At 28.4% G+C, this 72,089-nt stretch overlaps 2 protein-coding genes across 2 annotated transcripts; both read left to right on the top strand.

Annotated features, from left to right (window-relative positions):
- Positions 1-45,148: 45,148 nt before the first annotated feature.
- On the top strand, positions 45,149-46,635 carry LOC135926712 (uncharacterized). The gene is made up of 3 exons (XM_065462647.1): positions 45,149-45,205; positions 45,325-45,596; positions 45,696-46,635. Exons 1-3 carry the CDS (start codon positions 45,149-45,151, stop codon positions 46,633-46,635), a joined length of 1,269 nt encoding a protein of 422 aa, XP_065318719.1.
- A 153-nt stretch (positions 46,636-46,788) lies between these two features.
- LOC135926703 (ATP-dependent DNA helicase PIF1-like) lies at positions 46,789-47,646 on the top strand. The gene has a single exon (XM_065462636.1). The coding sequence runs from the start codon at positions 46,789-46,791 to the stop codon at positions 47,644-47,646; it is 858 nt and encodes a 285-aa protein (XP_065318708.1).
- The last annotated feature ends 24,443 nt before the right edge of the window (positions 47,647-72,089 follow it).

Below are 72,089 nucleotides of genomic sequence, written 5' to 3'. Positions count from 1 at the left end.
ACGCAATTCGTAGTTTATTCATTATATTTAAACATTATATACGGTTTACTAATTTTAATTTTTCATTAAATACGGCAATTCGTAGTTTACTAATTTTAATTTATCATTAAATACTGCAATTCGCAGTTTAGTCATTTTAATTTAACATCATATACTGTTTAGAAAATTTAATTTAACATTAAATATGGCAATTCGTAGTTTACTCAATATAATTTAACATTAACAACCGCAATTCGTAGTTTAGTCATTTTAATTTAACATTACTTACCGCAATTCGTAGTTTATTGATTATAATTTAACATTAAATATGGCAATTAGTAGTTTAAACTTTTTAATTTTACCTTATATACCACAATTCGCAGTATAGTCATTTTAATTTAACATTAAATACCACAATTCGTAATTTATTCATTATATTTAACATTTTATATGGCAATTCGTAGTTTACTCATTTTCATTTATCATTAAATACGCCAATTCGCAGTTTAGTCATTTTATTTTAACATTAAATACGGCAATTCGCAGTTTATTCATTTTATTTTAACATTAAATACGGCAATTCGTAGTTTAGTCATTTTAATTTAACATTAATTACCACAATTCGCAGTTTAGTCATTTTAATTTAACATAAAATACGGCAATTTGTAGTTTACTCATTTTCATTTATCATTAAATACGGCAATTCGCAGTTTACTTATTTTATTTTAACATTAAATACGCAATTTGCAGTTTAGTCATTTTATTTTAACATTAAATACGGCAATTCGTAGTTTAGTCATTTTAATTTGACATAAAATACGGCAATTCGTAGTTTATTCATTTTAATTTAACATTAAATACCTAAATTCGTAGTTTATTCATTATATTTAAACATTATATATGGCAATTCGTAGTTTACTCATTTTATTTTAACATTAAATACGGCAATTCGTAGTTTAGTCATTATAATTTAACATTAACAATCGCAATTAGTAGTTTAGTCTATATAATTAAACAATATATAACGGCAATTCGCAGTTTAGTCATTTTATTTTAACATCATATACTGTTTAGATAATATAATTTAACATTAAATACGGAAATTCGTAGTTTACTGAATTTAATTTAACATTATAAACCGCAATTCGTAGTTTAGTCATTATAATTTAACATTAAATATGGCAATTCGTAGTTTAGTCAGTTTAATTTAACATCATATACTGTTTAGAAAATTTAATTTAACATTAATTACGGCAATTCGTAGTTTAGTCATTTTAATTTAACATTATATACGGCAATTCGCAGTTTAGTCATTTTAATTTAACATCATATACTGTTTAGAAAATTTAATTTAACATTATATATGTCAATTCGTAGTTTAGTCATTATAATTTAACAATAACAATCGCAATTAGTAGTTTAGTCTATATAATTAAACATTATATAACGCCAATTCGCAGTTTAGTCATTTTATTTTAACATCATATACTGTTTATACAATTTAATTTAACATTAAATATGGCAATTCGTAGTTTACTTAATTTTATATTATAAACCGCAATTCGTAGTTAAGTCATTATAATTTAACATTAAATATGGCAATTCGTAGTTTAGTCATTTTAATTTAACATAATATACTGTTTAGAAAATTTAATTTAATATTAATTACTGCAATTCTTTGTTTAGTCATTTTAATTTAACATTATATAACCGCAATTCGTAGTTTACTAATTTTAATTTATCATTAAATACGGCAATTCACAGTTTAGTCATTTTAATTTAACATCATATACTGTTTAGAAAATTTTATTTAACATTAATTACGGCAATTCGTAGTTTAGTCATTTTAATTTAACATTATATACCGCAATTCGCAGTTTAGTCATTTTAATTTAACATTAAATACGGCAATTCGTAGTTTATTCATTATATTTAAACATTATATACGGTTTACTAATTTTAATTTATCATTAAATACGGCAATTCGTAGTTTACTAATTTTAATTTATCATTAAATACTGCAATTCGCAGTTTAATCATTTTAATTTAACATCATATACTGTTTAGAAAATTTAATTTAACATTAAATATGGCAATTCGTAGTTTACTCAATATAATTTAACATTAACAACCGCAATTCGTAGTTTAGTCATTTTAATTTAACATTACTTACCGCAATTCGTAGTTTATTGATTATAATTTAACATTAAATATGGCAATTCGTAGTTTAGACTTTTTAATTTTACCTTATATACCACAATTCGCAGTATAGTCATTTTAATTTAACATTAAATACCTAAATTCGTAATTTATTCATTATATTTAACATTTTATATGTCAATTCGTAGTTTACTCATTTTCATTTATCATTAAATACGCCAATTCGCAGTTTATTCATTTTATTTTAACACTAAATACGGCAATTCTCAGTTTATTCATTTTATTTTAACATTAAATACGGCAATTCGTAGTTTAGTCATTTTAATTTAACATTAATTACCGCAATTCGTAGTTTAGTCATTTTATTTTAACATTAAATACGGCAATTCGCAGTTTAGTCATTTTAATTTAACATAAAATACGGCAATTCGTAGTTTACTCATTTTCATTTATCATTAAATACGGCAATTCGCAGTTTACTTATTTTATTTTAACATTAAATACGCAATTTGCAGTTTAGTCATTTTAATTTGACATAAAATACGGCAATTCGTAGTTTATTCATTTTATAAATACCTAAATTCGTAGTTTTTTCATTATATTTAAACATTATATATGGTAATTCGTAATTTACTCATTTTAATTTATCATTAAATATGGCAATTCGCAGTTTAGTCATTTTATTTTAACATTAAATACGACAATTCCCAGTTTATTCATTTTATTTTAACATTAAATACGGCAATTCGTAGTTTAGTCATTTTAATTTAACATTAATTAGAGCAATTCGTAGTTTAGTCATTATAATTTAACATTAACAATAGCAATTGGTAGTTTAGTCATTATAATTTAACATTATATAACGGCAATTCGCAGTTTAGTCATTTTATTTTAACATCATATACTGTTTAGACATTTTAATTTAACATTAAATACGGCAATTCGTTGTTTAGACTTTTTAATTTTACCTTATATACCACAATTCGCAGTATAGTCATTTTAATTTAACATTAAATACCTAAATTCGTAATTTATTCATTATATTTAACATTTTATATGTCAATTCGTAGTTTACTCATTTTCATTTATCATTAAATACGCCAATTCGCAGTTTAGTCATTTTATTTTAACACTAAATACGGCAATTCTCAGTTTATTCATTTTATTTTAACATTAAATACGGCAATTCGTAGTTTAGTCATTTTAATTTAACATTAATTACCGCAATTCGTAGTTTAGTCATTTTATTTTAACATTAAATACGGCAATTCGCAGTTTAGTCATTTTAATTTAACATAAAATACGGCAATTCGTAGTTTACTCATTTTCATTTATCATTAAATACGGCAATTCGCAGTTTACTTATATTATTTTAACATTAAATACGCAATTTGCAGTTTAGTCATTTTAATTTGACATAAAATACGGCAATTCGTAGTTTATTCATTTTAATTTAACATTAAATACCTAAATTCGTAGTTTATTCATTATATTTAAACATTATATATGGTAATTCGTAATTTACTCATTTTAATTTATCATTAAATATGGCAATTCGCAGTTTAGTCATTTTATTTTAACATTAAATACGACAATTCCCAGTTTATTCATTTTATTTTAACATTAAATACGGCAATTCGTAGTTTAGTCATTTTAATTTAACATTAATTAGAGCAATTCTTAGTTTAGTCATTATAATTTAACATTAACAATAGCAATTGGTAGTTTAGTCATTATAATTTAACATTATATAACGGCAATTCGCAGTTTAGTCATTTTATTTTAACATCATATACTGTTTAGACATTTTAATTTAACATTAAATACGGCAATTCGTTGTTTACCTCATTTAATTTAACATTATAAACCGCAATTCGTAGTTTAGTCATTTTAATTTAACATAATATACTGTTTAGAAAATTTAATTTAACATTAATTACGGCAATTCGTAGTTTAGTCATTTTAATTTAACATTATATAACGGCAATTCGCAGTTTAGTCATTTTAATTTAACATTAAATACGGCAATTCGTAGTTTATTCATTATATTTAAACATTAAATACGGCAATTCGTAGTTTACTAATTTTAATTTATCATTAAATACGGCAATTCGTAGTTTACTAATTTTAATTTATCATTAAATACGACAATTCGCAGTTTAGTCATTTTATTTTAACACTAAATACGGCAATTCTCAGTTTATTCATTTTATTTTAACATTAAATACGGCAATTCGTAGTTTAGTCATTTTAATTTAACATTAATTACCGCAATTCGTAGTTTAGTCATTTTATTTTAACATTAAATACGGCAATTCGCAGTTTAGTCATTTTAATTTAACATAAAATACGGCAATTCGTAGTTTACTCATTTTCATTTATCATTAAATACGGCAATTCGCAGTTTACTTATTTTATTTTAACATTAAATACGCAATTTGCAGTTTAGTCATTTTAATTTGACATAAAATACGGCAATTCGTAGTTTATTCATTTTAATTTAACATTAAATACCTAAATTCGTAGTTTATTCATTATATTTAAACATTATATATGGTAATTCGTAATTTACTCATTTTAATTTATCATTAAATATGGCAATTCGCAGTTTAGTCATTTTATTTTAACATTAAATACGACAATTCCCAGTTTATTCATTTTATTTTAACATTAAATACGGCAATTCGTAGTTTAGTCATTTTAATTTAACATTAATTAGAGCAATTCTTAGTTTAGTCATTATAATTTAACATTAACAATAGCAATTGGTAGTTTAGTCATTATAATTTAACATTATATAACGGCAATTCGCAGTTTAGTCATTTTATTTTAACATCATATACTGTTTAGACATTTTAATTTAACATTAAATACGGCAATTCGTTGTTTACCTCATTTAATTTAACATTATAAACCGCAATTCGTAGTTTAGTCATTTTAATTTAACATAATATACTGTTTAGAAAATTTAATTTAACATTAATTACGGCAATTCGTAGTTTAGTCATTTTAATTTAACATTATATAACGGCAATTCGTAGTTTAGTCATTTTAATTTAACATTAAATACGGCAATTCGTAGTTTATTCATTATATTTAAACATTAAATACGGCAATTCGTAGTTTACTAATTTTAATTTATCATTAAATACGGCAATTCATAGTTTACTAATTTTAATTTATCATTAAATACGACAATTCGCAGTTTATTCATTTTATTTTAACATTAAATACGGCAATTCGCAGTTTAATCATTTTAATTTAACATAAAATACGGCAATTCGTAGTTTATTCTATTTAATTTAACATTATATACGGCAAATCGTAGTTTAGTCATCCAATCTTCCCATAATTTTATCTAAATTTAACATTAATTTACACAATTCGTAGTTTAGACATGGCAATTCGCAATTTACCTGTCAATTCGTAGTTTATAGCAATTCGTATTTTAGTCATGGCCTTTCTGATCATTTAAAGATAAAGGTCAACAAAATTAGACTGTTAACACTTTATAATTATTTGTTTTATACTGCTCAATCATTGATCATAATATCAATTGTAATCAGAGTTGTGCAGTACCACAAATATTTGTATCTAAAATACAAGATACAAAATCCTTTTGTATCTTGTAGTACCTTTTGATATTTTTAATAAGATACTAGTATCTGTATCTAAGATCCTTTATTCTGAAAAAAATTATGCATCTTTTTCATTTTAATTTTCTTGGCAAATACAGATACTTTTTAATATTCATATTTAAAATTTTACATATCACAGCATTCTTATTTTCTTCAAGAATATTGTATTAATTTCCTTATTCTTTTCTGCCATATTTAAAATATATTGACGACCAAAATTAACTGAAAAATTTACAACTTATATTAAGATAAATGGATATAAAATAACCCAAAGAAATTAGTAAAGATTACATTTTATATATAAATGCAGGGATCAAAACTGAACCAGAAGCTTTATTTATAATTGAACCTTTATATTTATCCGAAAAGGTCTAATACTAAATTATTTGAAAATTTTGATTATCTTATAAAATAATAAATATATTTTAAATACTCTTTTACAAATTAATATTCAACTCCCATTAAAATAGTCTCCCTTCCCTATCTATAAAAATGGGCTATTACTGAAATTAAAATGCCTGAAATATTAACTCATCATTAAATATTTTATTAATTATTGTAAATATTCATTCTTACTAAATGAATATGTTATGTTCTTCACAAATAAATAGTAAAAACTATATTTTATAAACTATTCTAATTTTATTTTGATATTTTGAAAAAAATACTAATATCTGTATCTAAGATTAATTTTTTCACATCTGTATCTAGATTATTTTCTTACGTGATTATCCATTTCTGATTGAATATATTAAGATATATGACGACTAGAAAAAAATCTATTATCTTATCTTATCTAGCACGTTGGTCATAGACCTGCCCAAAATGAGCGAACGTGAATTTTATGAAGGCCCACCCTTCATAAAATTATGCCGATTTTTTTTCTCAAGGATACCAACAAACCTTGTACCCAGTTGTAGTTTACTAAATGAGTGGAACTTACCCTTTCCGATATTGTAATTGTAATTTATAAATTAGTAAAATAAAGACATATATTTCTTATTTGTTTTTTAATCTTGAATAGTTATATTCATGATAAGGAATGAGTTAAGAATATTTGAATCCATAGACATCAAAATTCCATTTCATTTGTTAGGTTATATTCTTCCATATTGTTATTGAGGTAAAAAAAGGTAAATGAATGAATGGCATCATGTGAAATATTTATATAAATATGATTCTAATTATTTAAATATAAATTAATCATTTACTATAATATTTAGATAAATCAAGATAAATAATATTTAAATTATTTTATTTAAATAGTAACTTGGTATTATTGAATATCATTTGACACAAAATAATATTTTATGTAGTAATATTAACAATATACTTTACCGGCATGATTTTGTTTTAAATATTATACATAGCCCTCCACCATGCGTATTATGATAATTCAGCTTATTAAAATGAATCTTTAATGTTTTAGGGGTATATTCTGATATATAACATTTTTAAAAGATTATATTTTTTTATAATAGTATTTTATAATTGTATTTTATAATTATACACGCCAACTTGCGGATTTAATATTATTGGAATTTAAAATTTAATTATTAATATCTTTAATATAATTTTTTTAGCATAAATGATTACTATATTTTTGGAATTGTACATAATATTTACCTTCGAAATCTATATTTTGAAATATATTTTATAAAAATATTTATAAATATTGTAAATTAACAATTTATTTAAAAATTAAATTAGTTTAGTTTATATATGCATAATAACAAAAAATTTCTTTAGTATTATTTTTTAAAAAAGGTAAAAAAATATAAAATAATTTGCGAAAAGGTAAAGGATAAAAGAATGGAAACTAGGAAAGAGAAGGGAGAGAGAGAGCATAGACATAGGAGATTATTCAATGGAAGAGATGAAACGTAGGTAGTTAGAGCGAATGATGGCGGTAGCAAGTCTTTGTCGTAAAAAAAGGGACTCTTTAGGCTGATCGGTTTTTTCCAGAATCCGTTTGCCTAATTCTTTAAAAAAACTTAGAGCTTTGCTACCGAAGGTGGTAAGAGTAGAGCAGGCGATAGGTATGAATAAGAAAGAGGGGTCTATGGAACTATATTTGATAGTTTTACGAGTTTCTGCTAGAGCGAGGGCATCGACGTTGTGGTTGGATGGTGCATTTGGGTCAATGCAGGTGAAGTCCCAGACTAGTAGCTGGCCCCTTGACCAAGGAATCAAGGACATTCCATCAGGACGTTTTCCGTCGGATCTAAAAATGCCGGTCGGTTCAAGTCTTGATGGAATGCCTGCGGATTTGAGAGCGCGCAATATGATGTCATTGCAATTGGTGTGCCGTGGAAAACGGCCTCGGTAAAAGCGGCAATGGAGAATGTCTGCCCTTGCGATCGACGCTGGTTTCGCAATGTTTGCATTGGTACGGTAGAACAATTTCGCAATTGAGCCGTAATCCAATGGCAAATCTTAGCTCGTCAGCGGTCAGCAATAAGTCGAGGTTGTTGGAGGGTATAGTTTCCAGAAACTCGTAACCCGATCCTTGGTTTAATTGGTGAAAGACTGTGAGATCGTCGTCATGAAGGCTCGATTTTAGGTAAGCGACGGAGCCTTCGTTGAGTGGAGTATCCCAGTCTCTCTGTAAACAGGAGGAGGGTCGAGGAGTGTTTGGGACAACGGAATTGTCCCAAATGGTCTGGGCTTCAGCTAATAATGGGTCAGGAAAGTGAGTAAGCTGGCTAATGTGTGAGTCAGATGAGAGGCGGGAGGCGATGAATCCACTGATGGAAAGAGTTAAAGGTGAGCGTAAGCCGATGCCCCCGAGCTTGCATGGAAGTGATGCTTGTAGCCATGAATTATGGTTGAAACGAAGATTAAGGATCTCTTCGGCAAGAGATTTGACGGAAGTTTCAAATGATTTTAGTGAGTCGGGAAATTTAAAGATTGAGGTGGATCGAAGAGCGTAAAGAATTTTAGGAATGTAGTAAAAGTTTTTGAGGAGAAAAAAAGCTTGATGGCGAGAGAGAAATTTAGAGATGTTTTTGAAGTGAAGTAAGCTGGATGATGCGTTAGAGAAGAAGTGATTAATGGATTGCAAGCCACCGACAGGTGAGCCGAGATGAGTGAGGGATGATAGCTCGGTTGTAAGGAAGTTATGGGTGAATGGGATGGAACAATGAAGTGAACAGATCTCGGTTTTTTGTTCGTTAAGTGAAAGTCCAATTGCGGCGGAATGTGTAGTAATGATGGCGAGGGCCTTGGGGACCTCGTGAGGGGTGCCGCAGAACATTCCGTCGTCGATGTACCAAGTGTGGAGTGGAAGATTGCAGTTGGTAGAAATGTTTTTGACCATTTCGTTGATTCCAATGCAGAAAAGTATCGAGCCTAGAGGATCGCCTTGCTGGATCCCTTCAGATGATGAAAGTAAGTAGTTGTTGAATTGGAGATGAGATGGCCTGGAATAGCAGGAGTGGAAAAATTGGGAGAAGGTGGGAAATGAGTGGTATATTTGTGGAAGAAAGTGGGAACGGCGAATGGAGTTGAAGGCGTTAGAAAAATCAATTTTGACTAGGATTTCGTCACTAGGGTTGGTTTGGAGATGGATGCGAGTAGCGTGTGTGGCTATTTCGCAACCTCCCTGGATGCCAATACCGAGTTGATGGGGTGCTAAAATTAAGGCTGCGTTGTCCTTAATTTTGGAAGCTATGAGTTTAGCAACGAGGCGACGGAATACGGTCCCGATTGCTATCGGCCGGATGTCCTTGTTCGGCTTATCGAGTGCGATTAATTTAGCGCCGAACAGGAGTGGCCTGATGGATTCGGGAACAGGTCCATGTGCAATTTTGTTGCAGAATGTTGTTAGATTCTGTAAAATAGGGACCTGGCTGACTATGAGGGGGGATGTAAGGTCCTGGAGGAAGATGGGGCGAAATTTGGTGATTTTTATGTTTTTGGAACACGTGGGGCAGCGTTCCATTGTGTGGATAAAGAAAGGTTGTGAATAATTGTGTTGAGAATGGGGATGTGACAGAGACTAGGAAGAAATAATCTGCAGAGAATAATGATGTTGTAAAGATAAGGTTATTAAATATGAGAGGAAAGAATGGGCATAAAGGTTGTTGGGGTTGGTTGGTGTTTGATAGAGGTTGGTTATTTGTTTTAATAAATGTAATGGTTAAAGTAAATAAAAGATTGAAAGACTGAGGAACATATATAAGAGGGAGAAAAAAAGATAATTATTTAGGGTATGTTTATGAAATGGAAAAGAAAAATTATGTTGTATTAATGGGGATATTACAAAGAACGTAAGATAATTTGAGTCTTGAAGAATATATATATAAGAAAGTAAAAAAAAAGAAAAGATTTGGTTCAATTGTGAGGAATAAATGTGTACAAGTAAAAAAAAAAAATATTATGCATGTAAAAAGAGAGTTGTGATTATGAAAGAATAAAAAAAAAATATATATATGTAAATGTTAAATTAGTTGAAATGTTAAATGTTGTTAAAAAGAAACAATATATAAAAGGGGAGAAAAAAAAAATATTTTGGGTATGTTTATGAAAGGGAGAAGAAATATTATTTTGTATTAAAGGGGATATAAAAAGGAATGTGAGAGAATTTGAGTCTTGAAGAGTATATAAATGAAAAAGTAAAAAGAAAAAAAAAATTAATTTGGTTTTGTGAGGAATAAATGTGTACAAAGAAAAAATGTGCATGTAAAAAGAGAGTATGTGATTATAGTTGTGAATGAAAGAAAGAATAAATATATATATAAGTGTTAAATTAATTGAAAGCTAAATGTTGTTTAAAAAAATATGTGAATTTATTGAATATTTAAATGTTATAAGATGAATCAATATGGAAATTCGTGAATGTATAAAATAAGTGTTAAATTGGTTATAATGTTAAATATTAAAAAGTCTATATGTAAATTTATTGATATATTATAAGTGTTGAACTAATTGAAGATTAAAAGTTATTTTTAAAAACAAGTTGTTTAAAAGTTTTAAAAATAAGTATTGAAAAAAAAAAGAAGAAAGTAAGATAACTTCTGGTGAAAAAAAAGGGAGGCAATCCTTGAGTCTAAATTGGGTGGATTGAGAAGACTTTTGAATATTAATGTTTGAAGTTAAATTATCCCTTTCTTTGGAATTGAATCCTCTTGAAGAATAGACATGTTTGATTTAATAGAGAAAATAGACCGGATTTATTGTTGGTACATAATTGTTGTTAAGATTCCAATTAGTTTTCCTTTACAACATTCTGTTATATTGCTGGATTCAATTTTATGAGGTTGGGTGACATAATGATGATGTTAAGGTGAATTTGTGGTTGCTGTAGAAGATGTTACTTTATATCTCTATTGTTTCTCTTTAAAAAGAGTGTCAAATGTCATAAATGCTTGAAGATATAATAATGTGCTGTAACCATCTTGATGGATGATGCTAAGGTGAATTTATAAATACTTCAGTTTGTAATGCCAACTAAATTCAATTTTAAGGTTGGGATGGTAAGGTGGATTTATAATTGGGGAGATGTTACTTCTGATGTGTGTAAAAAAAGATGGAGTTGCTTAATTAAGGTTATTTCAATTGGTCATTGATATAATAGATGAATAGTCAAATAGGTTTTGTTAGTTGGTATTATCTATTTAGTCTGTTGTTTTCTACTTAGAGAATATGAGGTCACATTATATTGGTAATTATAATTTGATTTTTAACTTTCATGAAAAATTTGCCAATTCTTCCAGAATATTTTGTTTTAATTGGTCAAGATGATTATACAGGGGAATAGGAATTAATACTTATTTTTAAAGCCATTTATGAACTGTCCATGAATATGGTAATTGTTCTGTTATATTGCTGGATTCAATTTTATGAGGTTGGGTGACATGATGATGATGTTAAGGTGAATTTGTGGTTGCTGTAGAAGATGTTACTTTATATCTCTATTGTTTCTCTTTAAAAAGAGTGTCAAGTGTCATAAATGCTTGAAGATATAAAAATGTGCTGTAACCATCTTGATGGATGATGCTAAGGTGAATTTATAAATTGCTTCAATTTGTAATGCCAACTAAATTCAATATTAAGGTTGGGATGTTAAGGTGGATTTATAATTGGGGAGATGTTACTTTTTGCTATATTAAGATTTCTTTAATTTTTGAATATCACTTACACCTGATATACCAGAATATTTTGTTTTAATTGGTCAAGATGATTATACATGGGAATATAAATTAATACTTATTTTTAAAGCCATTTATGAACTGTCCATGAATATGGTAATTTTTCTGTAATATGGCTTTGGATTTATAATTGTATCGATTTTCTGCCCAGTTAATGGATTTTTTATATATTTATTAACTGTCAAGCTGCATCTTAACTCATATATTTCTGTTTTAGAATTCCAAATGGCGGCATATCTGAATAGAATTATATTAAAAGATTTAAACGATTTATTATGAGATAAAAAATAATTCACCTATTAATGTATATTTCTTTATTATTGAATATATCTAAAAATTTAATTTTTTATAAGTTATTTATATCATAGGAAAATGGATCTCACTACAAATAAAAGATAATATATAAAAAATTTTACCTAAGCATTCGCAGTTTACCTTAGCATTCGCAGTTTACCTTAGCATTCGCAGTTTAGTCAAACCAATAATATTTTTAAGATTGTTAAGGTTTTTTGATCTTATAGTATTTTTTAAATATTAAATTTATTATATTTTTAATATATTTTTTTGAGATTTATTATATTATATGATTTTTTTAAAATATTTTTAAATGATTTTTTATATATTTTTACGTACTTTTTTTCTGTTATAACTTTTGATCGCTAAAATTTTTATATTTTTTTGAGATTTTTTGTGTTATATGATTTTTTTAATATATTTTTTTGAGATAGTCTATTTTAATTTGTTATATTATTTTTTTAATATATTTTTTGATTGATGCTTTTTTTAAATATATATTTTTAGGATGATTAATTATATATTTTTTACGTACCTTTTTTTCTAATATAGCTTTTGATAGTTAAATTTTATTTATTTTTTTGAATTTTTTTGTGTTATATGATTTTTTTAATATATTTTTTTGAGATAATCTATTTTAATTATTATATTATTTTTTTAAATATCTTTTATTTGATTGATATTTTTTTTTAATATATTTTTTAAAATGATTTATTATATCTTTATTTTTTACCTTATTTTTTTCTGATATATCCTTAGATCGCTAATCTATTATAATAATCCTCAAAAAACGTCAATCAAATTTAGCTAATAGTATTCTTTTAAAATATATTTGTCCAATAAAAATGATTATAGCGTAATCGGTCTAATAGTAATCATGTAACAAACTCAACATTCATTCAATTTTATAACACATTTTACCATCTTCATAAGGTTAAATTTTTTATAGTTATTCTTTTAGTCATATTATTTTTTTAAAATAATCAATCTGCAGGCTAAATATTCAAGTCTTTTATAATTGGCTTCAAAGAAATTTAAACTTCAAACTGGGCGGAATAAAAGAGAGTTTTAATGTCACAGTATGTCTCTAGGAATTTAGGGGTAAAATAATTTTGTTATAAACTATTTTTAAAATATACTTTGATAACATCCATGTAAGGAAGAGGATTCTACGAATGGCATGCTATTTTGACCTCTCCCTTAACACTCAATCCTAATTGCTATGTATACCTAATAAATTAAGACCCTGGATTATGACCCTTGCCAATAATCTTCTAAATAGCCAAGGATGTCACCACAGAGTTTTTGTGACAAAATCAGGTTGACCCCGCATTTCATTTAAATCTATAATAGGAGGTCTTTGTTTAAAAGAGCATTTATGAAGGTCTTAAAAGCATTTAAATAATTTTTTATTATAAGTGTTTAGGTTTTATATGAAATTCATGTGAATATTTAATAGTTCCTCATTACTTAATTATATAAAATACCATGATATATTTCTAAAATAATCATTTTTATTATTATTCCAAAACTTATTCTATTCTCCAAATAACTTCTCTTTAAATCCAAAAATTTATTCAATAATAATTAACTTATTTTTATTTTAAGCTGCTTCCAAAATGTTTTAAAAAAACCCTTAAAATTTTCATAAATTAATAACAACACTTTGGACACATATTTTATTTTAACCATATATATATTGTTTACATATAGTACATCCTTATTTTCCAGCACCTTTTAATGTTACGATCAGGGCAATAGCTAGGAATTTTCACTTAGGGGGGCCAAGTGCTTACTTGGGGGGGGGGCACTATTTTTTTAAAATCAAACAAATAATTACGCATTCATAGAAATTTTTTCCTATTTTTATTAAAAATTTAATAACAAAATAATACTATAATATGAATATAAAAAACAAAATAATACTATAATATGCATATACAAAACAAAATATTACTTTAATAGAATACGGCGATTTTTATTTTTAAATTTTAATATAAATGAACTAAAAGATAAATTCTGCGTTATTCTTTTTTCATACGCCATTAATACTAAATTTTGTTTACGTTTATCCTTCATAGACTCTCTACTGCTCGATAAAACTCTCATTAATGTAGAGAACGAGGCCTCACAAGAAGCCGTTTATTGCTGCTGAGTAGCATTTATATAATTTTTTAAATGCATGATTATATTTTTTTTATACATAATATGTAAGATATTTTCAAAATTATATTTTCTTTAGCTTCCGAAGCTAGCAATCCTTTTTCTATCTTTATTTCATGATGCAGTGTTTCCAATGGGGACATTTTATCTGATAAAAAATAATCAGGGTCAAGGGGGGGGGCAATGTATTAAAAGATGAAAAAAGATTAAAATCATCTTCTGTAAATCGGTCTAATCAGTTTCTGAAATTTCTGATGTAGTATTACTAGTAGTTTGTAGAAGTGATGTTGCTTGACATTTGTTTAACTTTAACTTAAAATAAGAGTTAATAACTGATTGTTTCTCCATAATTTTAAAAAGGCTGTAAAATAAAATAACTGGTTATATATTATAATATAAATGTGATACCTATAGAGAATGTTATACACAACAAAAAAAAATGAAAAAAAAAATGAATGAATGATAATTTAATATTGGGTAAAAATAAAAATAAAAATAAAACTGGATAGAAAAAAATTTACAAACTAGACATGTTTGTAGAATAAATATTCAAAATTTATTTTAAAAATATAAAAATAATCAATTCTAAATAGACATGTTTTTTGAATATTTTTGAATAAATATTCAAATTTATATTAAAAATATAAAAATAATCAATTCTAAAAAAAATTCTCAAATTGGGGGGGGGGGGGCAGAAAAATTTTTGGGGGCCACTTTTGGGGGCCAAAGATTTTTTCTGGGGGCCAGGTTTGGGCCCCCCCCCCGTGGCTACGGCCCTGGTTACGATCTGAGTTATTGTAATATATTTATTGTATGGTTTAAGATTGCAAAGATTATTAGCAGTGTAATATTTTGAAGAATTTAAATCTAAAAATAAAAAAATTAAATAATTTTGTATAAAATGTAAAAATTGTCCACTTACTAATACTTCTATTACCATTAAATAATTCAATCTATTATAATATAGTGTTGTATATTTTCTCATAATTCCATAATTGTAGAATGTATGTTACTCATAACTTATTATAACATTTTTGATGAAATGTATAACCTTTTTGTTTTAATTATATATAATTTGAATATGATTGAAGTTAACCTCCTATTATTTGTTAACTTAAAATATTTTATTTTTTCTATTGTAATTTAATATCAATGTCTTAAATTTAATTTTATAATTTGTAACTAAGTAGTAAATCATTTGGAAAGGTGGTGATTTGTTTAAAATTTAAATTAGAATGAACATATTTTCAGCATGGTACTTTTATATGTATTCATGAATTTCATATAATGATAGGAAAATCAGATATTTCCCCTTCATTTGATGATAATTTTGAAAAATTTTCCCAATGATATAAAATGGCAAAAAAAATATATCCATATATTAGACAGATTTAATTCTTATAAACCCCTTACTATTTTTCTGGATCCAAGAAAAAAATAAATTATTCTGGGTTTTCCTGGGTTGGGAAATATTTTTCACAATTTATATGGACTTGGACGTAGCTTGCGAAACATTTTTCAAAATTAATATAGTCTTACCTGAAAATTTTTGGGTTAGAAATTGACCTGAAAATTTCTTTTGAAGACATGGCAAACCTGATCAAAAACCTAGGCCCATACAACTTTCATATTCTGATTGTATTTTTTGTGACTTTTTATATATTTTATTTCAGTTCTCAACTACCAAAATTATTATGGCAGGTTTGAGAAATTTTTCCAAGTGCGTGGACCTGGCTTGAAAATTTTTTTAATATTAGGCCTAGGTGTAATATTTAACACAGAATATTTATATGGCCTTCAGGTAAAAGCTAATTTAAATATATTTTTATTCAAAAAAATAGTATTCACTCTTAGTCTAAATGGGTTGGCCTTGGTCTGAATAGGGGTGAGCTGGGCTAAAATAGAATAAAAATGGTTTTTAGAGATTTACCTATCTCCAGGTTTGGGAAAAAATTTTGAAAATTACTATGGGTTGGCCAGGTTTGAGAAATATTTTCACAAAATTATTATGAGTTGGACTGGGTTTGGAAAATAATTTTATAAATTATATTGGGCTGGGCTTGGGGAAATATTTTCATAATTTTTTTATTATTAACTATGGGCCAGGCTTTGGCCTAAAACAAGTTATTTTGCAGGCCTTGGGTCGGCCTGATCAAAATACCAAGGCCCATGAAAATCTGATTTTGATTGTATTTTTAAATTCATTATGATTATTTAAATATTTTATTTCGGTTCTCAACTACCAAAATTATTATGATCTTTCATTGGGCTTGGAAGAATTTTTCCAAATTATTATGGCTTTATACTTTGTCTGGGAATTTATTTTAATATTAAATATTAGGTATAAGTGATCAGTAATATTTAACAAATAATATTGGTATTAACAAATAAAAGCCTTAAATTTATTTTAACTCAAACCATAGTATTTACACTTAGTTTTAATTGATTGAACCTGGCCTGAAGGGGGGGGGGGTAAAAAGAATAAAAATTGGATATTATTTTCAAATAACAGGTAACAACTAGCATATAAGTAAGAAGAAAATTCTCATTCCCCGTCATTTTTGACGGGCTATCTACTAGTTTTTAATATTTTTTAAGATTATTTTTAATAGATCGCAATTTTTTTAGATACTGACAATTGTCATTATCGTTATTTTTGAACTTTTTTGAGTTTTTATAGTAAATAGGTAAAAATATGTTTTGTTAACATGTTAAATTAATATTTCAGTGAAAATGTACTATAGAAAAGTGACAATTGTCATAATCGTTATTTTTGAACTTTTTTAAGATTTTTTAATGTAAATAGGTAAAAATATGTTTAGTAAACATAAATTAAAATTTCAGTGAAGATGTACTATAGAAAAGTGACAATTGTCATAATCGTTATTCTCTGCCCTTGCCCTCATAACTAAACAACCCATAGTCACCATTCCCACATCATTGACTGATGTGCTCACTTAACCAATAATCCCTATCTTCACTGTCACAAATGCTTCGACGTTCGACCCAGCCGACTCAAATGTAGAAATATTTCTAACTACACCAAAACCATTTGTAATTTCACGAATACCTAAAGGAGCAAGGCTTCAAGTTGCGAGACACCTGTCAAAAAACTTGACTTCCTTGTTAAATAATTATTCTTCTGTAAGACACTGGCTAGGCACCCTGTCATTTGCCTTTACTACCTTACAAGTTCCTGACCCTACCAGCAAAAAATCCCTGACCCAACTGTGATAATTCTCAACGCTTATAATAAAAAAAATCAACACTCAGTTTCAACACAATAAACGATCAACACTTATATCTTTATATCTATCTTTCAACACAATTTCCTTATTCAAAATATCTTACTTTAATCCTTTTTTTTAAACGGATATTTCTCACTTTTTAAAATTTCTAGAATACTTTTTTTTTGTGTTTCTACAAATTCCCTTTTTTTTTGAATTCCAATTTTTTATTAATTTATATTTTTTTTCAAAAATTTAATCAAAAAAATATAATGATTTAAAAACAAAAATTTCTTTTTTCAACAACTTTTTTTTAAAATAATAATAATAATAATAATTTTTAATATTATATTTTTTTTAAAATAATAATCAATAATACGTAATTACGAATAGTAATAATAATATTATATATTTAAGATTATAAAAAAAAATCGATAATGCGTAATCAAAAAAATTGACAAAATCAATTAAATTTAAAATATCATCAATTATAATACGCCGCCGCCAACAGAAGACCATTCCTTCATTCCCCCCTCAGGAAAGCGTCCAATTCCAAATCCGTCATTTCTAAATCTACTATTTCTGGTGCTTCCACCGATCCATTGCTTGTAGTATCCAATGCTTCCGCTACCGTAGGCGCCACCCTCGACACAGATACCTCCTGTATCACTGGTCCCGTCTGGATATCTCGGGTTGGCTGTCTTTCTAGTTGTCGCTTGGTCTCCGCGGACACCGATCTTGTAGGTGGTCTCGGGATTGGCAGAGATAACAAGTCCGTGGAGGATTTCGTCCTCTTCGTATCGGGCTGGATTGAACCGCCGGCGTAGGGAACTCGGATAAACGCTCCTCAGTATTTTGCGTATAATCGTTTATTCTTATGATCATCCTTTTAGTCAGGCTTGCAGCTCTTTGTCCTTAGATATTACAAATTCACAAAGATAGAACTCTTGTTTCACCCCCTCTTTTTATATATTACAACTCTTTATTTCTGATATTTCACTTGGTCAATCAGGTTTTGCATCTCTTTGTCCTTATATATTACAAATTCACAAAGCTCTTGGTTTCACCCCTTTTCTTTTATATATAACAACTCTTTATTCCTGATATTTCACTTCTCTCTCAAAACTTCACCTCCCGATCTCAACCTCCCGGTTCAACTCCCCTCCGTATTTGATCGGAATGTCTTATACCATCTCTTCCATCCCCAAACTTGACTTTATATAATCTGCTCCCCAATTTCTCCATTATTATTCCCAACTCCCATTTCCTTGAACCTCCATAATTTCTGTTCCACGCATTTTGACCTATCACAAATTCGCAGGTCTTATTCACCACTTGCTCATCATTAACCTTTGTCATTTGCAACTCATCCGGCGCGGGCTTCAATAAATCCAATAGCATACGAGTCCGACGCCCCAAAAATTTCTCCGCTGGAGATTTTTCCTCCCCTTTTTTTCTATTATTGTAATACGCTACCGCTATCCAAACGCCCCCCCCCCATATTTAGATTTTCTTAACCAACTCTTTACTACTGCCACCATTCGTTCCGCCTGACCATTGGAACTCGGATGGTAAGGTGGAGCTAATATATGCTTCGCACCCGTTTCAGCACAAAAGGTTTTAAAATTCCTACTTACAAACGCTGGCCCTCCATCCAAAACAATTATTTTTGCAACCCCAAACCTGACCCACAGATTTTTTAATGTTTTTATCATCACTTGCGTCGTTAAACCTCTCACTTCCTCATATTCTACCCACTTTGAATAAGCATCCACCACAAGTATATAGATATTGTTCTCAAAATCAAAAAATTTGATGTGAACCCTGTCCCACGCCTGAGTAGCTTTCGGCCAAACACTTTCTTTATCTCTATGAGGCATACTGGCCCAAGAGTTACACATCACGCAACCCTGGCTTATATTTATAATCTCCTCATTTATTCCGGGCCACCACACATATTCTCTTCCCCATTGTTTCATTCGTTCAACCCCTTGATGCCCAGCATGAATCATGTTCAACACGGCTTCCCTTAATTTCCTAGGAACTTAACCACGATTTCCTCGCACCACACATTCATCCACTATTGTCAACTCTTTTTCTACATTTTTGAACCTCTTGTCCTCAATTCTCCATGGTTTTTACCCGCTATACACGTCTTAATTCGCGTCAACTCTCGATCCTTCAATGTAGCACTTTTCAGCCCTTCCCATACGGGTCCTCCTCTAGATATTGCCGCTACCGTTTGAATCATCCCTTGCTCATTCTCTTCCTCATCCCCTTTTTTTTTCATCATAAATTTCTCCTGCTCCACATCTGGATAAAATATCCGGTAAATAATTCTCTCTCCCACGCCGATATTTGACTTGAACGTCAAAACTACCCACTAATAATAACCATCTCTGTAATCTTGGCGATAACATCAACTTTTTATTATCCTTCTTAAAAAGATGCACTAAAGGTTTGTGATCCGAATATATAACAAACTTCCGCCCAATTAAATATTCCCTACACTTGGTCAACCAAATATTACCGCCAACGCTTCTTTTTCAACAACCGAGTACCTCGTCTCCGCTGATTTAAAGATCTGGGAGAAAAATATCACCGGTCTTTCCAACCCATCTATATAATGTAATAAGGCTATACCAACCCCTTTATTGGATGCATCCACTGCCAACACAACCTCTAAATCATTGTTATAGCACACAAGCACTGGTTCCTTTCCAATCTTACATTTCAACGCTTCAAACGCCTCCTCCTGCTCGTTTTTCCACTCAAAACGTGCTCCTTTTTTCAACAATTCGTATAATGGTGCCGCAATTTGCGCAAAATCCTCCACAAATCGATGATAATAATTGACCATCCCCAAAAATGATTGTATCTCCACTTTATTACTTGGCCTACACATATTTGTTATTTCAACCATATTTTTATCTATGGGTCTCACCTCTTTTCCTGTAATTCTGTGTCCCAAATACACAACTTCTGTGACCCCCAACACACTTTTTTCAGCACTTGCTCGCAAACCCTTTTCCTGAATTCTCCTAAATACCTCTTCCAACCTCTGTTCATGTTGTTCAGGCGTTATTCCTGTTACCAACACATCATCCATATAATAGTAAACCCCTTCCAACCCCTGGAAAACAGCCGCCACGGTCCGCTGAAAAATCGGAGCCGATACGCTAAGTCCAAACGGCAATTTACAAAATGCATACAACCCTTGCGGAGTAGTAATTGTTAACAAATTTCTCACCTCTGGCCTCACTCGCAGTTGTAAATACGCATTGGAAAAATCCACTTTGGAAAAATATAAACTCCCCTTTAAATTGGCCAATATCTCCTCAATCCGTGGCAACGGATATTTTACTTCTTCAACCCACGGGTTTAAAGTTACCCGGAAATCTGCGCACAATCGAAGCTTCCCATTTGCTTTCTTCACAGGCACTAAGGGCGTTGCCCACTCACTATATTCCACTGGACATACGATGCCCCTTCTCACCCATTGATTAAACTCTATTTCCACCTCCTTTCGCCATTCAAACGGTATTCTTCGCAACGCACAAAATTTTGGTACACAATTTTCCTTTAATTTAATATCTACTTCGTAATCCCTTAAGCATCCCAACCCTTCGTCAAAAATCTCCTGATATTTGTTAACTAATTTCTCAACTCCTTCCCGCACTCGCGCCATTCCTAACTCAATATCTTTTTCACTTCTCAATTTTTCCATCTCCAACTCTTCTCCTCGCAACTCAATTTCTCTTTTTTGCAACCCATTGCATGACATTTCGCGATCCTCTCCCCAAGTCCCCTATTTAAAATTTTCCCCTATTTCCCCCTTAAAAGTCTCCCCTATTCCCCCCTAAAATTTTCCCTTATTTCCCCCCTAAAATTTTCCCCTATTTCCCCCCTAAAAGTCTCCCCTATTTCCCCCCTAAAATTTTCCCTTATTTCCCCCCTAAAATTTTCCCCTATTTCCCCTATAAAAGTCTCCCTTATTTCCCCCTTAAAATTTTCTCTTATTTCCCCCCTAAAATTCTCACCTATTTCCCCCCTAAAATTTTTATTTATTTCAAACCTTCCCTTCCCTCCCCTTCTCCTATCTCCTCTCTATTAAATATAGTCTCAACCCCTGGCAACCTTTGATTACCCGAATATATCATACTTTCCATCATCACCTACAATGGGCAAAAATTTACCACACCATGCAAATACACCCCATAAACTATACCATAGACCAATGCGTACAATCCATTACCATCCCAAAACCGTTTCAACTCTTTTATCAATGATCCATAAATCCAACACTTCTATTCTGCTCTCTATCATCAACTCAATCTCGACTCTTCCCATTATTGTCATCTCTGATCCATCGAATTGTCGAACCTTTATTTCCTCCCGTTTAATTCTACCATCTGGCCAAACACTTTGATATGTATCATATCCCATCACTGTAATCGCCGCCCCTGTATCAAATAACATTGACACAAAATTTCCATTAAAATTTAACAACACTCTGGGACAAATATCATACGCCCTCCCTTCTTGTAACATATTTATATCTTTTTTTTCATCTATTTTACTATTTTAATACATATTTTTTAACCCTTTTTCTTTCCTTTTTCCAATTACATCCTTGAATTTTATATTTTTCAACTCTTTTTCCTGCCCTCTTTTAATTATATCATCCACACTATCATATAGTCAACAATTTAAACAATCTCTAGCCACATGCCCTTCCTTCCGACATTTAAAACACATCGCATTCAACGCCTTTCCTTCCTCAGTATGTTTCGACACAATTATTTCTTCGCTCCTCTTATTTTCTATAGTTCGCACAATGGGAGTATTTTGTTGATCCATTACCCTTGAAAACCACCCCTTGTATTATATCTATCTACATTACAATCCTCTTTATTATGACCAAATCTCCCGCACCCGGCGAATCTCAATTTTTCTTGTTTCTGCGGAAAAAAGGGGGCTATATGACCACGTTTGCCGCATCCAAAACACTTTGTTTCTTGACAATCCCTAACCATATGTCCTTGTCCACCACAATTATAACAAGTAATGTCTCCTCTCCCTCAAGAATTAAATCTCGGTCTCATCTCCGTTCTATTTTTCACCAGATTTTCTTTGTCTCCATATGGTCTCAACACTTGACTTCTATACCCATATTTTCCAAATACATCGCCTTCAGCACGTCTATTTATTAAATTATTTTCTGATATATCTAATACTTCACTATCAGTCCAACCCTTTATTAATTCCTGCACTGGTAACCAAGTTACCTTTCCCATCACATCCTCCTCTCCATTATTTCCTTCTATCGTTAAAGTCTGCCCTTTGATTCTAACACTTCGATTGCGCCTAGTCCTCCTTCCTAGGATTAAACTACACATCCATATACCTAATACTAGCAACGCTCCAATAATATTATATTGTACCTCCCAGTATTTTATAAATTTAAAACTTTTCATCTCACAAAAAATTGACAATCCCTTTAAAATAAATATTTTAATAATTTGTAGTGTTAATAAATAAGACAGTATTAATAACGTAAATACTCCAAATATACACTTATACCAATATTCAACTCAAAATTTTTTCTACGCTAAATTCGTTTCGAATCTTTTCTCTAATTTTATTTAATATCAATTTATCAACAATCTCCTTGTAAAACAACTCTGTTTTATGCCAATTTATTATTACAACCTGTTATTACAATATAACAACCTTTAATACAATTACAATATAATTTCTCAACACATTTGTATATTCTGTTCAACTTCAACTCTTTAAAATTAATTCAATAATTTACAACACTTGTATATTTTGTTCAAATTCAACTCTTTAAAATTTATTCAATAATTTACAACACTTGTATATTTTGTTCAAATTCAACTCTTTAAAATTTATTCAATAATTTACAACACTTGGGCTTTGGTCACGGCACCACTGTGATAATTCTCAACGCTTATAATAAAAAAAAAATCAACACTCAGTATCTTTTTATATTTTTCAACACAATAAACGATTAACACATATCTTTATATCTATCTTTCAACACAAATTCCTTATTCAAAATACTGTGATAATTCTCAACGCTTATAATAAAAAAAAAATCAACACTCAGTATCTTTTTATATTTTTCAACACAATAAACGATCAACACTTATATCTTTATATCTATCTTTCAACACAATTTCCTTATTCAAAATATCTTACTTTAATCCTTTTTTTTAAACGGATATTTCTCACTTTTTAAAATTTCTAGAATACTATTTTTTTTTTGTGTTTCTACAAATTCCCTTTTTTTTGAATTCCAATTTTTTATTAATTTTTATTTTTTTTCAAAAATTTAATCATAAAAATATAATGATTTAAAAACAAAAATTTTCTTTTTTCAACAACTTTTTTTTTAAAAAATAATAATAATAATAATAATAATTTTTAATATTATATTTTTTTTTAAATAAAAATCAATAATACGTAATTACGAATAATATTATATATTTAATATTATAAAAAAAAAATCGATAATGCGTAATCAAAAAAATTGACAAAATCAATTAAATTTAAAATATCATCAATTATAATAACCCAACAAATTAAGGATGCTACTATCTACCCCTTACCCATCAATCACATTACCACATCTTTTACGAGTGACGACACAGATAAAAATAGAAATCACAAAAATGACCTGCTCACCAAGACCAGGCTAATATCTAAAAAATTGGATAATCTGAATGTTAAATCCGCCATACGTCTGGCAACCTCCGACAATAAACTGGCTCCCTATGACTTAGTAACTTATCAGGCCCTTCTCCTAAAACACCAATCACACGATTTTAAAAACGAAATAACGACTTACCCTGAAACTCCTCTAATTGCGGCCACTTATACCGCAAGCGACGTTAGAAAGGCTATTCTCTCCTTCAAACGCGATTCCTCACCTGGGGATGGGTTTAGCCCAATATTCTTACAAGACCTAACCGCACCATACATAACACAACAATGTGACGTTCTAGAAAAAATTACCCAATTAGTCAACCGTATGCTTACTGGAGGCATACCACCCGCCATTATTCCACTGCTATACGGAGCTAAACTCATCGCTCTCCATAAACCCAATAAAGATATTCGCCCAATCGCTATTGGAACCACTTGGCGCCAATTAACTGCCAAACTTGTAATTATCAGATTATTGTTCACAATATCCAATCACCTTTGCCCGAATCAATTAGGAGTCAACGTAAAAGGTGGATGTGAGGTATCCCTTCACATGACCCGGATGTACCTACAAACGGATCCCACTAACGATATCCTAGTCAAAATAGACTTCTCGAACGCCTTTAACTCTCTAAGGCGTGGAGCATTTCTAAATCCTATTCTCACCCTCTACCCAGAATAATCACAATTTATTTACGGTTGTTATGCTAATCCCTCACATCTTCAATTCGGAGATAAATTGATTCCTTCTAACGAAGGTATACAGCAAGGTGACCATCTAGGTTCCTTTTTGTTCTGTCTGGGCATTAATAATCTAATACGAGAAATTAATGATCAATGCAACCTAAATCTCCATAACTGGTATATCGACGATGGCATACTAGGCAGCCCACCGACTGAAGCCACGAAGGCAATCCAAATAATAAAATCCAGCGAGAAAAGTTTAGGACTTCGAGTTAATCAAGACAAAAGCGAATATTGTCCTCTTGGAATCATTGACCTTAACCACGATACTATGTTCAATCATACACCTTTGAACGTTTTAACACATCTCGGATCTCCAGTAGGTAAAGACGAGTCCCTTACCAAGTTCTTTGCCGATATCCTACGAGAGATATCCCTTATGCGAGATACACTATCTCGCCTCCCAGCTCACCAAGCTTTCTTCTTATTAAAGAAGTACCTTTTAATTCCAAGAATTTTATATACACTTCGAGCGTCTCGGATCTTTCAATATGACGTCAACCTCGCTTCACATGAACTGGAGATTAAACGCCTAACAGAAGTTATACTCAATCTTAAATTTGGGGAGTAATCATGGCTACAGGCTACCTTACCAACCAAATCCGGCGGTATTGGTATAAGGTCACCTTCCCTACTTTCTGTTAGTGCGTTCATATCCTCTCGCTTGTCCTGCGAGCCCATCATTCAAACGCTAACAAAACATCCTGACCCCTTACTCCAATAGGCAATTGATCTATGGAAGTCCCTCTCATTAGTCGATCCTCCATCGTCGGCATTACAAAAGGATTGGGATAAACCCCTAGTTGGCAACTCCGTTGCATTCCTTAAATCGAGGAGTCAACCAGAGGACCATTCTCTACTCTTCTCCATTTCCGAAGGTAGTGGATAAGAATTTCTTGAAGCCTTCCCATCCCGAAACCTTGACCAGCTCCTAAGCAATGATGAGTTACGTCACGCCATAGGTCTTAGACTGAATTGCGATATGGTAATACCTTATAACTGTATCCTCTGTCAAACGTCGGTCAACACCAAAGGCCGTCACTCTCTACACTGCAAGCGCTGTAAAGGCAGATTCATTAGGCATTCAAAATGCAACGATACCATTGCCAAGGCCTTAAAATCCGCAAGCATACCATCAACCCTCGAACCTACTGGCCTTTACAATTCAGATGGTAAGCGGCCAGATGGTTCGACTATGATCCCTTGGAAGAGGGGGGAATTCCTAACTTGGGATTTCTCATGCATCGATCCTCTTGCCCCTTCCAATATAAATAGAGATGCCATACTAGATGCCGAGGCGAATAAATTAGCTAAATATTCACCAACTCTACCCGCCAATTATACATTCCTACCATTAATCGCCACAACCTTAACGTCGTTCGGCTCTCATGCCCTAGACTTCTTTAAAGAGCTAGGAAAACGGATCTCTCCTAGGACCGAGGATTCCAACGAGGGATTCTACCTACGCCAACGATTAGCCATAAACATAGTAAAATACAATTATCTCAGCTTTATTTTTTCAATATCCGAAACGCCTGAACATCCTATATGCATAGAATAGACTTTGGCCATTTTGTTGCATATTATTATAATGTTAGCGCTAAATTTATATTAATGTTTAATTAATCTATGTTATTTTATTAATTTATTTTACTAATAATGTAATATTACTATAATAAAATTGTAATATATTTAAATAAATAGATGGCGTTAAATAGTTGAATGCATATTGTTACTTATATTTATTATCAAAAGCAATGATTAGTAAAATTTTAAAAATATTAACTGTAATATATTATATAACTGTCAAATATGTCTGCAAAAGTGGCATTTTATCTAATATTTTATAAATAATTATATATAATAGAGGATTATAAACTATATGTCTACTTACTTTTTATAAATAACTCTCTTATACTTATTTGGATTTGGACCTTGAAAATAATTTTAGAAAGAGACATGATAATTAAATTTAAAAATTAATAATATAGTTGATTAGTGATGTTAAAACAATTAAATTTGTTAATTTTCAATTAATAAATTATTATATTAATTTTATTAGGGTTATATAATAATTTAAATAATAAAAGTCAATTAAGATTCAACTTTTAATGCTAAATTAATGTTTATTGAGTGATATTGATATATTTTTAACATAGAATTTGATCGCAAGCTGATATAGTGAAAATATAATTTATATGTATTAATCTATTCTAATAGTATTCATTTAATAAAAATTTAGATAGTCCTATTAATTTTTAAATAATAAAATTAAATCTATATACTACTCAATAGAATTATAAAAGAAATTGTTCAGGGAGCAATTAAAAAAATTTATTTTTAGTTCAAGGGGATATTAAGGAGTCATTGAAAAAATTTTTTTTGCTTCAGGGGGCTATTCAAATTTTTCAGGGGGCTCGAGCCCCTGCGCGCCGCCCCTAGCGACGCCACTGTTATTTAGTTTATGGATCTATTATTAATAATTATAATACATTTCACTTTTGTCTTAAGACTTATCTTTGACTTATATTCCATTTCTTAAAAAACATTTTTGGTTCACTTTTTTTATATATAAATGCTTTTTTCCAAAAATGTATAAATTATGATGAATTAGTTTTATAAAAAATATAAACTTTTACATTCTTTCTTTCAAATTATTGTTTAAGATATACGCATACATTCTTGGAGGTCAGGGAGTGGGGGGAGGACTAAGAGGGATATTTTTTATTAGCTTAAAATGATATTCACAAATGTGATAAATTTCTCAAAGGAGGAGATTTCCCCTTGCTCCTCCCCCTTTGGCTACGCCTATGTCTTGTGTAAACATGTTAAATTAAAATTTCAATGAAGATGTACTACAGTAAAGTGCCAATTATCATAATCGTTATTTTTGAACTTTTTTGAATTTTTTAAAGCATATATCAGAGTCTACATGAGCGGGAGGGGTAGGAACAGTTTGCATCCTATTTTTTGAGGGGGTAGGCTGCTTTAATGGGGGTAGGATAAATTTTTTGGGGGGTTATCTATTAAATTTGAGATGAAATAGGACAAAATTTATTGCTGTAAATATTAATACTTTTATTATAGAAATATTATAATACAATTATCGACCAAATCTATATATTGCAAACAATCATACACATTGTTTTCCAAATAAAACTTTCTGCTATCGTTTTTAATTTAAAAGGTTTAGATATATCAGCAAGCTCATAATGCCATAATAATTACTTCATTGTAAATAATGGAGGTTTTAATTGAATTTATTATCTAAAAAATAAATTCTTTATATTCACAAAATATCTATAGTTGGTAGTAGAGATAGATTAATTTAAGTTATCCTTATAAATTCTCTTAAAAGAGTATTAATATAATTATAAAGGTGAAAATAATAATAAAGAGACACCGCCACCGAAGTAGGCGGAAATTTTTTAGGGGGGTAGGCAAAGGATTTTGAAGGGGGTTTGCATCCAGTGAAAATCCTGTCATGTAGACGCTGGCATATATGTAGAATATATTGTAAACTTGTTAAATTAAAATTTGAGTGAGGATGTATTATAGAAAAGTGACAATTGTCATAATCGTATTTTTGAACTTTTTTGAGTTTTATAAATATGTTTTAAAATTTCAGTGAAGATATACCATAGAAAAGTGACAATTGTGATAATCGTTATTTTTAAACTTTTTAAAGCAAGGTAAAAATATATATTGTAAACATGTTAATTTCTGGCTGCTATGAAGAATAAAATTTAATTATAATAGTGGAATTTTTTATTATTTTAAGTCAACATTGCAATCATAATAAATCTCATCTAAATTTTTATATCTTGAGTTTTTATCAAATCAAGGCATTTTGCAGGAAAATAACTCATCATTAATTTTGAATATATAATTAAAAGAGAATTTAGTAATTGCGTTTTTATTTAACATGTTTTCAATATATTTTTACCTATTTGCTTTTAAAAAACTCAAAAATTCAAAAATAAAGATTATAATAATTGTCACTTTTCTATGATACATCTTCACTGAAATTTCAATTTTACATGTTTACAAAACATATTTTTAATTATTTACTTAAAAAAAAAACTCAAAAATGTTTAAAAATAACGATTATGACAATTGTCACTTTTCTATATAAATTAATATTTCAGTGAAGATGTATATAGAAAAGTGACAATTGTCATAATCGTTATTTCTAAACATTTTCGAGTTTTTTTAAAGTAAATACGTAAAAATATCTTGTGTAAACTTGTTAAAATAACATTACAATAAAGATGTACTATAGAAAAGTGACAATTATCATAATCGTTATTTTTGAACTTTTTAAAGTTTTTTTAAAGTAAATAGGTAAAAATATGTTTTGTAAACATGTTAAATTAATATTTCAGTGAAGATGTATTAAAGAAAAGTGTGCCATAATTGTTATTTTTCAACTTTTTTGAGGTTTTTTAAAGTAAATAGGTAAAAATATGTTTTGTAAACATGTTAAATAAATATTTCAGTGAGGATGTACTATAGAAAAGTGACAATTGTCATTATCGTTATTTTTGAACTTTTTTGAGTTTTTTTAAAGTTAAATAGGTAAAAATATGTTTTGTAAACATGTTAAATTAATATTTCAGTGAAGAATGAGCCATTCGCGATTTCGGTAACAGATTAAATCATGGGGAAATTTTTGGGGAAATTTTCATATATTATTTTTTTTTTATTTTATTTTTTTTAATATTTTTTTTTTATTTATTTTTTTTTAAATATATTTTTTTATTTATTATTTTTTTTAAATTTAAAAAAAATCTTAATTATATTTAAGAATTTAGAAAAAAAGAGTATATTTAAGAATTTAGGAAAAAAGATTATATTTAAGAATTTAGAAAAAAAGAGTATATTTAAGAATTTAGATTTAGAAAAAAGAGTATATTTAAGAATTTAGAAAAAAAAGTATATTTAAGAATTTAGAAAAACAGAGTATATTTAAGAATTTAATAAAAATAGGTATACTAAATAATTAATCAATTTATTTGAATAAACATAACATATATACAATGATAATATAGATATATATATTTTTAAGGAAAATCAAAAATAGTTCTATAAAAATTTATATCATTTAAAAATTTAATTAATTTATTTATATTAGACATATTTTTAATATTACGGAAATAAGAATATTCACATAAATATAAATGAGAAAAAGATTTTTTTCCATTTCTTAGGATGCTTGCCTTAAGATCCCTCCATAAACGTTCAATACTCCACACGATATTTATTTATCAAAAAAAAATCTAAAAATACGCCAAATTCAAAAATTTCTACCAAAATCCAGACAATTTAAAAAAAATAAATAAAAAATTTTTAAAAAATTTTTAAAAAAATAAATAAAAAAAAACGCAAGGTCTAAAAGTCGAAAGGATGCATGATACGAAAGGCTAAAAAATAATATCGAAAATAAAAATAACAAAGAAAATAATTAATGTGTAATTTGATTGATTTATTGCTTTTTTTACGAGAAAAATATTATAATAACATTACATTATAATATATTAAAAAAAATGGAAATTTTAAGATCTTTTCAATTTTTTTATTAATTCTTTGAAATAAATTGCGGTTTTAATTTTATTAATTTTTAATTTATATTTTTAATTAAATTATATTTATTTATTTTAAAAAAATGGAATATAATATATTAAAAAAATGGAAATTTTAAGATTTTTCAATTTTTTTATTAATTCTTTGAAATAAATTGCGGTTTTATTTTTATTTAATTTTTATTTTTAATTAAATTATATTTGGTTATTTTAAAAAAATGGATTATAATATTTCAATTTTTTTATTAATTTTTGAAATAAATTGCGATTATAATTTTATTTAATTTCATTAATTTTTAATTTATATTTTTAATTAAATTATATTTGGTTATTTTAAAATAATGGAATTTTTAAAATTATATGTATATTCTATTTAAGTTTTTTTTCAAAACTAAATTGATAGTAAGTATAACGATATTGTGAGTACTGGATTAGGGAAAAGGCTAACATTTTATATGCAATTTTAAATATTTTTATATCATTCTACTCAGAATTAAATTTCCTATCCAATTATGCTTAGATGTATTTTTTTTACGTTTCCGGTTCAAAAAATAACATTTTTGTCGCGAAAACGTTCGAAGGGAAAAGGCTAACATCTTTAGTTTAATTTTATAAATTTTTATATCATTGAACTCAGAATTAAATTTCCTATCTAAATATGCTTTGATGTGATTTTTTAAGTTATCGGTTCAAAAAATAAATTTAAAAAATTTTTTGTGGTAAAAACGTTGGAAGGGAAAAGGCTAACATCTTATATGCAATTTTGAATATTTTTATATCATTCTACTCAGAATTAAATTTCCAATCCAATTATGCTTAGATGTATTTTTTTACGTTTCCGGTTCAAAAAATAACATTTTTGTCGCGAAAACGTTCAAATGGAAAAGGCTAACATCTTAAGTTTAATTTTAAAAATTTTTATATCATTGAACTCAGAATTAAATTTCCTATCTAAATATGCTTTGATGTAATTTTTTACGTTATCGGTTCAAAAAATAAATTTAAAAAATTTTTTTGTGGTAAAAACGTTGGAAGCGAAAAGGCTAACATCTTATATGCAATTTTGAATATTTTTATATCATTGAACTCAGAATTAAATTTCCTATCTAAATATGCTTTGATGTATTTTTTAACGTTATCGGTTCGAAAAATAAATTTTAATAATTTTTTTGTGGTAAAAACGTTGGAAGGGAAAAGGCTAACATCTTATATGCAATTTTAAATATTTTTATATCATTCTACTCAGAATTAAATTTCCTATCCAATTATGCTTAGATGTATTTTTTTACGTTTCCGGTTCAAAAAATAACATTTTTGTCGCGAAAACATTCGAAGGGAAAAGGCTAACATCTTAAATTTAATTTTATAAATTTTTATATCATTGAACTCAGAATTAAATTTCCTATCTAAATATGCTTTGATGTATTTTTTTACGTTATCGGTTCAAAATATAAATTTTAATACTTTTTTTGTGGTAAAAACGTTGGAAGGGAAAAGGCTAACATCTTATATGCAATTTTGGATATTTTTATATCATTCTACTCAGAATGAAATTTCCTATCCAATTATGCTTAGATGTATTTTTTTACGTTTCCGGTTAAAAAAATAACATTTTTGTCGCGAAAACGTTCGAAGGGAAAAGGCTAACATCTTAAATTTAATTTTATAAATTTTTATATCATTGAACTCAGAATTAAATTTCCTATCTAAATATGCTTTGATGTAATTTTTTACGTTATCGGTTCAAAAAATAAATTTTAAAAATTTTTTTGTGGTAAAAACGTTGGAAGGGAAAAGGCTAACATCTTATATGCAATTTTGAATATTTTTATATCATTCTACTCAGAATTAAATTTCCTATCCAATTATGCTTAGATGTATTTTTTTACGTTTCCGGTTCAAAAAATAACATTTTTGTCGCGAAAACGTTCGAAGGGAAAAGGCTAACATCTTTAGTTTAATTTTATAAATTTTTATATCATTGAACTCAGAAATAAATTTCGGGTGGGTCTATTTATCGCTCGGCTGAAAATATCGCTCGGCTAGAAAATATCGCTCGGCTAACCACATAATAAATCATTTATTACTAAATATCGCTCGGTTAGTAAATGTCGCTCGACAAACCACATGATAAATTATTTATTACTAAATATCGCTCGACTGGGAAATATCTCTCGGCTAACCACATAATAAATCATTTATTACTAAATATCGCTCGATTGGGAAATGTGGCTCGGTTAACCACATAATAAATCATTTATTATTTAAATTACGCTCGGCTAATTACATAATAAATTTTTTATTACTAAATATCGCTCGGCTTATATTTATGTATTAAATTTCCAAACATTTTCCAGTGGGTTTTCACTTTCCTAATATTAATTGAGAATTAATTAGTTTATAAATAAGATAAAGGTTTGGACAGGTGTAAAAAATTATCTATTAGATATTTTAGCTTCAATACTTTTATATAATTAAATTGCTCATAACAATTTTTATTTATTAAAGTAAAAGAAATAATATTCCATCCGCTAGATGGCGTCTTTAATATTTTTATTATATTTAAAAATAATATTTTTGAATGTGTTTAATAAATTTCGCCATATTCTATTAAATATTTTTAATTTTTTTATTATAAAATATATAAATAATATTTTTGAATGCGTTTAATAAATTTTGCCTTATTGTATTAAGAAATTATATAGATAATCATAATTATCCAATATTTCTAGAATATCGAATATATTTCATCAATATATATCAGAGTTGTAAACCCCCCTTCTAAAAAAATGGGTTCGGGTGAGAGTTCAGTGAAAAATCTCTGAATCCGGTTCAGGGTAGTATAGTTAAATAGTCGAGTTTTATTGACCCTGAACTCGAGCCGCAGTCGTAAAAAACGGCTCAGACTAGTGCGGCTCAATAAGCCGTTTGAGCCGATTCTATATTTAAAAATATTTTATATATTATCAAATTTATAAAGAATTATACAAACTATTATTTTATATATATGATCCCCAGAGTTGTTAAAATACACTTTTTATATGGATCTAGATGCAAATACACCCATTTTTTAAGTTTTAAATTAAATATAGGGGAAAATAAATCCTTGAAAAAAAACCGGAAAAAAATTCCCAAATAATTTTTGTTTAAATTTTCAAAAATAATTCTGCCGCTAAAATAACGGAAATATTTCTAAAAACTTATATTCAGTATTTTCTGAAAGTTGAGTATTTATTCTCGACGTTTGAGGATTTTTTTTAGCATTATTTCTGTTTTAATTCTAAGCGATATAGGGCAATCTCAAAATATGGGAATTGATAAATCGGTTGATACTTTATAATTTAGTAGATAACTTAAAAAGTATAGATTTGTGACATCTTGGAAAGAAAACATGATAGATTTTTATAGAAATAGATGAAAATTATGATTTCAACTTTTGAAAAAAAAGATGGAAACAAATAATATTTTTATTATTTAATTTATTTTGGGGAAAAAAAGGAAAGGGAGGGAAATACAAATGAAAGTTATGCTATGAGAAAAAAAAATATGTAAAAAACGGAAGTTATTAATATTAAAAAAAATAAAACTCAAATTTTAAGATGCCAGCCAGGCGGCAAAAGGATTCAAAAAGTATTAATAGTTAAAAATTAAAATAATATAATATCAATCACAATTCACTTCAAAATAATCATTTATTACACATCATAAATTTTTTTTTCGAATTCATATTCACTATCACAATTCACTTAAAAATATAATCATTTATTTATTACATATCATCAATTTTTTTTCGAATTCATATTCACAATGGAGGATGCTATATTAAGGTTAATATTCATTTACTCTTCATATTTTCTTTACCTATGAAATGATTCACAAAATATAGTCAATTATTTTATTATGGTTTTTACTTTTTATTCAAATAAAGATACATAGGTTGTTACATACTGTGACCCTATTAAAAAAGGGTTCGAGTTTATTTGCAAAAAATATCTGAACCAGGTTGGGATTCAGGTTCGGTGCCCAGAAAAAACTTAATTTAGTTAAAATAACAGATACAAATTTTTTATTAAAATTAATCTTATATTTAGTTTAAGAATTCACCGTAAAAATATTTATCATTTGGAGTTCTGGTGACCATCATTTAAAAAAACAATATGGAACTATATAATATCATTCTAGGGCCATAATTTAATAAAATTTGACAAATCGCTGTTTTTATTAGGAAATTAGACTGGTAGGGTAGTTTTTGAATTGTTTTAATAAATATTAATATAAATTTTAATTTTACCCAATGTTGTGTGCCGACTCTGAATATTCGCACAAGGGTTCAGACAGCACTCACATTTTCATACATCCAAATTGGAAATCAAAGATTTTGGCAATTTTATTTGATATCAAGAAATTTTATTTAGTCAATTTTAATAAAACCTTGATATGGTTACATTTTATAAAAATCTTATTTGATTTAGGGTTATCTTCGTTCTTTTTATTTACTCAAGATTCATCACTTGAAAAAAAATTAATTTTTTTTATTTTTGCAGATTAAAAGAGATCCAGCTATGGCCTTAATAGAAAAAAATAAATTAAGAGAGCCACAACCAATAATGTTAAAGAAAATATCAAAAGATTCTATAAGTGAAAAAATTATACAAATGGCGCAATCTCCAATCTTAGAAAATTATATTTCGCAGGAAATTGAATCTTATGGTGATTGCTTTTACCGGGCGGTTTCAATGTCGTTATATAAACCACAAACACATCATATTTTTTTAAGACTGATAATGGCAATAGAAATAATTATGATAAAAACCATCCTGATTTTTTCCAAAACTATAAAATTAATCCAAATATATGGGTGAATGAGTATTATGAGATACTCGATTCGGCTCTAAATATAAATGTTTGGGCTGAGCAAATTCATATATGCGCATTAAGTGCTGCTCTTGGCAAACCAATGCCCATCAAATTCATTAAAGGCTTTTACCGATATCCTTTATGGCAGGGGTGTAAGCCAGAGTTTAAAGCCTCATATTTTAATCATGTGGACATCTACCATATGTCCAAATGATATATTTAATATTAGAATCAATCACTTTGTATCTCTCATACCAAATAATTATATTAATACATTAACAAAAAAACCCCAACTGTCCAACAATATCATAAAAGATTTATCATTTTCGATAGAAAATATTCTAAAAAAACCATGTAGCGAAGATATCCGATTAAAATCTTTACCTTTTTTTTAAACAATATTATAGCCGAAGGAGGTCATCCAAACTATGGGTTTTTTTTTAAACATTGTAAAATCCATAAAAATTTTGCTTTCTCCCAATAATATATTGCACGAAATAGCTTTAGGTATAAAATATAATATGTATTTTTTAATTTCTAATAATAATTTTACAAATTATAAGAATAAAAATTTATATATAGATGATTGTGGGCCATGGACAGGCTCAAAATCAAGCTCAAGAAAATTATATTATAATATATATAATGATATTGTTCAAGGTCCGTATATTTTTAAAGATGGCCTATTTAGGCAGGACACTCATCTAGGTGGTTCTAGAATTTTCAAAAAAATAGAACCTCAACCTTTAACCAAAAATATAATTGTTCTTTATAAATACTATAGTATTTTAAAGAGAAGTAAAGAGTATAAACGCCGAATTTTAAAAATTAATTTTATTGAAAAGCCTAATTACGATTTCAAAGATATATATTTAGTTGAATATATAGGACAATGGCCAGGTCCCGCTTGCCATGGGAATTCCAAAAAGATTGTAAATCCTTATGTACGGACTTCAAATCAGTTATTATCAAACATTAGAAATCAAATAAAGGACAATCAAACATGTCGCAATATTTATAATAATTATATATTTCAAAAAGACCCAATTAAACCAAAAAATTTAAAACAAATTTATAACTTAAATTATAAACTTAAAAAAGATACAAAAGTACCTCTAAATTTTGCGATTAATATTTTACAAATTACTAATGATCTACATATTTCGCCATTTATCCAATCAATAATTAACATCAAAGAGAAAACACCATAGATAATTTGTTATACTCATTTTATTATTAAAACTATTAAGTTTTTGTCAAACCAATCTGACTTCTGTATATTAGGCGTTGATAAAACATTTAATTTGGGTGATATACCTAACTGCTATAGTATTTAAACATATAGCAGTTAAGACATATAAAACAGATGAATCCCCTATATTTTTAGGACCAATGCATGGAGATTCTGATATGACCACTTATCATACTTTTTTCTCATTTGCATTCTGTATTTTTAAAAAATAAAATAAAATTAAAAATATCATATTTGGTAGTGACCAAGAAAAGGCTATAGTAAAACCTATTCAGGAAATATTTAAATTTAATACTCATTTAATATGCACACGTCATTTAAAAGACAATATAAGAAAATATTTGTCGGAAAAACAAGGTGTAAATGCTGTTATGTCTAAAAAAATTATACAGGATATTTTTTCTTTTAATGGGATTTTATTTTCTCGGAATGACCAAATATATAATGAAAAATTAAACGATTTATACAATTATTGTAATAATGAAAATTTAAATATTTTTTTGCTATATATAAAAAATAAATTTCAAAAAGTAATTTATGAACATGTTTACATTCCCCTAAAAAATAAAATAATAAATTGTTTATGGACAAATAACAACTGCGAATCTATGAACCATGTTTTAAAATTATATATAAACTGGAAACAACGTCCTTTAAAAGAATTAATCGAAAAAATTAAGGATATCACAATGTTACAAGAAAAAGAATTTAAAAGATCCTTCTCAGGAAAAGGAGAATATTTTTTAAATAATGAATATCGCAATTATTTAATACCCGAATCGATAGATTGTCATGATACATTAAATAATTTACTTAATAGTCAAAGCAAAGATAAATTACATTCATTAGATAAAACTTTATCTGTTTTAAAACCAAAAGGCTCAAAAAAACCACATCAGCGACGTAGAATTAAAGCAGAAAGGACTCGATAAAATATTTTTTATAAATTTTAATTCCTTATTTTTCCCCAATTTTCCCCTGCTCATAATCTATTTCATCAATATATATAATTTTATTATCCTAAATGTATATTTAAATCTTCTCTGCCGAACAAATTATATTTTATGAACGCAATAATTATATTATAATAACATTATATATCAATTTGGTAAAAATAATTATGATTTATATATGAATGAATAAAATGAATTACCATCGTTATTAATTTATCTGATTAATAAAAATTGCAAAATTTAAAAAAGACTACTAATTTTTTACCAAAATATAGATAATGCTATAAAAAAAATCATAAATATTTTAGTCATCATGATAGAATATGGCGAAATTTATTAAACACATTCAAAAATATTATTTTTAAATTTTATAATAAAAAATTTAAAGACGCCATCTAGCGGATGGAATATTATTTCTTTTACTTTAATATAAAAAATGTTATGAGCAATTTTAATTTTATAAAAGTATTGAAGCTAAAATATCTAATAGATAATTTTTTACACCTGTCCAAACCTTTATCTTATTATTCTCAATTAATACTGGGAAAGTGAAAACCCACTGGTAAATGTTTGGAAATTTAATACATAAATATAAGCCGAGCGATATTTAGTAATAAAAAATTTATTATGTAATTAGCCGAGCGTAATTTAAATAATAAATGATTTATTATGTGGTTAACCGAGCCACATTTCCCAATCGAGCGATATTTACTAGCCGAGCGATATTTAGTAATAAATGATTTATTATGTGGTTAGCCGAGCGATATTTCCCAGTCGAGCGATATTTAGTAATAAATAATTTATCATGTGGTTTGTCGAGCGACATTTACTAGCCGAGCGATATTTAGTAATAAATGATTTATTATGTGGTTAGCCGAGCGATAAATAGACCCACCGATAAATTTCCTATCCCTTTTCCCTTCCAACGTTTTTACCACAAAAAAATTTTTTAAATTTATTTTTTGAACCGATAACGTAAAAAAATTACATCAAAGCATATTTAGATAGGAAATTTAATTCTGAGTTCAATGATATAAAAATTTATAAAATTAAACTAAAGATGTTAGCCTTTTCCCTTCGAACGTTTTCGCGACAAAAATGTTATTTTTTGAACCGGAAAGGTAAAAAAATACATCTAAGCATAATTGGATAGAAAATTTAATTCTGAGTAGAATGATATAAAAATATTCAAAATTGCATATAAGATGTTAGCCTTTTCCCTTCCAACGTTTTTACCAGAAAAAAATATTTAAAATTTATTTTTTGAACCGATAACGTAAAAAAATCAAAGCATATTTAGATAGGAAATTTAATTCTGAGTTCAATGATATAAAAATTTATAAAATTAAATTTAAGATGTTAGCCTTTTCCCTTCGAACGTTTTCGCGACAAAAATGTTATTTTTTGAACCGGAAACGTAAAAAAATACATCTAAGCATAATTGGATAGGAAATTTAATTCTGAGTAGAATGATATAAAAATATTTAAAATTGCATATAAGATATAAGCCTTTTCCCTTCCAACGTTTTTACCACAAAAAAATTATTAAAATTTATTTTTTGAACCGATAACGTTAAAAAATACATCAAAGCATATTTAGATAGGAAATTTAATTCTGAGTTCAATGATATAAAAATATTCAAAATTGCATATAAGATGTTAGCCTTTTCGCTTCCAACGTTTTTACCACAAAAAAATTTTTTAAATTTATTTTTTGAACCGATAACGTAAAAAATTACATCAAAGCATATTTAGATAGGAAATTTAATTCTGAGTTCAATGATATAAAAATTTATAAAATTAAACTTAAGATGTTAGCCTTTTCCATTTGAACGTTTTCGCGACAAAAATGTTATTTTTTGAACCGAAAACGTAAAAAAATACATCTAAGCATAATTGGATAGGAAATTTAATTCTGAGTAGAATGATATAAAAATATTTAAAATTGCATATAAGATGTTAGCCTTTTCCCTTCCAACGTTTTTACCACAAAAAAATTTTTAAAATTTATTTTTTGAACCGAAACTTAAAAAATCACATCAAAGCATATTTAGATAGGAAATTTAATTCTGAGTTCATTGATATAAAAATTTATAAAATTAAACTAAAGATATTAGCCTTTTCCCTTCGAACGTTTTCGCGACAAAAATGTTATTTTTTGAACCGGAAACGTAAAAAAATACATCTAAGCATAATTGGATAGAAAATTTAATTCTGAGTAGAATGATATAAAAATATTCAAAATTGCATATAAGATGTTAGCCTTTTCCCTAATCCAGTACTCACAATATCGTTATACTTACTATCAATTTAGTTTTGAAAAAAAAACTTAAATAGAATATACATATAATTTTAAAAATTCCATTATTTTAAAATAACCAAATATAATTTAATTAAAAATATAAATTAAAAATTAATGAAATTAAATAAAATTATAATCGCAATTTATTTCAAAGAATTAATAAAAAAATTGAAATATTATAATCCATTTTTTTAAAATAACCAAATATAATTTAATTAAAAATAAAAATTAAATAAAAAAAAAACCGCAATTTATTTCAAAGAATTAATAAAAAAATTGAAAAGATCTTAAAATTTCCATTTTTTTAATATATTATAATGTAATGTTATTAAAATATTTTTCTCGTAAAAAAAGCAATAAATCAATCAAATTACACATTAATCATTTTCTTTGTTATTTTTATTTTCAATATTATTTTTTAGCCTTTCGTATCATGCAGCCTTTCGACTTATAGACCTACCCAAAAAAAATATTAAGAAAATAATAAAAAAAAAATAATATATGAAAATTTCCCCATGATTTAATCTGTTACAAAAGTGACAATTGTCATTATCGTTATTTTTGAACTTTTTTGAGTTTTTTTAAAGTAAATAGGTAAAAATATGTTTTGTAAACATGTTAAATTAATATTTCAGTGAAGAATGAGCCATTCACGATTTCACTTTGAGTAAGTTTATACTTAGACATACATGGCTTAATCTTTGAGACAAGCATATGACTACTGGCATTTTTACTTATTTACTTAAAAAATCTTAAAAAAGTTCAAAAATAATGATTATGACAATTGTCACTTTTCTATAGTACATTTTCACTGAAATATTAATTTAACATGTTTGCAAAACATATTTTTACCTATTTACTTTAAAAAAACTCAATAAAGATCAAAAATAACGATTATGACATTTGTCACTTTACCTAAAAAATTTGCGATCTAAATATATATTAGATAAAATTACGTAAATAATCTTATATAATAAAAAGCTTGTCACAACTGTGACATTATATAGTCTTTACCTGATAATAGTCAATTATAATTTTGTTAATATATTATGTAATATTCAACTTCTTTATTAATTATTGGACGTTTGTCCTACTTAAATAGGGAGTGATTCTTAATAATATTTAATTAATATTAACAAATTCGGAAGTATTTAAGTTATGTTAAATTGTAGTTTTAATCTCCATGATATTTAGCGCCATCTATATTATTATATTTTATTTTAAATAGCATTATATTTCTAAGTTGAAATGTAAATATTTTGTCTTAATTGATGTCAAATATATTGTTCTTTCTATCTATCTATAATTTATCTACCTATCTATCATAGCAATTTTAAGCCAATTTAGATCATATTAGCAAAATGGATTTAATCTCCTATAAATCATGGAAAGCATTTCAAAAGTATTTTGAGGTAATAGGCAGGAAGGAACATTAGTATCAAAAAAATGTTTGCAGATAATCCTACAAGAGCTAAGGAATTCAAATCTATAATATATATATTCAATAAAAATCATCATAGCTTAAACATATCAAACACGCATTCATAAACCAAATCGAACCGCCATTTTCAAAAAAAGAATTTCAATACAAAAAACAATTACAAAACATATAATAATATAATAATTACAAAAATTGATATTTTTTTTAACAGACACCACATCGAGCAAAACCTTCAATCATCATCAGTAAATAATTATATTTTTTAACAGACACCACATCGAGCAAAACCATCATCATCATCAGTAAATTTTATTTTATACTTTCAATTTACACATCTTATTTCCAGTTATTTACGGCAAGTTACGAGCAAGGAAAACATCAAAAAAACGACACCACATCATCAGTAAATTTTATTTTATACTTTTATTATTATTACAATATTATTATTACAATTAAAAAATAGTATTGACGTATAATTGTAAATAATATTGACATTGCTTTTAAACATGTATATATTTTTACTTTTAGATGAATTTATCAGTTATTGAGATTGGCTTAAGTGGTATTAGTTTTATATTTTGGTTTGTATTGGTATTAGTTTTGTAACCCAATAAAATATTGAATCTGTCTTAGAATTTTATTGATTTATTTATTTGAATGGGTTAATAAAATATATTATCAAGAGGTAATGACGTATAATTGTAAATAATATTGACATTGCTTTTAAACATGTATATATCCTTACTTTTAGATGAATTTATCAGTTATTGAGATTGGCTTAAGTGGTATTAGTTTTATATTTTGGTTTGTATTGGTATTAGTTTTGTAACCCAATAAAATATTGAATATTGTTGTCTGTCTTAGAATTTTATTGGTTTATTTATTTGAATGGGTTAATAAAATATATTATCAAGAGGTAATGACGTATAATTGTAAATAATATTGACATTGCTTTTAAACATGTATATATCCTTACTTTTAGATGAATTTATCAGTTATTGAGATCGGCTTAAGTGGTATTAGTTTTATATTTTTGTTTGTATTGGTATTAGTTTTGTAACCCAATAAAATATTGAATATTGTTGTCTGTCTTAGAATTTTATTGGTTTATTTATTTGAATGGGTTAATAAAATATATTATCAAGAGGTAATGACCTATAATTGTAAATAATATTGACATTGTTTTAAACATGTATATATCTTTACTTTTAGATTAATTTATCAGTTATTGAGATTGGCTTAAGTGGTATTAGTTTTATATTTTGGTTTGTATTGGTATTAGTTTTGTAACCCAATAAAATATTGAATATTGTTGTCTGTCTTAGAATTTTTTTATCAATGAAAGCTTAACCCCCCCCCCCCCCCATCTATCACCTAACTTATAAATTGTAATGATAATAAAAGAATACTTTTATTCATTGCCTATGAGATAACCTTAAAAAACTTATTTATAAGGTTATCTCATAAGCAATGTAATTTAAAATTATTATAAATACTATTTTATTATTTTTTTTAGATTCCTACACAAGATACCATTCAACAAAACCAAACGATGGAACGTTTCATACTACCAAAATCTAAAGAAGGCATTATTGCTTCAACAAGAGTAAATTTTATATTTTTTTAATTTGTATTGTATGTTAGCTGATAGCCCGTCAAGAATGACGAGGAATCAGATTTTTCCTATCTTATAAGACGTGATTCCGAAATATATATTTATTAGGTGAGGGGCTATTCTAATATTTTCCATTATTTTTTATAAATATGTTTATGAAGTATATATTTAGTAATTTTATTTTATGTCCACAATAATAAATATTTTAAACTAAACTTATTTTTATAAAATTGAGTAATTCTTATATTTTTAAATTTTAATAATAAATCAACATAAGGAGAAAGCTAGAAAGAGACAGGCACTTTGTCGTAGCAAGAAAAGTAACGAACCAAGTCCTAATCCTACAACATCCAAGTATCTTAAAGATACTGGAAATAAACAATTTGCTTCAACATCCAATCATCTTGAAGATACTGAAAATCAAGAACAAGTTGAACATTACTGCGGGCCATTAAATATTCTATGCCCATATTGTAATGCATTAAATTTTATTTCTGAAAACCATCTGATGGAAAATTTAAAAATTGCTGCCTCAAAGGTCGTGTTTTATTGCCTTCTCTACAATATCCAGATTTTTTTAAAGATTTACTTTCAAATTTAGACAATCATTATTATAAAAATTTCTCTCAGAATATCCGCTCATACAACAGCTCCTTGGCCTTTGCCTCGATGGGGGCTAAAAATGATAATTTATTAAATAAAGGCCCATACTGTTTTAGGGTTCATGGTCAAATTTATCATCGAACTTCACATTTATATCCCCCTAATGGCGTTTCCCCAAAATATGCACAATTATATGTTCTTGAAACATCTCAGGCTATTGAAAATCGTGTACTTTTAAAAGAAAATTCAGCCTGTGATATTCATTTATTAAAAAAACTTGATATTTTAATTCGTCAAATAAATCCATATGCTATTAGCTTTAAAACATTGGGTGAGGTTGAGAAGGCTGAAGAAATGAAAGCTAGGTTAGAAAACCGTCCTATATCAAAGGTAAATATGATTTTTCGCCGTGATCGTGCTAATGATAGAAGAAGATTTAATATTCCTACTATTGATGAAGTAGCAATGATTTTTAATAACGATGATGGAGAACCACCTTTTCAACGTGATGTTAAAGTTTTTCCACGAAATGATGATTCAAATTTAGTTATCTTAAATATTCTTAGCCCAAATTTAGATCCTATAGTGTATCCTTTACTATTTCCTTATGGTGATCATGGATGGCATACGGATATGAAATTTAATGGGCCATTTAACAAGGGAACAAGATCAAATATAACTATGTTACAATTTAAAATATCAAGGTTAGCTATTCGTGCTAACATTTTTAATCCTATTCTTTATGCTGGGCGATTATTTCATCAATATGTTGTTGATTCTTAACTCCAAGTCGAAGCTAATAATTTGAATTATATAAAATTAAACCAATCAAAATTACGTGTAGAGGAATATTCAGGGCTTATGGATCATATTTCTAAAGCAAATGATAATACTAATTTACCTCTAGGAAGAGCCGTTATTTTGCCTTCTTCTTTTCAGGGGTCCGAAAGAAACATGCGTGAACGATATCATGATGCTATGGCTATCGTTTCTAAGTTTGGTAAGCCTGATTTATTTATAACTTTTACATGCAATCCCAATTGGAGGGAAATTAAAGAAAATCTTTATAAAAGAACCCTTCGGATAGACCTGATTTATTAGCTAGAGTTTTTCATTTAAAATTATCTGAATTATTACACGATTTTATTAAAAAAGATTTCTTTGGCAAATGTTCGGCGTATGTTTATACCATAGAATTTCAAATGAGAGGATTACCTCATGCTCATCTGCTCATTATATTAAGCGAAAATAATAAAAATGAAACAACCGAGTGTATAGATAATTTTGTTCGAGCTGAAATCCCAGATAAAAATATCGAACCCCGATTATATGATATTTAACTCGCTTTATGATACATGGACCATGTGGTATTTTGAATCCTCACTCACCATGCATGGAAAATGGTTCGTGTACAAAAAAATTTCCGAAAGATTTTTAAAAAGAATCTCAACACAATGCGAATGGATATCCATTTTATCAACGTAGAGATAAGGGTTTTATTCATGTCGGAGGTAAGCCAGTTGATAATCGATACGTAATCCCTTATAACAAATATCTATTATTAAAATTTAATGCACACATAAATGTTGAAATATGTACATCAATAAAATCCGTCAAATATATTTTTAAGTACGTTTACAAAGGATACGACTGCGCTAATATAGATCTTAAAACTAATTCGCTTCAATCTCATGATGAAATTAGAATGCATATAAATGCCCGATATGTAAGTGCATGTGAAGCCATGTGGAGATTATTAGAAAATCGTATGCATGATCGATCTCACGGTATAAATCGATTAGCAATACACTTGCCATTTCATCAACCGGTATATTTTATAGAAGGACAAGAACGTCAGGCATTAGAGAAATCTGCCAGCAGAAATACTACATTAACTGCCTAGTTTGAATTAAATAAAACTGCCTGGTTTGAATTAAATAAAAATGATGTTAATGCCCGTCAATATTTATATGTCACTATACCATATCATTATACTTTCAGCGCTAATAAGTGGAAACTTAGACAAAGACAAAACAATATATTATCAAGGATGTATACTGTTGATCCTAAATCCGGCGAGAGATTTTTCCTACGTTTACTATTACTTCATGTTGTTGGCGCCATAAGTTTTGAATATTTGAGAATTGTAAATGGAGTTTTATATAATACTTTTAAAGAGGCGGCTTTTAAAAGAAATTTATTGGTTGATGACAAGGAATGGGAAGCATTTATGGAAGAAGCGTCAACATTTTTAATGCCCATACAGTTGCGTCAATCTTTTGCCTTTATTTGTATTTTTTGTCAGCCAGAAAATCCAAATAACCTCTGGGAAAAATTTAAAAAATATATGATAGAAGATTTCGCACATACCCATACAGATTCTATTGTAATTAATATGGCCTTATCAGATATAGAAAAAGTATTGCACGACCATGGTTTTCGTTGTAGTAATTTCAATTTGCCTGTTCCTACTTTAATAGCTCAGGAGGATTTTTATAATAATGATCTTGAGGCAGCTGAGGCATTGAAACTAATTACTAAATTAAATTTTTTACAAAAATCAGCCTTTGATTTAATCGTTCAATCTATCGAAAATAATGATTTTCCTCAGCGTTGTTTTTATATTGATGGTCCAAATGGATCGGGAACAACCTTTTTGTATAATACCCTAATGTGCTACATTAGAGGACGCAACCAAATAGTTTTACCGTTTGCAACAACAGGCATTGCCGCTATTCTTTTAAAAGGGGGTAGAACAATACATAGTGGATTTAAATTACCTATTCCGATTGTTGATAACTCTGTATCTCGCATGAGTCTTCATTCCCCTGATGCTACTGTTATTAAAAGGTCCAAATTAATTATTATCGAAGCCACAATGATGACTAAATACGCTTTACGCTGTATCGATAGATTACTTAAAGATATAATGCAAACATAGTTCCCATTCGGTGGTAAAGTTATATTATTGGGCGGCGATTTTAGGCAAACTTTACCTGTCATTCCAAACAGTTCAAAAGCATATATTATTGAATCGTGTCTTAAGTCTTCTGATTTATGGGTTTATTTTAAAGTTATCCACCTGAATGAAAATATGCGGTTATCTTCTGAAGATGTTGAGTATAATTCCTGGCTTTTGAATGTTGGAGAATCTTTATCAAATGTTTCCAATCCTTTACTCCCTCCAGATTCGATTGAAATCCCAAATTCATTATTAGAAAATTCATTAATCAAATCAATATATGGAGACTCCATACAAATATCTGATATTAACCTATTTTCAAAAAAAATTATATTAACCACTAAAAATAACATAGCCCTAAATTTAAATAACGAAATTATTCAAAAACTACCAGGAAATTCTAAAAAATATTTTAGCGCTGATTCTATACAAACAGATAATCCTGAGGATTTACTTAATTTCCCCATTGAATTTCTTCATTCTCAAACCCCATCAGGAATGCCTCCTCATATTTTAAATCTTAAAGTTGGGACAATAATAATGCTTCTTCGTAACATGAATCCCAGCAGAGGCTTATGCAATGGGACACGACTTCTTATCAAAAATTTACATGATAATTTCATAGATTCTGAAATATTATCAAGGACGCATAATGGCCATCGCGTTTTTATTCCTCGAATTGATCTTTTACCGAGCGCTTCCCGGTTGCCTTTCATATTAAAAAGACGCCAATTTCCTATAATTCCTGCTTTTGTTATCACTATAAACAAATGTCAAGGTCAAACATTCGACAATGTCGGCCTCTTTCTTCCTGAACCTGTGTTTTCCCATGGTCAGCTCTATGTCGCTCTAACACGTTGCAGATTTAAAAAAAATATGAAAATAAAAATATTACCTACAAAATACCAGGGCACACTTTTGAATGATAATAGAGTATTTACTCTTAATGTCGTATATCAGGACGTATTAAATTCTGTAGCTTCAAGTTAATTCATCAAAAAACGACACTACATCCACCAAAAACATCATAGACACGATACCATCATCATCATCAGTAAATTTTATTTTATACTTCCAATTTACACGTTTTATTTTTAGTTATTTACGGCAAGTTACGAGCAAGGAAATGAAATCAAAAAAACGACACTACATCGACCAAAAACATCATAGACACGATACCATCATCATTATCAATAAATTTTACTATATTATATTTTTTTATATGGTTACAAATGTATATGTGGAACCCCATAATCGTTAAGTCTTAAGGTATACACAATTATTATATTTTCTTATAATTCATATCTTTGTCTCTTTTTTTCTATTTCTTCCTTCTTTTATTCATTCTTTTTTTCATTTCTTTGCTCCCCTAAAATCCATCTCCTACCTTCACGCGGTGGGGAGTGAACAGAAATGCTGACTAACAGGAGCTCTGGTGGATAATGTAATATTTGGGGTTCCAATAAGAGACATTGTTTCCATGTAATAAATCTTAATTATTGGGTAAAATTTTCTTTTATCTTTTAAATGTGAGCAAGGTGTATATTTGTGTCCTTTATTGACAATAAAGAAAATGTCTCAAGCACCGGGATGTCTCGACTATATTTAAGAACCTGGGAGCCCTAATATCTATCATCCTTTCATAGATTGAGTTTTTAAAGATATAAAAATAGTTATAAAGGAGAAAATTCTAATTCCCCGTCATTCTTGACGGGTTATTAGCTAGTAAATATATAAAAAATCATCTTAAAAATATATATTAAAAAAATATATCAGTCAAAAAATATATTTAAAAAAAATAATATAACAAATTAAAATATATTATCTCAAAAAATATTTTAAAAAAATTATCAACAAATTAAAATATATTATCTCAAAAAATATATTAAATAAAAATATCAAATCATCCTAAAAAAAATATTATATTTTAAAAATATCATATTTAAAAAATATCATAATATATCTAAAAAAAATGTTATATATTAATCAAGTAAAATATTAATCTTAAAAAATAATTAATAATAAGGAAAAAATTATTAATAATATAATATTACAAAAATAACATGCTGCCTGGTTATTTAGGCAATGTACATTTTGCCGAAATAACTAATTCACCCTGCCTACCCCTATAACACGTTGCCGAAAAAATTCAAGCAATGTATACATTGCCGAAAATAACACATTGACGCTAACATATATATTTAAATTATGTGCTCATATGAAATAAAATAAATTTTGCATTCAAGTATTTTTATTTATAATATAAAAAAGCGTTAAATAAAAGTATATTAAAATGTATCTTATTAAGTAACTAAAAACAGATACTATATCTCTAAAATAGAATCTAGATAAGTTACTTTAAAAAAATCTATCTATACAGATACCACATTTTTATATCTAGATACTTTAACAACTCTGCAAAATTTAAAAAAAAATGAAATATATTATTCCTTAAAAGGTTTTTAAGGCAACATTTTGCTGTATTGAAAATATATTTTAAGATTTCAGACTTTTGCAAGATCATTTTCCTTATCTGAAACAAAGCGTGGTTATGTTTTAAGAATAAACAAAGGGTAATAATTGTTTTTATAACTCTAATTAATTTCGAAATTTAAATGTAATAATTAAGCACTAAATATTGATGAATACCAAATGAGATAGATTTTATGCTTAGAGCTTCCAAAAATTCGGCCAATTTCACGTAACATGACATTATAACTTATTTAGCGTTATAACACTTTTCATAAAGCGATTAACTAAACTAATTAAGGAATTTAAATTTACGAATCAGGCCTAAATATAAACGAGAATTGATTAAGTATTAGTTTTTGTTTTAACGTGTCACCATTTTTTACAAATTATTTTTTTTCTTTTTCGTTAATAACTATAATTTCGGTTACTCAACTGATTAAGGTACTAACCTTAACTAACGAAACAATAAAAAAATGGTATAGGTTTGTTAAATATTTTTATCAAAATTAATATTGTCATTTTGTCAAGTAATTTTTATCAAAATGAATATTGTTATTTTGTCATTTCATCTTTATCAAAATTAATATTGTTATTTTATTGAGTCAACTTTATCGTAAAAAATATATATTTTATTTTTGGAGAAGATTATCAACTAATTTATATTTATTTTAAAATTGTGAAAGATATAAAAGCCTAAAAAAAGGTAAAATATAATCAATTGTTATATTTTTTTATTTTATTGTTTTTCGTGTGTTGATTGGAGTAAAAGTGCTTAAGTAAAAAAAAATCTTGTTAAACATATATATATATATAAGGTTAACCCCATTAATTACTATTTCATAAAATATTAACCCCATTAAGTAGAAACATAAAATAATAAGGTTAAATTTTGAATAGTTATTAATTCAATTTATTGTTTTTTTTTAAATCCGAAAATATATTTATCATCTGGAAACTTGATTTCAACAAATAAAAAGACAATAAAATTAATTCTTTAATACAATAAATTGACACTGCAAATCTAGAATATAAATGCTAATATTAAATTTGATTACTAGAGGGGAAAGACTCAGAGATGTATTTATCTATTTTTTAAATTTCTGTTATAACCGTAAAGGTATATTTTAGAAAATTTTGCGAAAGTTATTTCTTTAAATTGATAGACCGTAAAAACTCATTAAAAGTGGGTATCATCTAAAACACCAAATCTCAATTCCTAAATGCTAATCGAATCTTGTCTCTATGGTTTAAATTAAAAATAGACCCAGGGGCAACCAAAGACTAGCTGAAACAGGGTTGGGCAAATCTTCAAAAATATGTATTCGAATATAAATACAAATACCATTTGAACAAATGTGTTTAAAGTATAAATACTAAATTCCTATAAAATATTTTCGAAATACAAATACTTTGGCGAATACTCTTTGCAAGTCAATTTTTCATTAATAATTTTTTCTACTTAAATAATTTTTTCATTACCCATTTATAAAATTCTAATTAAGTAAATATAATCGCCAGGCAAATCAGAATTAAGAGTAAAAATTAAGACAAGCATCTACATGTATTTGTTTAAGTCGTTTTAAATTAACAGAACTATGCTTGATTCTGACATTTAAAAAAAACCTTAAACCAGGAAATTTATCCCCAATCCCCATAGTTATGATAATGCAAGTAAAATTATATAACAAAGTAATTTAAAATCACCTATCTTGAATAATATAATATTAAATTAATATATTCATTCATATTTATTTATTATGCCAGTCTTCCTTACTACATAACTTCAACTTGATTAACAAAAATAACAAGCAAGGAAAAATAGATATATTTAGGATATATAATTATTTTAATACTTTAAGATGAAGAATGAAATTGCTGGGTTAGTGTTGTTAACGATTAAATAGCCAATTTTTAAAAACGACAACTCAATATTTTATCCAAAAGAATAACGCATGTCTGAAGATTTTGTTTATAGATGGCACAAAGATTTGGACGGGCAATATTCTTCTGGGTAAAATATTGAGTTAACTGTTTTTAAAATCAAATCAAGCCATTTATCAACACTATGCTGGATGATGAAATCTCTCCATTTATTATCTTGATGTTATTTTTAGTTGAGCTTAATTACGTTTAGCTTTCACTATATTTATTATACTTATAAAAAAATTTACAAAGATGCGTTGTAATAGATTCCCTATAGTAATTATAAACATAATAGTTTAATAAAAAAAACTCATCCGAACTGGTGGAATCTATATTTTCGGAGATATTAATTTTTTTCGCTAATTAGGGTCAAAAATGTAATATCTAAATTAATAAATCGTTGATTTACAATTAAAATTGATTTATAAATAGAAATAGGATAAGTATTCGTATATATGAAATTAAAAAAGTTATTTATTTTATTTTTTAGTATTTAAAATATAAATACTTTCTAAGATATTCAAATAAATACAAAAAAGTATTTGTTTTAATGCAATGGTTATACCAAGGATTTTTTTTTATTTTTAAATTGTTATTTCCAAAAATTATTAATTATATATATTTAATTGTTAATTTTTAATCAAATATTGTTTTTACCTTAATGAAGGATTTACAGAAAATAAATTCATTTTACTTCAACTTCTTATTTTTCTCCAAAACATTTTTCCAAGAATAGAAATCAAAAAAAAAAAATCTGAAAAAAAAATGACAACGTTTTTATTTCCTTTTTTTTATCTATATATACACTTCCTATGAAAAATATATAATAATTTTTTTATAATATATTAAAAGAATGAATGCGCACAAAAAAAATCAAAAAAAAAATTAATCACAAATAAAAATTAAAAGAATGAATGCGCAAAAAAAACAAAAAATACTAATCACAAATAAAATGCTTATATAACTAAACATCCCACGCTATACCTAAAACATGATACACATAATACGCCTCCACTAATTGAAAACCCAACTTCGCATTTCACCTCTCACCCGGCACAATTATCGTCCCTTTATGATGTTTTTACGAATTTATACGTGGTTAGTTTCTTGAGTTTCCTCCCTTTGTGTATCGCTATTGTCGATTCTTAGTTCGACCTGACTTCATTTATCATTTGTACAATCCATTAACCATTTTGTCCCATTAACCCTTATATGGTTGATTCCCTTTTTATTATTATCAATCACCCCGCTCTTTTTATTATTATTATCAATCACCCCGGTATTGCGTTACCATACTTGTGGCTTTGGTTTAACTGTCCCCTTCAATTTTTCCGGATACATTGAGCATCATACTAAAATGAATATTTTTCCACCCTGAATTTTCGATCAAGTATATCCTCCTATTCATACTCCCAATCGTAACCTCCCAGGTTCCACTCCCCTTTTCAATTGATTTAGATGCCGTACTCCCTCTCTTCCGTCGAGGAATTTCACTCGATTTAATTTGTGTCCCATGTTTTCCATGATCACCCCAGATTCCCACCATCTTGTACCCCATATATTCTTGCCCACACGGTTTGTCCCACTACAAACTCAGGTTTCTCCACTATCCCCCTCTCCACCTCTTGATGTGGTTTCGGCTTTAATAAATCTAACAATATCCTGGTTCGCCGCCCTAAAAACTTCTCTGCTGGAATGTGTTCTTCTCCCTTTCGACTATTGTTGTAATATACCACCGCTATCCAAATTTCCCCATTTCCATATTTTGATTTTCTTAACCAGTTCTTGACAATCTAAACCATCCTCTCCGCCTGACCATTTGAACTGGGATGATATGGCGACGCTAAAATATGCTTTACCCCGTTTCTACGCAAAACATCTTAAACTGTTCACTGATGAAAACTGGACCTCCATCAGATACTATCGTTCGAGCTAATCCAAACCTGCCCCATAGATTTTTCAATATTTTCACTACCCTTTGCGTCGTTAGCCCCCTTACTTCCTCATAATCCACCCACTTTGAATGAGCATCTACCACGAGTATATAAATCTTATTTTCAAAGTCAAAGAAGTCAACGTGTATCCTCTTCCATGGCTGAGTCACTTTTGGCCAAACATGGCCCACGTATTGCATATCAAACAACTCCTACTGATATTTTCTATATCTCTATTCATTCCTGGCCGCCATACATATTCTCTGCCCCATTGTTTCATCTTCTCCACTCCTTGATGCCCCGCATGGATCATTGTCAACACAGAATTCCTTAATTTGAGCGGCACTACCTCTCTATTCCCTCGAACCACACACTCATCTACTATGGCCAAATCTTATTCTATATATTTTTAAGTTTTATCTTCATCTCGCCATGTCTTCCGCCCCTTTATGCATGCCATGATACGTGTTAATTTGCGATCTTTTTATGTAGTCTTTTTGAGTTGTTCCCACGTTACCGATCCTCTTAGATATTCCTGTCATAGCCCTAATCAATCCATGCTCATCCTCCTTCTCCATACCTTTCGACCCACTATCTTCGACATTCTATCCCGCTCCACATCTAGAAAGAATATCCGGTAAATAATTCTCTCTTCCCCGCCTATATTTTATTTGTACGTCAAAACTGCCTACCAGTAATAGCCATGTCTGTAGTCTAGGCTATACATTAGCTCTTTATTATTCTTCTTAAAAAAATGCACCAGTGGTTTATGATCCGTGTAAATAACAAACCGGCGTCCAATCAGATATTCACGGCTTTGTTAATTCGAAAATAACGGCCAATGCTTCTTGCACCTGGTCTCTGCCGCCCTAAATATTCTTGAGAAAAATACACAGACCTTTCAATTTCATCAATATAATGCCACAACGCTCTTCCTATCCCTTTATTAGAGGCATCCACCGCTAATACGACCTACCGGTTCTTTTTGTTGCGACTGAAAAAAAAATGACTGAAAAATAAATCTAAATTGTTGGGATTGCTAACGAATATAAATTATTGCGAATTGTCAGATGAAATAATTCTTTATTGCGAAAAATTAAAACCAGATAAAATTCTTTATTATATATTTTTTAGACCAAAATAAATATTTTTTTTATATAAATAAAATCGAAAAATGATTTCTCTTTTTATAAAAATAAAACCGAAAAAATGATTATTATTTTTCTACAACACAAAATAAAATATATTATTCCATATTTTTAACAACATTTTAAAATTAAATCTATAATCCCAGTAAAAAAAAAATATACAAGGTTATAACACACCTCCCTTTTTAAGGAACAAAAACCCGGGGGAAAAATGATTTTCGAGTAATTATTTTAGAAAAACAATCAGTGTATAAAATTTCAATAAATAACTCACATATATAAGAATTGTTTTTATGTTTATTCTTTTTTTTATCATTTCATACACCCCCTTTTCTGGTCTTCAATGCTAGCCGTCGAAGTATTGTTACAGTTGAATCAAAGAGTCGATTATAACATTGTTGTTTTTTTAATATTGCATAGTTCAACTTTTACGTTTCGGAGAGAGGTATTGAGTTTATGAGTTCTAGATTGATTGATCCATTACATCATTGGTCAGTCATGATCATTCAGTTAGGTATCATCAATCTCATAATTATAATTGCTTGTTGAAGGTAAGGTGTACGGAGCCCCTCAAAAATAATCTAGTGTATTTACGCGACACTTTATTTGATCTCTATGGCGACGCACTTCCGTCATATCTTTTAATCTTATTTTACATAACTTATTACCTAAATTTTTTATAATTAGTCCTTTGTCCCATTTTTTACCACTCCCATACATTCTAACCCAGACCATTTGATTAACTATATATTCATATTCCCTATTATTTTCAATTTCTATCTTCGAAACAGGTTTCAACATATCTAAAAAAGTATTAGTTTTCCTTCCCAACATTTTTTCCGAAGGAGATTTACCATCCCTTCCTACCCCATTATTATAATATAAATGAGCTATCCATGCCTTCTTTGGCCTTTCTCAACCAACTTTTAACAACTGCCATTAATCTTTCTGCCTGTCCGTTAGAACTAGAGTGATATGGTGGTGCTAACATATGTTGTACATTATTTTTCAAACAAAAACTTCTGAACATTTCACTCACGAACCCCGGACCACCATCTGAAATCACCCATTTCGGAATGCCGTATCTAGACCATAATTTCTTTAAATGTTTAATAACAATTCCCGTAGTTAAACCATGTACCTCTTCAAATTCAATCCACTTTGAAAAAGCATCTACACTTAAAATAAATTTTCTATCATTACACTCAAAAAAATCCATATGCACCATTTACCAAGCCCTATTTACTTTCCGCCAAACACTTTTCTTATCCCGACACGGCATATTTGCCCATGCGTTACAGACTTCACAATTTTTTCCTATTTTTTCAATTTCCCCATTCATTCCCGGCCACCAAACATATTCCCTTCCCCACGGTTTCATACGCGAAATCCCTTGATGTCCCGCGTGTAATATTTTCAGAACTTTGTCTCTCAGTTGACTCGGTATAATAGCCTATGCCCTCTCATAATGCAACCGTCTACCACCGTTAACTCAGTTTCAATACATTTAAATTTATTCTCACCGGCTTCCCATGGTTTTTTTCCCGTTATTTGCAATTTCAATAATTTCATTTCCTTAACGTATAATTTCTAATATCCTCCCATGTGGTGGAACCTCCCCGTAAACCACAAGTTAAAATATAAATTAAGGCTGCTTCACCTTTCCTATCTTGACCTGATAGTTTCTCATCGGTCTCTTCACCAAATACCAATCTCGATAAAATATCTGGTAAATGATTCTCCTTTCCTTGTCTATATTAATTCCAAATCAAAACTACCCACTAATAATAACCACCGTTGAAGTCTAGGTGAAATCATCAATTCCCTATTGTCCTTCTTAAATAAATAAATCAACGGCTTATGATCCTTGTATACTACAAATTTTTTACCAATTAAATATTCCCGACATTTTTTAAGACCGAAAATAACAGATAATGCCTCTTGTTCAATCACCGAATACCGTGTTTCTACATCCCGAAATACTTTCGAAAAAAATAATACAGGTCTATCAATTCCGTCTGTAACAATGCTTCACCCACACCCTTATTAGATGCGTCCACCGCTAAACTCACATCCAATTCATTATTAAAACATACCAAAATGGGTTCTTTTCCCACTTTTAATTTCAATGCCATAAACGCCAATTCTTGTTCATTTTTCCATTCAAAATGTACATTTTTCTTTAATAATTCATATAATGGCGCAGCCAATTTAGCAAAATCTTCTATAAAACGATTATAATAATTCACCATACCCAAAAATGATTGTACCTCTGTTTTCGTAGTCGGTTTATTCATATTTGCAACTCATTAAATTTTTATCTAAGGACTTTATTTCTGTCCCATTTATTTTATGTACCAAATATGTAACTTCAATTACTCCCATAACACTCTTTTCACGACTCGCTTTTAAACCTTTATCTCTGATTCTTATGAAAACTTCCTCCAATCTCTGATTGTGTCGCTTAACCATTACTCCCGTCACTAAAACATCATCCATATAATAAAAAATTATTTCTAAACCTTGAAAAACTGCCGCCATGGTGCGCTGAAAAATTGGAGCTGAAATACTTAACCCAAACGGTAACCGACAAAAAGTAAATAATCCTTTAAACGTTGTTATTGTCAATAATTTCCTTGTACATTCTTTCATAGGTAATTGCAAATATGCACATGAAAAATCTTTTTTAGAAAAATATTTTGCCCCTCTTAAATTTGCTAAAATTTCTTCATTTCTTGGTAACGGGTATTTTACTTCAACTACCCATGGATTAAGAGTGACACGAAAATCTGCACAAATTCTCAACTTTCCATTGGCCTTCCGCACCGGAACTAATGGTGTTGCCCATTCACTATATCCAATAGGACAAATAATTTCATCAAGTAACCAATTATTTAATTCATTTTCCATTTCAGCCCTCCATTTGAAAGGTACCCTGCGAACTGCACAATACTGTGGTATATATCTACTTCATAATCCACCAAACATCCCAATTTTTCCTCAAATATTTTTTCATATTTGACCCCTAAATTTATCACCGTATTTCGTAACTTTTCCAAATTTTCATGTGACTCTTTTTCTTTTAACAAATCTTCGTTTTCCATCTTTTTTCTTACAAATTTCGCCGGGATTTTAGTGATACGGGCAATTTTTCCTGCTCTAAATTTGATTCTTTATACATTTTATCACATTTTTTCTTCAAATACCTTATTATCAATTTCCAACTTAAAATCCTCAACATTAGCTTCCCAAACATTATCGATTTTCAAATCCAAAATTTTATCCATTTCATTATTATAATTTTCGTCTCAATTAATATTTACAATTTCAGGAAAACCCTGATCAGTTTCCCCACTTATTAATTTTACATTTTCCGTAATTTCCAAAATATTATCTACTAAATTTTCAATTTTATTAATACCCTTAATCCACACAAACAATTTCTCCATTCTTTATACTTCTCTCATTACATTCTAATTTGATTTCTTCGTTCATTATTTCATTTTTACTCTCCAAATTTTTAAAATCATTATTAGTTTTTGAAACAACATCTAATTCCAAATTTTGAATTTCTTTAATTTCCTGTTTATTATCAAAATTTTAATTTTAATATTTTCTGACATCATATTTTTTACCAATTTATTTTCTACGTTTTTAATATTCAACTCCTCTACGGTCATTTTTGGTATTTCAATATTTTCATTAACTCTATTTTTTACTTGAAACATATCCCAAAAATTCTTCTTCAACCCAAATTTCGATATCCAAGCCCACCCCATAATCGCACCAATTTCTTCCTTAAGTATCCAAAGATCCAAAAAATACATTCTTTAATTAATACTGGTAAATCACCCTTCCCAAAACTACAATTTCAGTTCCATTTAATTGTTTTACTATTATTTTATCATTTATTATTTGCTTATTAGGCCATAATTTATAAAATTATTTATATCCCATGACCGAAATAGTAGCTCCCAATAACATTGTAATTTCTTTACTGCCCACATTAATTTTCACACGCGGACAATCATCATAATTACTATTATTTTTTCCCACTAATTGGCATATTACAAATTTGAACGTTTGACTTGGGTTGCTCATTTTCCTTATTTTTGATAACCGAATCATTATTACTTATTTCTTCTTTTATTTTGTTACCCAATTTATTTTTAAAACTTAATGTATTTTTCGGTATTAATTCGCTCTTTTGATTTAATGGGTTTTCCGATGTAATAACCCCAAATGTTGTTTTTTCACTATCATACAGTCATACTATAGGACAATCCCTCCCATAATGTCCAATATTTCTACACCGAAAACAAGTTATTACTTGAGCATTATTTCCTTCATTTCTCGTTTCTTTAGGTATTACATTATTATATTCATTTTTAATATACGTTCCTGGTAATCCGTTTTTAACAAATGGAAACGCAACCGATGGAAACTCATTAATACCTCTTTGTTCCCTTCTGAAACATTTATCCAAAGTATGACCTGTTCTTCCATAATTTGAACATGATATTACCTTTCGTTCGTTTTCCTGTATTTTAAAAGTTGACACATAACATTTTTCTGCATTGTGACCAGTATTTCCACATCTTCCACAAACAATTGGCATAGTTTTTTGCACAATTCTTTCATTACAATCTCGGCTTATATGTCCATATTTTTCGCAAATAAAACATGGTCCATTTGGCCCCCTTATTACCTGTCGATTCCTGCCATCCTCTCTTTGATAAATATTTTCTCTTTTATTATCTTCATAAATACATTCAGATTCATTTTTCTTTTTTTTATTTGCTCCTCCATTTCTATTATTTTTATTCTCATTTTTTCTACTTCCAATTTAAAAATTTCCTTTTCCATTTTTTTTACCTCAACTTTTTCTTTCTTTTTATTTTCTATTTCTTCTTCTTCCTTTTTTTCACGTACAATATCTTCTCTTAATATCTTCCTTATTCCCTCAATTTCCTTTTTTTTTATTTCTTCCTTTTCTTTCATTTCTTACTATTTCTAATTTTAATTTTTCTAATTCATTTATTATTACTTCTTTAATTCCCCTTTCTTCTATTTTAAATTTTTCTCTTTCATTATTTTTTATTTCCATTTTACTTTTTCCGATCCCTTTATTTTTTTTTAATTTTATCCATTTCTAACATTAATTTTTCAAATTTATTTTCTTCTACAGTATCTCTAACGATATTAATTTCTTTTTTAATATCGCTAATGATATTTCCTTTCCATATTTCCATTATTTCATCTTTAAATTTAGATATATCATCAATAATTTCTTCCCTTTCATCAATTTTTTCATTCATTATAACTTTTTTCTTTAATATATTTTTTCAATTTATTTCTTCTCAATACATAAATTAATCCAATAATAAGTACAATTAAAATTACATAAAAATAATTATTACTACATTCTACATATTTAAACGTTTTTATATTTTGTTTACGATTAAACATGGTTATTTTTTATATTTCAATTTTTATATATTTTATTAGTAGTCCTTCGTAATCGGTTTTATATAATTTTTATATTTCAATTTTTATATAATAATTTATGATTTTTGAACAGATAAAATTACAAAAAATTTATTAAAACCTTTATTAAAAATATTTTTCTTTAGTTAACGATAACAAATATATAAGAGTGATTATGGTCATAATTACAGTTATACAAAAATACATTTTAAAATAAAATTAAAAATATATTTTACCTTTACCTTCAAATTTTTACTTTATTATAATTTTATTTTCGTATAGTGATTAATACTTGCTTTATGCCGTTGAATAACTTTGTAGGTATCTAAAAAAAACGGCACCAAATTGTTGCGACTGAAAAAAAATGACTGAAAAATAAATCTAAATTGTTGGTATTGCTAACGAACATAAATTATTGCGAATTGTCAGATAAAATAATTCTTTATTGCGAAAAATTAAAACCAGATAAAAATTCTTTATTATATATTTTTTAGACCAAAATAATTTTTTCTTTATAAAATAATAAAATCGAATAATGATTTCTTTTTTTTATAAAAATAAAACCGAAAAAATGATTTTTATTTTTCTATATTGCTCTTCCAACTACTTATCAACATTCGCGGAAAGCACAATTTTCGAGCAATAAAAAAAAAAATAAAAAACAATATTTTATTTATTTTTGAGCATATCTCATCTTCCGGTTTTTATATTTTCTGGATTTTCTTATTCCCTGAGCCTCTACTAATGCCCGGTCATAGTTATCGAAATTGACTATTCTTTCCTACGATGATTTTCTCCAACAATTTCTTATATAAGGTCGTAGATAATGTTCTCTCCATTCACGGAAAATATCGTCCCTTTTCAATTCTCCCAAAAAAAAGACATCTTGTCCAATTAAAATGTCGATTTCTAAAATATAATAATCTACACTCTTCAAAGATGATATAATATTATGCCGACATATTCTAAATAATCAATTATCGCTCTTCCAACTACATATCAACATTCGCTTAAAGCACTATTGAGGGAGGCTTGTCCTATCAAAACTTTCTTTTTCAAATAGTAGAAGCGCTTAACTTCTTTTGTGTAACGAATAGTTCTAAGACAACCTTAAGATTTCCCTATTTTGCGGCCGTAGAAAAATTTCCTTAAGTTTGAATTCGTTTTACATCTCCACACCCTAAAGATTTCCCCGACAAAGTTTAATTTTTTTTTTTGCATTTCTTGGTTTACCAGTATTTTCGATTATTTTTTTTTTATTTGCCAATGCATCTAATTTATTATTATTTTAAATTTACCAACCCTCCTAATTTCGATTGTTCATAATCTTTCTTTTTTCTTTCAATTTTTGATTTTTTCTTTCCCCCTTTTTTCTTGTTTATACCCCCCCACCCTTTTTTTTTTTGTTTGTAATAATACTTTTTATACTTTATGTACCTAGTCTTATTTTATAAATATTATTGTTTATTTATTATTATTTTTTTTTTCAAATTTACCAACCCCTCTAATCTCGATAATACTTCTGAAAGGATAGATCAGGTTTTCCTCTCATCCAAATTTTGATTTTTTTTTTCCCCATTTCATCTTTTTTTTTTTCTTCCAATCAAAATTATATCCGTTAATATATATATTTTTTTTTTTGTGTTTTCTCCCTTTCAAAGCCATCTCATGGTTAACTCTTGTTGTCAAGTATGCTTAAAAATAGTTTCGCTTAATTTAAATGGCGTGTTTAGGAAACATGGTTCACCCGCGTGCCACAATTCTGGAAAATTTCCCCTCTCTTACGGCCCAGATCCTTTAATTAACGCTCCTCACTCGTATGACCCCATTCCACCATGTTCCTCAAGCTCTGTTGATTTATTCCTTAATTCGCATAAGCCCCCTGTTCTTTCTAGGATCCCTATAGCCGCCCGAGAGTCTATCTCTAGGTTCCTCATGTCACTTATAAATAATTTGAATTCGGATTTCTCCTCACTACCATTATGGTTAGACCTGGTTAGTTTTTGTTTTCGAGTCCTAGTTAAACCCAAAAATAAAATAAATAACTTATCTGCCTTAATTAAGGAAAAAGTTTCCAATTTTGGAAATACAATTATCGATGAATTTTCTCCTTCGTACGCTTTAAACCCCAACTCCTTCCGTCACAAATTGATCTCTGAAAAATTAGATCTTGGAGATATTAGCGGTGCGGCCCGAATATTGTCTTCCGATGACTCTATTTCACCTATCAACGTTACCATATTTAAACAACTACTTGAAAAACATCCACGAGCGTCCCCTTTTAACATCCACCCGCATGCCTCCTCCCCTATTCCCTTTACCTGTGACGAAGTACTTAAGTGCTTAAAGTCCTTTAAAAAAGGGACGACAGGGGGGTTGGACGGCTTCAGACCTGGTTTCTTTGTGGAGTTAATTCAATGCCCTGATAGTGGCTTCATTGACCCTTTGTTGAAAGCATTAACCGAACTGTGCAATAATATCCTCGTACGCGAAGTTCCCCTTTGCATTCGTCCTATTATTTTTGGCGCCCGTCTTGTCTCCCTGACCAAACCGGATGGCGGCGTTAGACCCATAGCCATAGGGTCATTCTTTCGTCGCTTAGTCGCCAAGGCTATCGTAAATAGGATTCGGCCTAAGGCTAGTTCCTTCTTATTTCCTTCACAGTTAGGATTTGGAGTGAGAGGTGGGTGTGAAGTGGCCTCACATGTTGCGCGTATTTTTATAAATTCTGAGGCCGATAAGGTTTTCTGCAAGTTAGACTTCAGAAATGCCTTCAACACCATCCATAGGAGGGCATTCTTACCATCTTTTTTACACCATTTCCCAAAATATGGGAATTTCCTTAATTCCTGTTATGGATTCCCTTCGTTACTCAAATTCGGGGAATTTTCCATATCCTCCGAAGAGGGGATACAGCAAGGTGATCCTCTAGGCCCTCTGCTCTTTACTATAGGGATTCATGATTTGATCAAAAATTTAAAGACTAATTTCCAATTAGACCTTAATTTATGGTATCTCGACGATGGCTCTTTTGGCGGTTCTTTATCCAATGTTATGTCGGCCATAGAGTACGTTGAAATGGAAGCTTCGAAAATTGGTCTTTCCCTAAATAGGAAAAAGTGTGAAATTTCCTCCCTCAACAATAAGGATTTTATTCCTCCCTTAGATTTTACAATCATTCCGCACGAGGAACTCTGTCTTTTGGGTTCCCCTATTGGTTTTTCAACCTCCTTTTGTCAAAAAACTTTTGACGATTTGATCCATTCCCTTTCCAATTCACTCAAGAATCTTCCTCATCTCCCCAAGCATCAGTTCTTCTTTCTCACCAAAAAATGTCTTTTTCTACCTAAATTCTTACATTTATTTAAATCTTCCCCCGTTTTCCAGTACAATACTCTCCTTAAGGTCTTCGAATTAAAATTTAAACATTTTATCGAATCCCTTTTAGGCTTAAATTTTTCCGATTTCAATTGGTCCCTCGCCTCTATGCCCGCTTACCAGGGTGGACTGGGATTGTTACCCCCCTTCCTTATGGCAATTGCGTGTTTTCTTTCATCTCGAATATCCTTCGCCGATTCCATTTCCTCGCTTATCGAGTTGGACGATCCCCTTCTATCTTCAGCTAAACAAGAGTGGCTTACTCTTATCACCCAAGGCTCCGAGCAGCCAATTTCCTGCCATCTAAAGAGCTTCCTGGTCCCTATGCTCCAATGCTCGTTTGAAAAACTTTGTATGTATCCTGAGCTAACTAACCTTCAACTGCTCAGAAACGCAAAAAAAAACTCTAACGGCCATGAATGGCTAGACGCGATTCCGAGTGGTAAAAAGGAAACGTTACTCACAGACGATGAGTTTCAAACTGCCATTGGCCATAGGCTTGGTTGCCTTATCCCTTCTGTGGACACCTGTGCCGCCTGTCACAAACAGGTTGATCCTTTCTCTAGACATTGTTTCTCGTGCCTCAAAGTCAGTGGCCGTTTCCTGAGGCACGACAACCTTAATAGGTTAATCGGCAAAGCCTTGATTTCGGCCGGTTTCCCCAATAGCTTGGAGCCATTGGGTCTCCTAAATGCTGACGGTAAGCGCCCTGACGGCATGTCTTTAACGTCTTGGCACGCAACACAAAATAAAAAATATTATTTCATATTTTTAACAACATTTTAAAATTAAATCAATAATCCCAATAAAAAAAATATACAAGGTTATAACACTTTTCCTATTCTACATTTCAATTCTTTGAAGGACTCCTCTTGTTCATCTGTTCAATCAAATTTTCCCCCTTTCTATAGCAATTGATATAAGGGCGCTGCTATTCGCGCAAAGCCTTCCACGAACCGATGATAATAATTTACTATCCCCAAAAAAGCCTGTACCTCTGCTTTATTGTTAGGTCTTATCATATTATTAATTTCAGTCATATTTCTGTCCACAGGCCGTACCTCCTTTCCCGCGATCTTATGCCCCAAATATGTTACTTCAGTACCCCCCAATACACTTTTCTCCGCGCTGGCCCTCAATCCTTTATTCTTTGAAACACTTCTTCCAATCTCCTTTCATGTTGTTCGGGAGTTCTTCCCGTCACCAAGACATCATCCATAACTCCCTCCATTCCCTGGAAAACTGCAGACATTGTACGCTGAAAAATAGGAGCTGAAACACTAAGTCCGAATGGTAATCTACAAAACGCGAACAATCCCTTTGGCATAGTAAAATAACTTCCTTACCTCCGGCTAGTGTTGTTAAACGACTGAGTCGAGTCGACTTAGTCGAAAACTGAGTCTAAATTTTGGGTAAAATCGACCCAAACTGACTTGAGTTATGAACTCGAGTCGTGAACTCATGTCGTGAACTCAAGTTGTCTCAAGTCGTGAACTCAAGTCGACTCAAGTCGTGAACTCAAGTCGACTCAAGTCGTGAACTCAATTCGACTAAAGTCGTGAACTCAAGTCATAAACTCGAGTCGTGATTTCAAATTAGTTTTTTTTATTATTAATTAACAATACAATTATTTTTTTTAATTTAGACTTCCAACTTGAGTCGGTCGTGAATAGAAATTACACAAGCATTAATTATTATTTATTTATTTTTAGTAAAATAATTTATTTTATTTATATTTAAAAAGAAATGATATAATTTAATATTTTTTATTTTATATTATATGAAAATAATGATGAGTATTTATTTGATATCTTTCTTTTAATAAAAAAATAGGCTCAATGTAAGTTAAGTAATATCATTTTTGTTACAATTAATTAGTGATTTTCACGCCCAAATTTTAAGCAAAATTTGATTTGATTTGAATTTTAAATGATTTTTTCTTTTTTGTTAATTAACTTTTTTTATTAATTCTTTTGTAAATTTTATTATAAATAAACAATTTTTAAGTTGAAATCTTTTATTTATAGGTTTATTTTTATCATTTTTGTAAAATTATTCAGTGAAGATGTACCATAGATAAGTGACAATTGTCATAATCGTTAATTATAAAAATTTTTGAAATTTTTTACGCACTTAGGTATGTATTGTAAATACGTTTAATTAAAAATTGAGTGAAGATGTAAAGTAGATATGGACAATTGTCTTAATCGTTATTTTTAAAGTTTTATGAATTTTTTTGAAGCAAATAGGTAAAAATATAGATTGTAAATATGTTAAATTAAAATTTCAGTGAAGATGTGTCCTAGATAAGTGACAAGTGTCATAATCAATATTAAAGTTGCTTAAAATTTTTTGAAGCAAATAGGTTATAATATAGATTCTAAATAACTAATTTAAAATTTCAGTTAATATGTACCTTAGATAAGTAATTGTCATAATCGTTATTTTTAAAGTAAATAGGTAAAAATATATACTGTGATATGTTAAATTAAAATATCAGTGGAAATTACCAGTCATCATATAAATTTTATTTTAAGATTTCGAATTCTATAAACATGATTTATCCCCCAAAACAGGGGCAAATTGGCATTTTATTACCCTGTCATAGGGAAAGAAAGAAATAATCCTAATATAGAAATTATTTTTTTGTCTATTTTCATCAGACAATCTTGTTTAAATTGCGGCTAAACACTTCCTCTATATTAAAATTAATATGTGCTATATTAAATCTCCTACACTCATATACAACCTAGATTATTTTCTGCTAATACAAAATTTTTTATATTTATTTCTTCATAAACGTATTAAATATGATATATTATATTTACTAACCACTAACGAATAAAATCTTATTAAATTATTAATTTAGCAAATATCTTATTATATTTTATACTTAAAATTTTTGGTTTGCTGTCAATATAAAATTTTATATTTTCATCATCATATTAAAAAAAACATAAAACAAAAATAGCCAATTGCATAAAAGAATAATATAATTTGATGAAAATATAGAAGACAGAACCATGGTTAATCAGTTTATTGTTATATTTATTTATTCTTTATTAATTCATATATCAATAATGAATATATGCGATGATAAATAAATTTTATAATTGATAGATATATTTGAATATATTTTCGTCATTAAATTAAAAGTAAATAAAATATAGATTTAATCACTGGACAAACCATGATATTTTTTAAAATTCTATATTTTGATAAATTTGCTTAGTCTATTTTTATAACACTTATTTTTTATGGATAAAAATAACCCCGGTCAGGTCTCCCGTATTAGATTGAAACAATCTAAGTTTTATATGATCAGATTAGCTTCTGCTTACAATTATTCCACACATAGCCCTTATAAAAACAAATTTCCAAACTTTTTAAATCGTTTAAATTAATTAAAAACAGATAGGGTGTACACACCATAAACTAGGTTTTGAAGATGATTTTTGAATACTTTTTATCGAGTTGGCAAGTCGGTCAATTGACCGTTTAATTTAAGTCAATTGATGGGAGGAGTATTTGACCTGGTTAAATACGGTCAAATACTCCAAAATATTTTATAAAATTAATTTCAAAAGTATAAACGTCATGTTTAATAGTTAATTAAGGCAGTAATTTCTATAAGAAACAATCAATTCCCACCTAAAGTTAGTGGAATAAACTATGCCCATTAAGGGACTAATAATTCCTAGTTATACTTTAAAGAAATATCTGTCATAATTTTGATTCATAAATTCTATATTATTCATTCACTGTAAGATTTTCCTCATTATTTTCAATTTCAATATTTAAGCTAGCATTTTAATTATTACAGCAGATATAATCTTGATCTGTAAATATATTTGGGTTTAAAGGATATATGCCACAAGCTAAGAATTTGTTTAATATATTATTTGGTGTTACTGTAATTATATATTTTAACCGTTTTACCCATAACAGCTTTACCCCAATGTGACATATATTATAAACATCGATATTGCGTGACTTCTAGTATAGCTATAGATGTCAGATAAATTTTATTTTATAACAAATACATTAAGGAACATGTGTGCCAAATTTTGAATCCTGGGTGTATATTTTAGTAAAAGCAAAATATACTAGAGAAAGATTTTATATTTTTTGGGTAAAAAACAGTTTTTTGATAAAATAGATAAAACCAGGTAAGTTTTTCAAAAGATGAACATAGGTAAGAAATTAGATATAAAAATACATCTTCACACCAAATTTAAAATCTTTGTGCTCAAGGGTTAAAAAGTTATTCGCGTTAACATTTTTACCCCGTCAATCGCTTTACCCCGGTCTCCCCTACATAGAGAAATTTTTTTAAGAGATATATAATATCTCATGATATTTATTGCATCAAACTTTAAAATTTATTTATTAAATTCCTAGAATAAAATATAATAAAAAAATATATATAATATTAAAAGTATGTATTATAATTTTGTTCTTAAAAATACCCCTCCCCCTCCTTCCTTGATTTAATATTTTTATAAAAAAAAAAAAATTCTCTATCAATTAAAAAAATAACAATTCTATTTCTATTCTACTTTTAAATCCTTTTGCCGAAAAAAATTTCTTTATTTTTTTTAATATTGATAACTTCCATTTTTTACTTATTACTAACTTCCAATTCTATTCCCCTCCCTTTTTTTCCCCACTAAAATTAATTCCATAATAAAAATATTTATTTTTTGTTAAAATAATTTCCTTCTCAAGTCAAAATTAAATATAAACCCTCTCCCTCCCTCCCTCTTTTCTTTACTTTATTATTTATATCCATGTTTTATAGTAAAATAAAAAAAATAATAAATCAAAAAAAAATATAATTTTTTAGCTAACTCTATGAATATGGATTTTTTTTTATAAAAAATAGGGGGTAATTATTAGTTCTTTCAAAACTATCAAAAGTCGTAACAATTTCATTAAAATTATTTTATTTATTCTATGACAAATATAAAATTATTCACAAATATTAATAAAATGAATATCAAAAAAGATAACGTTGTTTAACAAATTTATATTAAGTTTTATGATTAAAATATCGTCTAAAGTATATTTGTCAAATTTATTTCGTAATATGGTTACTTCGTAGTGCACTGAAGGATCTTTCGATCGATATATGTGATCAAAGATCAGCTAGAACTACTCGCTAGAGGGATATTTTGAATAAATGTAAAAATATTTTGATTGGAAGGCAATTTTAGGCTATGCATTAATTTGTAATATCCATTATCGAATTAGAGTTAAACAACAAATAAATGTATTTCAGCTTAAAATTAAAGTTGGGCCTACTAGAGTCAACTCCTGAGGTGACTTATGTCAACTACTGAGCCAGCATATCTAATCTGTTTGAGCCTTAGCCAATTTTTACAACTTTAGGGCAAGAATTAAATCAACATAAATTATCCTCATTTTTCGATGATATATGAATTATAAATATCTAAAAATCGATAAATTCCTATAATAAATTTTTCCCGGCTTAGAAGGTAATTATTTCGAATTTCATATCAATTATTTAATTAATATGAAATTGAATTACTCGTCCTCTAATTTTTAATTTTGAATATAAGTATACAATTTTTTAAAAAAAGACTATTATTGAAATATTCGTCCTCTATGCATAAAATTAAGCAAAACATTAACAATAAATTATTATAAGTTGATTTGGGTTGGTGCTCGGGTCTGTGCTTGGATCGGTGCTCGGGTCGATGCTTGGGTCGGTGCTCGGGTCGGTGCTTGGGTCGATGCTTAGGTCGGTGCTCGGGTCTATGGATTTGGTCGACCAGATCGACCAATTTGGTTGCTTTGGTTTTGGTTCATTTTTTCGACCAAAAACCCAACCAAAATCATGCTAATTCGACCAAACCAAGCAATTTAACAACACTAGCTATATTTAATACGTTATGAAGAAATAAATATAAAAATAAGGTATATAAATATTGTATTAGCAGAAAATAATCTAGGTTGCATAATGTTTAGCCGCAATATGAAAATAGACAAAAAAGATAATTTCTATATTAGGATTAGATATTATCATAGTAATTTTATATATTTATTTCTTTCCCGATGACGGGGTAATAAAATGCCAATTTGCCCCGGTTTTGGGGGATAAATCTGTTTATAGAATTCGAAATCTTAAAATAAAATTTATAGGATGTCTAGTAATTTTTACTGATATTTTAATTTAACATATTTACAGTATATATTTTTACCTATTTGCGTCAAAAAATTTCAAACAACTTTAAAAATGAAGATTATAATCTATGGTACATCTTCACTGAGTTTTTAATTAAAGGTATTTACGTCTATATTTTTACCTATGTGAGTCAAAAAATTTCAAAAAACTTTAGAAATAACGATTATGATAATCGTCACTTATCTAAGGTACATCTACACTGAAATATCAATTTACCATATTTACACAATCTATTTTTACCTATTTCCGTCAAAATATTGAAAAAACTTTAAAAATGAAGATTATAATCTATGGTACATCTTCACTGAGTTTTTAATTAAACATATTTACATCTATATTTTTACCTATGTGCGTCAAAAAATTTCAAAAACTTTAGAAATAACGATTATGACAATTGTCACTTATCTAGTGTACCTTCACTGAAATTTTAATTTAACATATTTACATTCTATATTTTTTATCTATTTACGTCCAAAAATTCAAAAAACTTTAAAAATAACGATTATGATATGACAATTGTCACTTTTCTATGGTACATCTTTACTTAAATTTTAATTTAACATATTTACAATATATATTTTTACCTATTTACTATAAAATTCAAAAAAGTTCATAAATAACGATTATGACAATTGTCATTTTCTATGGTGCATCTTCACTGATATTTTAATTTAACATGTTTACAATATATATTTTTACAGATTTACTTTAAAAAAATTCAAAAATAACGATTATGACATTTGTCAGTTTTCTATGGTATAAATATCTTCGCTGAAATTTTAATTTAACATATTTACAATCTATATTTTTACCTATTTGCGTCAAAAAAATTCAAAAAACTTTAGAAATAACGATTATGACAATTGTCTCTTTTCTATGGTATATCTTCACTAAAATTTTAATTTAACATGTTTACTATATATATTTTACCCATTTGCTTTAAAAATTTCAAAACTTTAAAAATAACGATTTTGACAATTGTCACATATCTATGGTACATCTTCACAAATTAAACGTATTTACAGCCTATATTTTTACTTATTTGCGTCAAAAAATTTAAACTTTAAAAATAACGATTATGACAATTGTCACTAAATCTTAACTGAAATTTTAATTTAACATATTTACAATCTATATTTTTACCCATTATAGCGTCAAAAATAAACTATGTTTTAAAATACAGATTATGATATTTGTCATTTTTACAAAGGAGCATCATCATTGAATTTATAGTTAAACATATTTATAATATAAATTATATTTTTACCCTTAGTACCAAAAATTTCAAAAATGTTAAAAAATAACATGACAATTGTCACATTAAAATATTATAAATAACATAAAAATTTAATACAAATATTTATAAATTATTTAAACTAGTTCTTTTAATATACTAAAAAAAATAGATAATTTTACAAAAATGATAAAAATAAACCTATAAAAGATTTCAACTAAAAGATTAATAATTCACAAAAAAATTAATTAAAAAAGAAGATTTTAAATTCTTATCAATTCAAATTTTGCTTAAAATTTTTGCATGAAAACCACAAATTAATTGTAACAAAAATAATATTATACAATACCTAATCGAAATATTCGTCCTCTAGTCGACAAGTTCACGACTCAAATGGAAAACTCATGTTCTCGACTCAAATCGACTTGAGTGCATGACTCGAGTTGACTGGAGTTCACGACTTGAGTCGGCTTGAGTTCACGACTTGAGTCGACTTGAATTCACGACTTGAGTCGACTTGAGTTCACGACTTGAGTTCTCGACTCGAGTTCACGACTTCAGTGAGTCGATTAATTCGACTAACGACTCAGACTCTGAGTCAGAGTCGGGTGAACTCGAATTTTTAACAACACTACCTCCGGCCTTACCCGTAGTGGCTGATATGCATTGGAGAAATCAACTTTTGAAAAATAAATACTTCCTTTCAAACCAGTCAGTGTTTCTTCAATTCTCGGCAAGGGATTTAACCTCCACAACCCACGGATTAACGGTAACTCGAAAATCTGCGCATAAACGAAGTTTTCCATTGTCCATCTTCACAGGCACTAACGGGGTCGCCCATTCACTGTATTCCACAGTACTTACAATATCTTTCCTTACCCATTGATCCAACTCCAATTCCACTTCCTTTCTCCTTTCATACGGTATTCTTCGTAACGCACAGAACTATGGAACACAGCTATCCTTTAACTTAATGTCTACTTCATAATCTCTGAGGCATCCTAAGTCTTCGTTGAAAATTTCCTGATAACTTTGTACTAATCTCCGAACTCCTACCTGCACTTGGGTCATAGCCAATTTTCTTCCTCCTTCTTTATCGTTTATCAGCTCTTTTTCACAGTACAATGTCCTGTCCTTCATTATTTCCCTATTTTCTGATGTCTTCTCCTACATCACTTTTTGCTTTTCTTGCTGCCGTCCTACCTCTTTTTTTCCCAATTCCTCTTCCCTCCTCCTTTCTCTTAATATCATGACCCTCCTTAACAGGTCCAACTTGCTCCGGGTAATTTTTATATATCTTCTCTTTAACTTTATTCTCCTTTTCTCTCCTAGAATTTCTTTCCCCTACTTCATTCCTATAATTCTGGTTCCGCTCCTTAAATTATCGCTCTTGTTTCGCTCCTAGAATTGTTTCTCCTTATTTCGCTTCTTAAATTATCGCTCCTGGTTTCGCTCCTTAATTTATCGCTCCTTGAATTATGTCGATTTGCTTCGCTCCTTGTTTCGCTCCTTGAATTATTTTCCCTAGTTTCCTCATTAAACGTGGTCTCAATACCCGGCAACACATTCTCTCTCAATGTCATAACAGCATATTCCTCACTCGTTATTGGTACGAATATTCCCCACCATAAAAAACTCACCAAAAACTA

Source organism: Gordionus sp. m RMFG-2023, chromosome 1 (genome assembly GCF_954871325.1).
Source record: "Gordionus sp. m RMFG-2023 chromosome 1, tfGorSpeb1-WG-v2, whole genome shotgun sequence".
Taxonomy (NCBI): Eukaryota; Metazoa; Nematomorpha; class Gordioida; order Chordodea; family Parachordodidae; genus Gordionus; species Gordionus sp. m RMFG-2023.
Note: the sequence above shows the minus strand (reverse complement) of the source record. Positions and strands in the feature narration are given on the sequence as shown.

Bases quoted from the DNA above. Each gene is read 5' to 3' on its own strand.
- LOC135926703 (XM_065462636.1), top strand. From the start codon at position 46,789: ATGCGGTTATCTTCTGAAGATGTTGAGTATAATTCCTGGCTTTTGAAT.
- LOC135926712 (XM_065462647.1), top strand. From the start codon at position 45,149: ATGCGAATGGATATCCATTTTATCAACGTAGAGATAAGGGTTTTATTC. The intron at 45,206-45,324 runs GTAAGCCAGTTG...TATATTTTTAAG, and splicing joins GGGTTTTATTCATGTCGGAG to TACGTTTACAAAGGATACGA. The intron at 45,597-45,695 runs GTTTGAATTAAA...TTATACTTTCAG, and splicing joins AATACTACATTAACTGCCTA to CGCTAATAAGTGGAAACTTA.